The 72,089-nt window shown below is 40.0% G+C and overlaps 1 protein-coding gene across 2 annotated transcripts; it reads right to left on the reverse strand.

The window, feature by feature from the left end:
- Positions 1–8,065: 8,065 nt before the first annotated feature.
- On the reverse strand, positions 8,066–30,318 carry SFXN1 (sideroflexin 1). 2 transcript variants are annotated; one of them, XM_077824924.1, is made up of 11 exons: positions 30,088–30,318; positions 29,143–29,313; positions 25,404–25,502; positions 24,711–24,786; positions 22,794–22,879; positions 21,496–21,623; positions 19,708–19,757; positions 16,962–17,049; positions 13,090–13,139; positions 12,202–12,249; positions 8,066–10,430 (listed from the first exon to the last, which is right to left on the reverse strand). In XM_077824924.1, the coding sequence occupies exons 1-11, from the start codon at positions 30,255–30,257 to the stop codon at positions 10,368–10,370; spliced, it is 1,029 nt and encodes a 342-aa protein (XP_077681050.1). In that variant the 5' UTR covers positions 30,258–30,318; the 3' UTR covers positions 8,066–10,367. The 2 variants fall into 2 exon arrangements, with proteins under 2 accessions (XP_077681050.1, XP_077681052.1); XM_077824926.1 differs by lacking the exon at positions 16,962–17,049.
- Positions 30,319–72,089: the final 41,771 nt, after the last annotated feature.

Raw genomic sequence — 72,089 nt, forward strand, 5'->3', positions numbered from 1 at the left:
AAGCTGCGTTCTTTGACAACAGCAATGACAAAGGTTCTGCAACTGGAGCGTAACAATGGACAAATCATACTCGCGTCTAGCACTCTTCCACAGCACTCTAAGATTTGCCACGTGAACAGCAGAAAAAAATTGCGAAGAATAATTTGTCAGAAAATTATACAGATTCAACTCAGTATACACCTGAAGAGCAGGTCTGTTGAACAGGAAGTTGACATTCTATGTCATATTTCTCCCAAAGCTACACTAAATAGAGAAAGTTAGATTAGAGAAAATCTTAGCTTGATGCAAAGGGGCTGTAGCAGTGCGCAGGTTTCAGCTCTCTCTTTGGCGATAAATTTCATCATCTAGTACATGCGTATACACGTCAAGATTTAGAACACTTTTATTGCTATGTTGCTGTAGCACATTAAACACCTTCCTGAATCTGCTCTGCCTTGCACCTTCTGTGTCATCAACAATTGTGAAGAAAGGATACAAAATGCAGCAGAATCAGAATTCTTCATCCATTTTGACTGATGGTAGCACCTTTGCATAGGAGGAAGTGAAAGTGCAAAGCACAGGACTGTTGGGCCTTTCTTTTATTTGGATTATTTACCATTATTTTGGGGGGAAGGGGCTTATTTTAAGCATTCCAATGGAAAACATGTTGTATAGGCAGTGAAATCTGCACTAGCAACCCCAGTTTCAAGAGGCAGACCCCCAGTCATTGAGCGCTAAATTATCCTTTAGGTTTCCAGGGCAATATAACTTGACCTTTAACTAGAGACCCATCTCTATCTGTATTAGGAAACAAGGGTTTTGCAGGTCCCTGGAGGGATCTTCAAAAGGGAAGTTTCACTGCGTTTTGTTTTTCAGTGTGTAATGTATGAAAGACATTTTATGAAACAAAATAGCCCGAAACACTGCTAAGCAACATGCTATATAGTTTTATTTCAGTTTCCTTTCATTTGATATATACCATTAATAAATGTCAGTTAGAGTTATTTTGTCTATTTATTGCGCATGTTATTTAGGTCCTTTCCCTATCATAGCTCAGTCAATACACTTTATTCTTCCAAACACCTCACGTTTCAACCTGTCCATGCAGAACGTATGGGTGCAACTTCTGATTTTCCTTTTAATGTCACTCCATCTGAGCTTTGTTTTTAAATCTGGCACATTCTGACTAGGGGCCTGATTTTGCCATCGTTTGGCATTTGCCATGACTAAGGACAGCAGTATTAGGCTCCGTGTATTCAAGAAGCACATTAATTTTCTCTAGAAGACCCCATTTTTAAAAAGTATTGATCTCAGATAGCAGCTTAATTCAATTAAGTAATGTAATTGCAGAATGGCCAACCAATGCTTCCATGCAAATAAGGAATGCCTCCATCTGGCAATCATTGTAGGCGGGAGGTATTGTCTAAATTGTTACTCTTGCTTTGAAAACAACTCTATAATAGTGATATATTAGGAACATTTGCCCTCTGAAGAAATAATTACTATATATTATCATTTAAGATGGAATAAATCAGATTTATATTGCTAAGAGCTAAAGGAAACTACCAGGAAAATTCTATCCATGTTCTGTTTACATATTAAGTACACAGAATTTAGTACCAAGCTGGTCAAATACTACAGCTACCATGACCGTGAACCTTTGTTCAGATTCTAAACAACTATTCCATTTGACCATGTTATTTTCCCATCAACATTTGCAATTTGGGAACAAGAAACATGCAGTAGTCCTGCACTCTCCTTCAAACTCCCTTTGAGTCTCTGCAAGAACAGTCTGGAATTTGTAGCAATTTTAATCCTCTTCTTCTTTCCCAGTGGGGTGAGGGAGACTGCAGTCTAAATCTAATGAACTGACCATGTCCCTAGAATACATTCTGTTCAGAACCACCCTACTGCTGAGATTCTCAGTCTGTCTCCCAGTTTTCCTCTTTATAAACTCCTCCCCTTGAGTTCCCACTGGTTCAGCATTCGGAGAGTGACTCTGAGTGTGTCCTGCCAGGCTCTTGCCCACAGTAGAGATCACCCAAGTAGCTTCAAACAGCTAATGAGCATGCCCAGTACTGGCCGTGCCCACTTTCAGAATGATTCTGGAATTACTGGCTCATCCAGCAGCATCTGCAGGCACAGTGTCTGCAACCACACAGTCCTGCACAAAACCAAACCAAGAAATTATATTGAGGGTGGTGGTGGTGATTACTCCTTTGGGGGTCAGAGGAAAACATGAGGTGACATCACCAATAGCAGTACTGTAATTAAAACAAAAATTGAAAAAGCAAAAAAACAAAACAAAAACCGCACCTTTATTTCAGAGCTATTGTCATAAGTAAGCCCTGGAAAAAATTAATGATGCAACTGAATGATCGGTCTTTTCCTGGAGTCGGAGAGGTGGTTTTAATTACTTCAGTAAAGTATCTTTTCAGTAGCATTGCTATCTTTTCACATGTATCCAGAGCTTCTAGTACTGTAGAGTATGGTCAGTCTCTAGATCAGTGGATCTCAACCTTTCAGACTACTGTACCCCTTTCAAGAGTCTGATTTGTCTTGAGTACCCCTAAGTTTCATGTCACTTAAAAACTACTTACTTACAAAGTCAGACCCAAAAATACTAAGCAATTTTCCAGTTAATAGTGTGCTTTCTTTCTCATTTTTACCATATCATTTTAAAATAAATCAACTGGATTATAAATATTGTTCTTACACTACAGTGTATAGTATATAGAGCAGTATAAACAAGTCATTGTATGAAATTTTAGTTTGCACTGACTTCGCTAGTGCTTTTCGTGTATAGCCTGTTGTAAAACTAGGCAAATATCTAGATGAGTTGAAGTGCCCCCAGAAAGATCTCTGCATATCCTCAGTGGTACATGTACCCCTGGCTGAGAACCGCTGCTCTCGATGCATGTGTAACTCACATGCTTACAATGCAGCATTTACTGGTGTAAATATGGGAAAAAATAATGCCCAGTGGAGAGAATACATAGTTTTCCTTTTCTGCTCCTTTTATATCTCCTCCATTGGCCACCCCTCCCTTTTACTTAAGAGGAAAAAACAATTCACAGTCAGTATTCTACATATTAGCTTAGTTTTGTGGAAGATGATGCCCTCTAGTGGGCCTCATGAACAAGCCAGTATTGCTTCTAAATTTCAGTAGCAATTCAGCATGTAAAAACTGAAATATGGGTATATGCGATTGTGACTTTTTCTTTCTAGTTGCGAGTATACTTAGAGAGTATCTTAGTGTATTCTATTGCTAACCATCACTGTGGTGTCTGTCTGCCTTCGAGAAAAGGAGTACTTGTGGCACCTTAGAGACTAACCAATTTATTTGAGCATAAGCTTTCGTGAGCTACAGCTCACTTCATCGGATGCATACTGAGGAAAGATGAAGTGAGCTGTAGCTCACGAAAGCTTATGCTCAGATAAATTGGTTAGTCTCTAAGGTGCCACAAGTACTCCTTTTCTTTTTGCGAATACAGACTAACACGGCTGTTACTCTGAAACCTGTCTTCCTTCAGGCACAGGACAAATATTGCCCCCAAAGAGCTCTGCCAACACATCTCAATCCTGACCTCCAATATAACTCAGCCAGCAGTGAGCAAGATTTTTCTGTTCCCGCCCTGGGTGGTAGTTTTGTGACATGAGAATAGAAAGGGAGTTTGATTATTAATTCCTATGTGACCCAATCAAGCATTTTAACCAAATGTCCAGAGGGTAAATGTGAGTGCTTACTCTCTGTTATACCCACTGTAATTTTTAAAAAAGAACTATTTATGATACTTATATATACACCATAAAGCTGCACAACAGTGTGATATAAACATTAAGGGCACATGTTGCTTTAACTCCACGTTAGCATTATGTGCTTACTGTAATGGCATAGTTCATGTTCCGAATAGGGGAGTTATGTTGATTTTCTTTCAGCCTGTCTCTATTAAGCGTAAATGGAGGTGTTCATTGAATGTACAATATTCAGCATAATAGCTGCAAAAATACATGTAATGTGAATATAGATTTGAGTTTTTTCCAGTTTTTATATAAAAAATATATATATCATCTCTCTCTCTATATAGATAGATACAACAAAAAAGAAAATGTAGAGGTCCACAATAAAAGAATGCATTGCATCAAACACACAAATGAGAGAAAGGCCCCTTCTATAAAATGATAAGCAAGTCAGAAGTCCCAGTTAAAACTTGTCGTGTTGATAAGGTTCAACCACATATATTTAACTGAGCTAAAGGCTTCAACAGTCCAAGATTTTAATCTTATATAGAGACTGGTTAGATTCCATCGACCTTTCAACGTAACTGTGTAACCATGTCAAGAGACGACTGTTGTAAATGAGTCATCTATCTTAGTTATAATTGCACTGCTAACGGGGCCAGAGAGAGAAAAATCCAAAACAAAGTAAACTACCACTAGTCCTGAAAGAGATACTATTTATTCCCTCCATTTTAGCATTTCCATGTGATCAATGAAAGGGCTCTACTTAACCCCTCTGTATATCTAGGTGGGTTCTGATTTTTCTAGTATCTTAATAACCGAGATACAAAGCTGACTAAATTCTGGCAAAGGAAAGAAAAAACTTAAAAAAACCCTATGCATAAAACTTACGAGTAAGTGGCAGATCATATCCTACATTTGCCCTAACAGAGTATGTTCAGATCACTTGCTGTTAATGAAGGAACACAAGTTAGTTTTCATGCAGTCTCTTCTAGATGGCACAGCAGAATTTATTTAATTAGGACACATCAGGTATCTGGACAGGCCTATTATTCACTTGTCCCCAAAAGAGAAGAGATTATTTTGTTAAAAAAAGCTGAAAGAACTGGAGGAAATAAGTAACCGGACCAAACAAAATGACAGAAAATATTGAATGCAGTGAATATTTATTACCAGTACTTCCTCTTGTGAGTTATCTTTGGAAACCTTTGTAGTACAAAAGCCTACAATTTCACACCTCTCCAACACATGGTTAAATATCATTTAACCTTTTAGCACAAGCCAAATGCATCCAACATGAAATTTTTTTGAAAGTACTATCTCAGTTAAGCACCAGTCATTGCTATTTACTCTCACTAAGCAGGTTCCCTGGTAGATGTCCTGATTAAATGGAGTATGTTGTATTTAAAGCATTGCAGGATCCATTCAACTGGTAACCTAATAGCATGACATGTCTGTTTAACTGGATGTTTACCAGGGAACAAATTCACTTCAATGAATTGAAACTACTCTAAAAATGGCTCAACTTGTCCATTGAAATGGTACAGCTGTGTTGTCTGAAAATCTAGAATATTCACAGATATATATGGGTAAGAATGGGCCTTCTAGCACAAATGGCCCATAGGAGTCTTTTTAGTTACCTCTTCTTAATGCTTCACTGCTGGACCGTTACTGCTAAATTATTTTTTAATTCTTTCCACATGCTATTTTAAAAACTTTTATTTCATCAGTTGCATCTCCCAACACAAATGATTTCTAAAATCCTTGAATAAATGGGATAACTGGCAAATTTGTTTTGGGAGGAGCATCCACACACAGTGTAGATCTGGTTTTACAAAGTTATACAAAAGACCACTCTTTGCCTGTGAAAAGCTTCAGGGGATAGTTATTTTCAAAATGAAGAGGGACAAAAGCCACAGTTCACCCTGATATGAACACAAGATTACCAGAGATTTGAAATTAAACAACTTGATTGTCTCATATATAGACACTGTTTACACACAAACAATACATGCATCATACAGAATATCTGTCATTGGCAGAGGGTCAGACTTGATGATCTGATGAGTGAGTTTTCTTCCATGGTAGCTTCTATGATTAAGAATTTATTTAGATTGTAAACATTTGGGGCAGGGATAGTGTTTTTGTGTGTGTGTAGTGCAGTGCCTACAGCAGAGGGGCTCTGATCCCTGATGGGGTGCCTTTAGGCCAGGGGTGGGCAAATTTTTTGGCCTGAGGGCCGCCTCTGGATATGGAAATTGTATGCCAGGCCATGAATGCTGGGTGAGGAAGGGGGATTCTATGGGGTGTAACGGGGGGGATGGAGGGGCTCTATAAGGAATGGTACCGAGGTGTGGGGAGAGAGGACTCATGGGGTGTGTCGCGGAGGGGGGAGCGGGCTCTACCGGGGACTCCTAGGGGCCCTGCTGGCAGTGACACCAAGATGGCCGTACCAGGCACAGCCATGAGTGGAGGCACTCTAGCTGGGACGGGTGCGGCCCCTGGGCTGTTTTGAGGCTCTCGAGGGTGGGGCCGTAGGAGACTGGGATTGGGCCCACTGCCGCGTAGGGGCGGGGTTGCAATCCCGGAAACAGCGCAGTGAAGTCGTGCCTGCACAGTGTGGCTCTGCGCATGCCGGAAGATGGTGGAATTGTGAGTCGGGGGTTGGGGAGTGCTGGGTGGGCGGAGTGAGGCAGCCCCTGATCCCGCTCCCTGGCGGGAGCTCGAGAACCAGATAAAAACATCTGACTGGCTGGAAGCGGCCCGCGGGCCGTAGTTTGCCCACCTCTGCTCTAGGCACTATCTGCAATACAAATATACGTATCAGTTACACAAACACAATTGCTACCTCTTCAGAAAATCATTTTCTTCTCTACCACCAGATGGGAGTAAAGAGTAAAACCACAAGAACAGTTTTCACTCCAGAGGTGAACCTACCCACTCCATCCATTGTTAGCATTGCTGCAGGACCTCCACCACCCAGAGCTCTGTGGAGGGGCTTCTTCAGGGTACCAGGAAAAGAGGAAGTTTGCGATGGAGATGGTGTTACTCACACCACAGACATACCCCAAATATGCCCAGGATCAGGGCAGGTGCTTGAAATCACATATTAAAACATCTCCCTTCTGTACAGAGAAGGAATGATCAAGCTCATGATTAAATTCATGAATTTTCATGAAATTTAGGATTGGAACTTCCTTTACCCCTAGCAGATAAACAATTGTATGTCTTTGAAGTAGGCATTTATGTACAGGATACAGGTTTCCATGGGAGAAATTCCACCAGCCATAGAAATTTTGCCTGCTTAAGGACTGCTTAACATTCTGCAGTCCCTCCATCCATCCTATGAATACATACCAATTGCAAAGTCTACCTAAGGTACCATGCTATTAAGGAAGATTAAAATCCTAAGAAACCAAAGTGGAATGTCTGGGTAACATCATGCAGACAGGAACTTTTGGTTTAGTATTGTAGATGACTTCTAAGTGCCCTAAATTTGACTTCATTTCTTGGTACTCAGAGATAAATATTCCTGGGGCAAAGTCTGTTTGCACACAATGAAATGTGACAGATTGAGGGAGGAAAAGACTAGACATATCAGCAAACATGCCAAATGGATACATGGTTATACAGAGTCTGCTATTTTAAACTGAAAGTTCCAAAATTTCAATTCACTGTGCCACTTGAAAATTTAGAGCCTCCAACATGACAGCAGTAAATATGTGGGCTTTTTTTGGTGCAAGTACTGTTGGCATGAAATATGCTTATATATCGGTAGAGGGTTGACAGCCCAGGAATGAACGTCTAAGACTGCCACTGAATTTCAAAGGCATAGCTAGGAGTTGTGCATCCAACTTCCACGGACTTTCACCAGGAGGTGGGTGCCCAACTGCCCTAAATGCCTTTGAACCCCTCTCCACCATGTGCTTTTATTGCTTAACATTGCACAAGTATGTTTTGTTTTTAAATATTAGCTGAAAGATCCCACATGTTTATTTAACTATGAATCCACATACTGTCAATATTAATTTTCAGTTTTTTTCCTATGGCAGATTTACATTAGAGTTGTACCTGCCTAAGGCTGTTAAAGGAGCTGTGAAACAGTTATTTATGATGGGCCATGCACAGGAAGTTTTACTGATTGCTTTATTATGAATTTTCAGACATCAGCACTCAAAGCCTCTGAGGTGCAAAAGATGATGAGCTAGAGTCGACTGCACCATAAAATTAAATGTACAAAAATCTATATTTAGAAGACAATACAATAAGAAAAAAATCAATTAATTTCAGTCTGAGTTTATTTAATATTTTATCTAGTTCACTTTAAATAGAACATTAACTCCATCAATACTGGCAAGACATTGTGATAATACTTAAATTAAAAATGTAGTCAGTCACTGCATCACTGAAAATTATATTCCCCAAGTGGAAATATAACTATTCTATTTTTCTAGTTTTAAGTAAGGGTTTATTGCACTTTACTTGGAAATATTTTTTGAAAAACATTCTATTTCTAGCAGATCAGTATAAATTGTCTGATCTTTATACTATTTTGTTCTGCTTAATAATATCATGAAACTGTACAGATATTAGTTCTGTAGAAAAGCATTAATAGACTGAAGCTTCAGAAAAGAAAGTTAACAAAAAAATATATACCCATGATATTTTTTCTCCTCAGATCTATACTTTGGTCACTGAAGAATCTCCTTTATTTAACTGAAATCTATCAATAACATTCTTTAAACTAGGCTATATCATTTTTATAGAACATTTGCACATTTCAGATTTTTCAAAACTGAGTAAGTGAGTTCACATAAAATAATCTGATTGCAAGAGTTCAAAAATCAATGGGTGGAGAAATGGCATGTTTAAAAATGAGACAAGCTCCTTTAAATAGGAGATTGTAAAAATTAAATAAATTCCTTCCTGGCTCCTCTGCAGATGTGTATACACTTCTACATGTATTTCGAAAGCATTCAAGCATAACACAAATCTTTTGGAATTTATGTTTTTCATTTCTTCTCATGCAGAACTATTTATTGCAATAAAATATATCTAGAGTCAGAATTCACTGGGGAAACCAGCTCACTCCCAACTAGAAAGGTTAAGACAAAAATGTGAAGGTAGGTAATTACAGAAGAAATGCAGGTAAGGCTCAGTGGCATTTAAGGGGACTAAAGCTTCAGATCTGTTAATCCTTTTAGATCAAACATAAAAGTAACAAGCCATCAAACAAATCTCCGCTTTATGAGAAAATTCACTCTGATCACAGTCAAGCAAAATCTGCCACTAGACTGTTCTCTAAACTGCCAGACATTAGCTATGTTATATAGTCACTGCATAACAACATACTGTCAGTAAAACACTCACCAGTCATTGTGTATATTACTTTGAACATCTAAAAATGTGGGACAAAATTCTCTGCTGGTGCAAACTGGCACAGCGTCAGTGGAGATTCACAAATCTGTCCCAGTGGAGAATTTGGCTCTTTAAGTTTAAGCTTTCTAATGTTACATTAAGTATACTGTATATTAAATATAGGTGGGCCTGGGTAATACAATGGGTGTGTTATTGGATACACTGAGAATATGATGAAATGTAATAGAAAGCGTTCAGTAATTTTGTGCAGTAATTGATTAAAACAGCAGCATACAATATGTTTCCTTTGTGCTTTTCCAGGAACAGAGAGGTTGGCCAAACAACCATCATATGCAAAAAAGTTTGGCAGATTGTACTGCTGCAATACTGATTACTCAGAAAACAAGAGCACTCTTAAAGGACTGAACACAGCAGGACTGTATGTGCTGAATGTAGTTAAAAAGGAAACCCCAGGAACTTTCCATGAAGTTTGAAGATTATAAGACACAAGAAAATAAGGCAAAATAAAATTAACTGCTTCTGTTATTTATTAGCAATGGCAAATGAGGCTAGTGGGGCATGGCCACAGTATAACTGTTCTTTGGAGTTATTACTCTTATAACGCTAACATTGGACAGGGAGGGCCTGAAGAAAAGGATTTGTGGTCACAACTTGAACCTTGGGGCCAAAGACATTTAGAAAGACATTTCCCTACGTTGAGGGAAAAATGAAAATTTGGATTCCTGCCCACTCACAGTGGAACAGGTAGGGTCGCTAACCCTCCAGGATTGCCCTGGTGTCTCCAGGAATTAAAGATTAATCTTTAATTAATGATTATGTCATGTGATGAAATCTCCAGGAATTCATCCAAACAAAGTTGGCAACCCTAGGAACAGGTAACAAATCTCAGAAAAGATCATCTGATTTTCTTTGTGTGCTTGATTTTTTTTCTTTTTGAGGAGTTTTGTCTTTAGCTGCTTGCAAGCTAATGTAAACATTTTTGGATATGTGCAATTAAACTTTCAGTTAAAAAAATGATGGTTACAAAATGGGCAATACAACAGTAATGAGTTTGTGATTTAAGATAATTTTATCATAATTTTTTAAAATATATTTATATAAAATAACATGGATGGTCAAAATTGTTTAACAATAAAAGGAGAGGCCAAAATAGAGTTCTCTTCACCAACATTGGCACGCAATTAAAAAAGGAGCTCAAGAGATTCTCCTCGAAGGGCATTCTACCTTCCTCGAATTATAATCCTTTATTAAAGTACACACGTTCTAAATCAGGGCTGAACTCTTGGATCTTGGCTCGCAATTCTGGCTCCAAACGTGTTACGGACATGGAACTGAGCAAAAGAAAGATAGTAAAATGAGTACACATAAAAATGCTTGGATCTAAACTAAAAAAGATGATGTATCTGCTCAAGGCGTTTTGGATTAGGAAAGGAGGAGGTTCTGGATCTATTTTTTCCCCCAAGATGATGTTCTTACATCAGAAGCAAAATAACTTAACTTGCTTGGTAATGAGATGTTCTGCCTATTCAAGAAATAGCTGCTGTTCTAGTACCTTGGACTTCAACCCTGCTGGTTAGATTCTCATGTAAATTTAGTGCTGGAAGAGACAAACTATACCCTTTTACGAGACTTTCAGAAAATATTGTATTTGGCTGCTTCTGACGACTGTGTTATTTTATTCTGTTGAATCAAAGGAACTATTCTGTAGATGCAACATTTATTTCTCATTTGTAAAACGAATTCATCTGACAAGTCATGTAACATCTACAATTTCTTAAATACATTTAAAAAAATTAATTTCCCTATAAAATTAGAGAGTCAACTCAGGACACATGAAGATGAATTTCAAGAAGCACTGATCTGACTCAGGAAGAGTGCAGTGCTCACTACACTGACTTGCCAGTACAACTGTGCCAATCCAACTCAACATAGCCCTGCCGTGTTCCTTGCTATTGCAACAATTTGGCCTTTTCTTAGCCAGGAAGGCAAACAATGTCATAACTGCATTGTTGGAATCAAGGGAGTTACACCGGTATAAAAATTATGTGAGATCAGAATGAGACCCAGGGTTTCCAGAAGAGAAAAGCTAGTGAACTCACCCACTAACTTTGATAACCAACTAATCTCCAGTTGCAACATTTAAATCACATTAAGTATTTTTTCCACTTGATGCAGTAATCATGACTTCCATTAATGACAAAAGGAAAGAATACATATCAGTGGAGTTTTTACACCAAGTTTACATAATTTATTGCATTTGAGCTGACCTTAATGTTTAGTCTGCCCAGGCTCCTTTAGGATCTCATGGACAATGAATGTCAGCTCCATATTTATTTTCAAACAAAGCTAATGGTTTTGAGACACATTAACATGGATGAGGCTCTTACCTGGGGACAGTCTTATTACCCAAACTACAAATAAAGCACACACAGTTCAGGTGGCGAACTCCATTCCGTGTGAGTTTCCAAATGAAAATAAATGGGATCTTACCACTTTTTTGCATACATTAAAATGACGCCACCACCTTAAGGCACAAAAATGCATCCTTTTGACCACGTTATCTCCCCCTCTTTGAATCCCTCTACTGGCTCCTCACTGTGCTGTGTATCAAATCCAAACTCCTTGTCCTGACATTCAAGGCCCCACGTTATTCAACCCCAATCTATATGTTCAGCTATTTCCTTTTTTCCATTCACCCTATTCTCTCTGTTCCATTACTTTAACATCTCCTTTGCATCCCCTCCACTCCTGCTTCTGTATCTTCTTCAGAACTGCCCCTGCCAAAGGAATGCCTCTCAAACCCCAGGTCTTCCCCTCTCATTCAAACCCCTCCTAAAACTCATTTCTGACACTCAGCCTATGAGATGTTAAACCCTGCTCCCCAACTAAACGAAACTATTAATATGCACACCTGCCTTACTAAGTAACTGTGGCACCTGTATTTTCTTTCTTCCCTTATGTGTATGACCCACACTTGTCATAGGTGAATTTAGACTGTATGCTCTTTGAGGTGGGGTGGGACACTTATTTACTTTTTGCTGTGGAATGCCTTGCGTGCTTCTGGGCTCTCAACATTAAAAGAATAAAAAAACCCACATGTACCTTTTTTGAGGAAACAATGCACAGCATAGAGGTGTAGCAAACACCAAACTAGAAAAGACAAAAATAAGATTACAATATTTAGGGTAGAATCCTACTTTTTCAAAAGGCATTGCTAGACACACAATTCAATCATTTTATTCTCTTTCCTTCTCAAGGACGGTAGGGCCCAGTCCTGTGACGTGATTAGTGAAGTCAATTCTCCACTGCCTTGCACCATGTGTGGTCATTTACACCTATGCAGAGGGCAAAGAGGGCGCAAAGCACTATCACCCATATAAAGCAGTGAAAATCTCATTTGGTGACATTTCATACCCACTTTGCATAGATGTAAGTGATGCACAAGAGGTTTGGCAGTGAAGAATCAAGCCCCTCGTTGACTTCCATGAAAGCTTATGGTCAAATAAATTTGTTAATCTCTAAGGTGCCACAAGTCCTCCTTTTCTTTTTATGTGAGTTGAGGGCATTCACAACATTACAGGAATAGGTTCTACATTATCACCTGTTTAGGCAGTGGTTAAAACAGCTTATTTTAATCAGTTGTAGGCCTGAGCCACCACGCGCACCCCCTTCCTTTGCTGGTTATATCTACATTTGTAATTTCTCCACGCTGATGGCTACCATAAAAGAAGCAATGGAAGCAAGAGATTTGTGATTCATTTTTAAAAAACGAATAAGTAATACGACATAGAATGAGCAGATGTAAGCGATATAATCTCGCTAACACCTCACCTCACAGAAGGAATGAATCGTTTCTGATGCTCATTGGCTTTACTGCCCAAAAACATACAGCCTTGATTTTTTAAAACATTTGCAAATTGTTTCTCTTTACATCTTCCAAGGAAGCTATAGTCACACCTGTTAAAAATAGTAGACAAGAAACTCACTCACCAGACTCCAACTAATCCAACTTGAATGGGGGCACTCATCCACGGGAACCGCTGTGTTAAAAATAATTATTACATAGTGAATGAAGTGTGCTTTTCCCTCCCAACATTTTTGGAGATTTTGTGTACTCATAAGCAACGGACTGACAGCTGTTAAGAGCTAAACATGGTGCAGATATATGGTGCAAGTTCTCCCCACTGCTTTGCCAGCACACTTCAATCCTGACCTCTAACACTGCTAAATTTGAGGGCCTGGTCCCAAGTCCTCTGAAGACAGTGGAAAGACCCCCATTGACATCAATGTGCATTGGATCAGATCTGAATAAGTCTCCACTAGGAACTAGATTAATAGATGGCTGACAACCCATTTTGCTCATGACTGGATTCTGATTTGAGTCTAGGGGCCAGTTCCACGGTGAGACCACTTTGTGTAGCACTGACTTCAGAATGTAGCAGCAGCATCAGTGAGAGGTTCAGCCCAGTGAAAAAGAACCATATGCCAGAATAGAGGCTCATATGCTGCCCACTTCCTTGCCAGCATAAGGAATTTGGTCATGAAGACAGCCCTATGCTGTACTGAATCCTGACTATTGTTTCAATCTGTCTGCACCCTCAGGTTGCTCTAACTTATGCCTGAGGACTTGCCAGCAGCTGCTTAAGGATCATGGGAGTGCCAAGGTAAGGTTTTGCACCAACCTCTCCTCACCCCTTGATTTGCTCTGTGTGCTTCTCAGCTATTGCTGAGGTTCTGGCTCTAAATTCCTATGGATAAAACTAGAACTGTGCAACTGTGTGAGGGCCCCACTCCTTTTACAATTAAAGAAAAGCATAAAATAGAAGCTGTGATTTGTTTAGCAAAGCAAAAAAAATTTTTTTTTATACAAATGTGATATTTATGGCCAGTTCATCTCTATTGCACTTTCTTTTGCAAATCGCATCAAATGTACTTAGAAAGAAGACAAAACTTTTATTGCAGGTCTTTCGGCGATTTTTTAAAAAAATACTATGTTAGAATTTTAGTTGAAATTAAATACTAATGAAAGAAGACCAAACATTTTAATGAAACTCTGCTGTGATGGGCTTTTTCATTACCATCAAATGAAGGTCTCTGAAAAGCATGAAACACACAATTGCTATCGTAACATGTTGATTTGAAATAAAGCAGCTAATTAGTTCAGATTACACACTACAGTAGGTAAGTATAAAGAATGATGTGTCCACAAGAAGCATTCCTCCAGCTGTAGGAAACTGGTGAATCAACAACCAAAGTGAATGTCAGTATTTTAAAGGGAAAAATGGAAGCAATAGGGAATGAAGGCAAAAAGGAATTTAAGAAAGTAAGTATGACAAGGTTGGTGCTAAAAGATCACAGCAGAAACAAAGAAGTGGGAAAACAATACAGGAATTAGCTCTTTCTTCAGGGACAGAGAGAGAGGAAGTAACATAGCAGATTGTGCCCTTCCTTGTTTGAGGCAGTCTGTAGTCCAGAAATGGTTGCAGGAGAGAACTGTCCAATTCATCTATTAGCTACCAAAGTAGTCAACAGATGGAAAAAAGCAGCATCAAGGCAATAAAGGAGGATGAATTCAGTGGTGCTGCACTGTTCTGACATTCCACTAATGCATCTTCATCTGACCTTTGCCCCATATAGATTGGTTCAAAAGGCTTTAGTTTCATACAGTGGGAGAGTTAATGACAAGAGACGGTGGGAACAGCATCACAGGAGCAGAAGTGCTCAGGGACTGTATGCTTATCACAGTTTGTGTACAAGCAGCAGAGGACTGTGGGATTGCTATTCTCTTTTGGGAATGTTAGTCAGATTCCTTACTGTGAAAGGCTATGATCAAGGGGAGGATTATGGCTGAGAGATTCCAAGTATTGAACACTGAGGGAGTTGAGATATTCTCATAATACAGAGGCATCAGGTCACTTGGGGTATAATAAGATAGAGCTGAGCTTTTATCACAGTAAAGCAGAGTGGTATTCAGCCTTCATCTGAGTGGGATACTATTCAGAAAAACACAGGTGTGTCTAACAGCCTAGGCAGCATCACTGGCATAAACTGGTTCGCTTGATGAAACGTTTTTTCTTTCATGACAGTAGGATGTAAAAAATGCCTGTTATGCAGATAAAGTTCTGACCTTTATTTTCCAAGAATACTGCTGGACTATGCTAATATTAAAAAGAGTAGGAGGAAGAAGCCAGCATTAAAGATCAGTTTTAAGAACAAATATCTGGAAGGGTGAAAAAAATCCAACCAAACAAGGAGGCATAAGTAAAATACACTTAACTAAAAACAAGTTAGAGGCATCAGATGCAGAATGTGCATCTGGCTGGAGAGAAAACAAAAACAAAGAAGCACAAGATAACAAAATAATTTGGTGAATACGAATTCTCTCTTTGAACTCATGAAGACAGTAGTTCTGAATGTATCAGGACTTAGCTTCCGGATGGTTTGTGCGGCAGGTGTCATTGTTGGATAGTGCACATAACGAGGTTGTAGAAATGACAATTAAATATGAAAACTTGGTATTTTAGTTACTGCTTCTATTCACTGTTAGAACTTTTGAATCTGCCATCTTGCCCAATGTGACTATGCACTATTTGCAATTATATAAATAAATAACATTACTGGAAGCAGTTAAGGAATTAGAGGTATATGGAAGGAACTTGAATGCGTCATAGGATAGTTCTTTGAAGAGCAGAACTATATGAGAAAAGACTGCAGAATAGGCTTTCTTCCTAATTGGGAAAAAAAGTTTGTAATGGTTGTTACAGTTGCAGACTAAGAAAATCTGGTTAGATGGTTAGATGACATGAAAGGGGAAAAAATGCTCAGGAATCAATCTGAGTATCAGAAATGATGTACAGAGCAACAAGAGAAAGTAGGATGTGAACTTATATGAATTTATGAACCACGTTAGAAGTGGTTTAAAAATCTCAAAGTTCAGGTGGCAACAGGAATTTTCAGAAGTTTGTATGGAAGAAGCATCCAAAACATTCTAATGGAAGGGTTAGATGAGATGGAGGTGCATCTATAAATTCTGCATTTTTATACTTATACAGTTCATGGCTCCTGCCACTGGCAGCAGCTATTGTGACTTGGTTTTCAGACATACATACCCAAGCATGAGTCAACAGAGATGATGAATATAAATAATAATCATATAGTCATATAGCCTTTGTTTTTAATTCAAATATCAATGGAGTTTACCATGATACCATTAAAACTGTTAGACATGAAGAAACAGAAAAAAGAGAAGATGTTCGATGGTAGGATATAAAGAAATGAAGGCTTGCTGATTGACATGCATTTGTTTATTTTCTGGCTTTTTGGTCTCAAAGGGTATGTCTTCACTGCAATTAAAAACTGGCAGCTGGCCCATGCCATCTGACTTGGGCCAAGGGGCTGTTTAATTGCAGTGTAGATGTTCAGGCTTGGGCTGGATCCTGAGCTCTAGGACTCCCCAAGGTGGGAGGGTCCCGGAGCTTGGTCTGCAGCCCGAGCCCAAACGTTTACATCATGGTTAAACAGACCCTTAGCCTGAGTTCTGCGAGCCCGAGTCAGTGGGCACAGGCCAGGTGCAGGTTTTTAATTGCCGTGTAGACATACCCAAAAAGGTTTTTACAGGCACGTAAGAATTATTTTCTGGAATGCTGGTGCGCAAAGCGAAGACTGAGGGACATGTGTTAGTAAAGCAGATTGTAGGTGGTGGTGTCACAATACTGCAGATGGAATGGTGCTTCTGGAAACCTCAAGAGGACATGCACAAGCTGCTAGTTAAAAATGCAGCTCATTCCTTAATAGTTTTAGAACTAATCTACACCAAATGTTACCACTGACTAACTGCAGAGCAAGGTTTCACCTGAACTCACAGTCTGTGAGGCTGAGAGGAAGGAACAGGAGAGCATAAACGATCATGATGGTACCAAAGAACATTGAAGAACTCTCATGTGTGCTGATCTGCAAAATTCACAACACCCTTATGTTGATTATACAGCACAACAAATACTTGAAGTTTGACTCCAAAGACACACTGATTCCTCCCTCACTCTTTTTGTCATAAATGTCATGTTTCTGCCATGCCAGTTGATATGACACAGGACAATTTTTTCACGCCGTGCACATGTAAAACCATTTTTGCTCTACCTTTGCAAACCCTTTGATTTCAGAAAACAAATGTCCTTGCTCTTTATGGACAGTAAATTTTCAGGTTCACTGCTGTAGTTATAATGCCTCAAGTAGTCTAAAGGTCAAAGAAGTCCATGAATAAGAGGTAGGTCAAATCAATATATATCTCTTTTATACTAGGGAAAATATGATGTGTGTACATGGGAGCTTCACTCCTATCAGTTAGGAGAACCATGCAGTTTAAGTCTCCTACAGAGTACAGATTTTCATTCCAAAATTCAATAGCTATATTCCCTGTTTTAGCACTGTGAGGAACACAATTTTCTGAAGAAGTGAGCACTTCAGGAAAATGTAGTTTTCTAAATTTGGGGACAAAAGAAAATAAAAATTAAACAGTCTTACGAACATGCATATTCACACACACGTAGGGTGACCAGATGCCCCGATTTTATAGGGACAGTCCTGATATTTGGGGCTTTTTCTTACATAGGCATCTATTACCCCCCCACACCCAGTCCTGATTTTTCACACTTGCTATCTGGTTACCCTACACACACGTGTATATTTCAGCAGTGTAGTTGTGAAATCTAAACCCAACAATATAAAGACTATGAAGAACAGAAATATAAGAAGAAAAGGAGTACTTGTGGCACCTTAGAGACTAACCAATTTATTTGAGCATGAGCTTTCGTGAGCTACAGCTCACTTCATCGGATGCATCCGATGAAGTGAGCTGTAGCTCACGAAAGCTCATGCTCAAATAAATTGGTTAGTCTCTAAGGTGCCACAAGTACTCCTTTTCTTTTTGAATACAGACTAACACGGCTGTTACTCTGAAACTAGAAATATAAGAAATAATTCCTCAGAGACAACTAAATGTGTAATCTAAAAACTGATTACCCTAAAAATATACCTTTCCAAGGAGTGTCGGTAAGTTTATACACAATACTTCTTTTCTGCTTCTAACAATAAGCATGCTCCTGACTCAACTTGTGTCTTTCCCATACAAAGATATGAGATTGTCCATAGCTACTCATGCAAAAGGAAGCCAGGGACATTAATGGGCAAAGAAATTCTATCTTTGTAACTGAGATACAGCCCTGGCTCAGGTCTCATGTGAAATCTGTATGATGTTTTATTCACAATGTTATTGATGCTGATTACAACCTCATGCATACACACAATGTAAAAGTTAACCAAAATACCTTAATAGATCAGAATTAGATTTATACCAACATAATATGAACAACTGGATAAGGATATCACACTACATTAGCTTAAATAAAATATGAGAATCATATCATACTTGCTGAAACACGCACACCCAATATTTGGTTTGCCCATAATGCTAATGGGTCATTTTCAAACCACATTTTTTTCCACTTCAAGATACTTTTTGATTGCAGCTAAGCAGAACCTCTCTTTATTGACCCAAACTTAAAAAAAACCCTAAAATGATTTGCATTGTATTTGTAATAAATTCAATGTTTACAAGTATTGCACTGAAACAAGCAAATCTTGCTGAACAGAGAAGAATTGCATATTTTGGATTTTTTTAAAAAAACATAGTTATTGTATTTTATAATACGGTAGGCTCATTCATTTTTTGGGGTGGGGGGAACTGAGGAAAGGCAGGTGACACAAACATCATTTGCAATCAGATTGCAATCTGTGCGCAACCCACTGTGTTAGCTGATTCAGATAAATGTTCCCTAGATTTTGACCAAAATGTCATCTACACATACATGATGCTATGCAGAGTAATATACTCATTCCTTTCATAGAATTTTTATTTAGACAGTGCTGAGGTGAAGGACAGGGACTGTTCAAATGAATAATTAAAATATTTCATAATACTTCGATAGCACCTCTGATCAGAGCGATATATGAAAGCACTCTGCCAACCTTAAGCAAGCATAACACCCTATTATTTCTGCTTTACAGATGGGGAAACTGAAGCACAGGCAGGTTAAAGAGCTAGATCCTATTTGGTGCTGAGCAACTCATTTGAAGTACATAAGCACATGTCTAAGACCCACTGACTTCAATGGGGCTTCTGCATGTGCTTAACGTAAAGCATGTTCTGAACTGCATTCGTGAACTGGGGCTTAGCTCCCTCAACTCCCACTGTCTTCAACAGCAGTTGAGGGGACTGCATATCTTCAAGGAGCTGCCCAGCTCCTCACAGGATTGAGCCCTAAGGTGACATGACAAGAGTCATGACTGGCAGACCGACCTTTAACCATTAGACAGAATTTCCGAACTATTCAGTAAAAAATTTAATCATTTAATTGGCAAAACCACATTACTGAAAATATTCTAAATGTTTCTTTATGTATATTCAGAGATAAAACTTTCCCTGTACTAGGGAATATAATAGTTAGCTGTCAGATCATAGAATCATTTTCATGTAACATTTACTTAATACTTTGTATATGAAATACATGTGACTATATCCGATATGCATATATTTAAGCAACTGAGGCTTACCTTCAAAAAGGCTTTTTTTTCCAAACTATTCATGATAAAGGGAGGAATAGCTGAAAGTGAGAAAATAAAAAACAAAACAAAACAAATGCTTACATCTTAGCAAACAAAAACTAGTTTTCCATAAACCTTTTTGCAGTAGTTTAGAACAGTAGTTGGAAATCTTACGCCACCTTTAGAATCTGGAATACTTTTCTGTGACTTCTTGCAGTGTGAACAAACCTATTCAAATAGCTTAATTATGACAGTTTAAATATTTACACATATCTCTATCAATGTGTGCAAACATTTTGCTTGGACAATTCAGTCTATTGTAAACTTTCCTCATTCTGGAGCAGACTCATCTTCTCCCAGTGCTCCTTTCCCATTGTGTAGGCACCTGCACTGTCCCCACAACTTCTGGTCAAAAAGAGCACCTGACTTTCAGTAAGCTGAAAGCATTGGTTAGCAGAACCTATTAACAGCAGTAAGGAGGTGATAACACCATAAACAACCATTGTCTCCTTGTATCTCTTGGGTTTTACCAGCCTGCACACAAATTTTAACATGCACATCCATTGTGAGATTACATTGTCAAGGTATTAGCAGCCTAAATTAGTGTAAAATTAAGCACAGAAAAAATATGTCCCTTACAGTAGAATCATCTTAACTGAGACACCTCAATGGGTGATCTATCATCCTAATTAAGCACCTGCCTTGATTAAAAGGAGGACACTTTAAAGAAGTCAGTTAAGATTTCAATTGAACTGAGTACCATAATGAAGATTTCACTGTTTTTCATTTTGATTTGACTTCTCTTTTCCTGCTCCCCTCTGCCTTCCACAATCTCTCCTTATCTTTATTTGACAACTTGTCTTCTAAAACATTGGAATGGAGAATTTCTCACCTATTTAAAATCTGGTCAAGCACTCAGCAACCTGGCACTGGTTAAATATGTCCAGAATTTTAGCTACTAATTCTGTTCCATTTGAGTAGAAGTTACCTCCACTCATTGACAGCAGCCTAAGACCCATATTTACAGCAGTATTTAGGCAACAGTTCCTATCGATTTCAATGGCAGTTAAGGAGCCAAATATCTTTGAAGATCTGGGCCTAAGGCTCTGTCTACACCAGGGGTCTCAAACATATGGGCTGCGGAGTTATTTGCTGTGGCCTGCCAAGCTCCTCGTGCCCCCCCCCCCAAGTTATTTCCTGCGGCCACCAAGCTCCCCTCACCTGCCGCCCCCCATCCTCCCAGCGCGCTGTGTCACTGCTCCTCTGCCTACCTTCAGGCGCTTCCCACTGCCAAACAGCTGTTTGGCGGCGCTTAGCGCTTTCCAGGAGGGAGGAGGAGGAGCGGTGAGCCGTGCGCTCAGGGGACAAGGTGGAGAAGAGGCGGGGCAGGGGCGGGGATTTGGGGTGGGGACTTTGGGGAAGGGGTGGGAAGAGGTTCGCCGTTCTCGGCCAATGGGGGCTGCGGGAAGCGGCATGGGCCGAGGGACATGCTGGCCGCCTTTCCCGCAGCTCCCATTGACCTGGAGCAGCGAACCGCAGCCAGTGGGAGCCACGAACGGCCGAACCTGAGGACACAGCAGGTAAACAAACCGGCCTGGCCCACCAGGGGCTTTCCCTGAACAAGCGGCGCCCCTAGTTTGGGAACCACTGGTCTAAACAGAGGCGAAACTATTGTCTCTACAACCTTAGGAGGGTTTGATCTAGTAGAGAAACATTTACACAGAATTCAGAATCTCTCTAGCTGTTTATTCTAACAACTGTAGGACAATCATTATGTTTGACTACAGTTATACTAACCCATGCCAGGGGCAGCCATGAGAATCCTTGAGACAACCACCTGAGTAATGGCCTGCTGAGCAGCTTTGGCTGATTCACCTAACCTGTTCCCATTTTCGTCTGTAACAGGGATACCAAATTTGAGTTCCCTGTTGAATTAAAAAAAAAAATGGTTTAATAACAATTAGTGGCACTCATTTTTATCTTTTTTTGTCATCTGATCCTAAATGCTTTTTTCTCCTTTAACTGTGTCAAATCGAAAAAATACTTCCAAGCAAGTGACGTAGGCCATGTGTGCTCTGCTTTTGTTGTTCAAACTTTTGTTGTTCAGGGGTGTGAAAAAAACACCCCCCCGGAATGATAAGAGTTTTGATGAAGGAAAGCACCGCTAGGGACAGCGCTCTCTTCTCTGGCGACGAAGCTACCGCCCCTCATTGGGGGCGGTTTTATTCTGTCCCCGGGAGAGCTCTCTCCTGGCGACAAAGAGCGGCTACACTGTGCACCTTATAACAGTGCGGCTGCAGCGGCATAACCACGCAGTTGTAAGGTGCGCAGTGTAGACGCAGCCTTCGTCTTTTATGAACTTTAAATGAAGACTTTCGAGAGCTTTTAAAAATTAACTCCTTTGGTGCCAAACAAAAATATTTCTTTTGTAATCTTGTAGGCCAAATATAGGGATTTTTTTTTTGCTGGGGGAATAAACACACTAAAGAGTACTTCTCTACACAACGCACAGTCAACAAAAAAGAATTAGATATATTCATGGAGGACAGGTCCTTCAATGGCTATTAGCCAAGATGGTCAGGGATAAAAGCCCATGCTCTGGGTGTCCCTAAACCTCTAACTGCCAGAAGCTGGGACTGGATGACAGGGGATGAATCACTTCATAAATTGCCTTGGGCTGTTCATTCCCTCTGGAACCATCTGGCACCGGCTACAGTTGGAAGACAAGATTCTGGGCTAGATGAACCATTGGTCTGACCCATTATGGCCATTCTTATGTTCTTATAAGTCTCTATATGTCAGCTCTTGAAGGACAGGTACTTGGCTTTTGAGATCCAAGAGCAAAGATCTAATGGGATACATATCTTAGGAGAACAAAGATGTTCTATTTTATACCTGTGATATTTAAGCAAATGCCTTTAAAACCTAAAAAAGACTTCCCTTGAAATGCCATACACGACATTGAAAACAGCTAAAATATGTAGAAACATTACAAAACTGATAAATTAACTAAACAAAACAAGTAGTTCATCGGCAAGTGTTGCCACAAAAATTACATTTCTTCTAGAATGAATGTATCACATTCTCTTTCTTACCTTTGCCTCATTAATGGAATATTTATGCAATTAGCAGCAGCTACAGCAGCAAAAGGAACAAAACGTCCTATAAGGGGCGAGACATGCTGTGAAAAGGGGAGGAAAAGGTTTTCAGGTTTCACAATCTTTTTTAAGAGTCTTAAGCCATTTTTTTTTTACATATAAAGCAGATTGTTCTCTCTGACTTAAAATTCTGAAAGAACCCACTGTGAAGTCAAGGGGAAAAATATCTGACATAAAACTTCTAACTGACAAAACTGACAACCCTCTCTGTCAGGGTAAGCATTGGCAGGAAGGTTGAAGGGGAGATAGTCTTGACTATTAGCATCACCCTTGCCTAGAAGTGTGAGCTTCCTGACATACCTATCAGCATAATAGCAAGGAGTGGCACCAAAGAGACCTTACATTTAATTCCATCCACTGGAAAGGTTATATCCATCAGACATCAATATTAGTAGCTTTGTAACTAGGCGCACTGACTATACAGAAGCTATTGATCAAATCAATATGTTGTATAATCTGTTATGCTCTACTTAAAATAGATTTTCTTGAACATTTCGTCATTCCTGCATTTTATCCAAAACTGAAATTTGACAAAAATATGTAAGACATGCTATTAGTTTTTGGGGGGAAGCGAGTAAAGGAAGAGGAAAAAATAAAGAGTCTTCTTTCATGGTAAATCTGAGGATTAAGTTAAAGAATTAGACAAATTTTTAACCTGAAATCAGTTTAACTGAAACATGCAGACATACTCCATAGCAGCTTCATGGACTCTGTAATGCCAGTCTGAGACAGAGTTGCAAAAAACTGCTAAAATCGCAAGAAAAGAAATATGTATCTTCACTCATCACTGGAGCGCTCAAGCACGTATTAAAATTAAGCATTTTGGGAACAAGAATATATAAGCCTTTCAGCTTGAAAGCTCAACAGAATCCCTTGTGCAGGATCAGGGTGATAAGAAAACTCCAATTCCCTACATTTTAAAAGTGAAAGCAACATAAATATAAAAAGGGAGGTAGTGAAAACTGTTGCAAGTATTGCTACTGCAAAATATAGTATTCTTGCCAATTTTAGAAGTTTTAATCAAAGATTTTGATACAAGTACTAAGTTCATTGGCAAAAGCTTCTGACAAATTTTCAGGAGTTTTGACAATAACAGTAAGTAATAGAAGATAAATAGGTATATGAATAACTACAGCCTACATAATTATTATTTTATGCTTAAATATCAAACTACTTATTTCACACTTCAGCTATGTCTACACTGAAACTCAACTGCAATCAAAGGTATGATTGCAGCTGGAGGAAGCATACCCACACTAGCTTTAATCTAGCTAACATGGCTAACACCACAAGTACATACCCAGGGTCTCAGAAGGGCTCGTACAGCCTATGCCAAGGTCTGTGTCATCATGTCTTCACTGTTATTTTTAGCCATGTTAGCTCGCCTAAAGCTAGTGTGGGTATGCCTACTTGAGCCACATCTTTGATTGCAGTTTGACTGCAGAAATAGCCATAGCCTTTGACACATATGGCCAAATTTTCAGCCAGACTGAGGTTCAGCCTCCATGTTTGCTGGTGCAGTTTTGCATCTACAAAAAATGTTCCTGCATATTTTGTCACATGAATGGATTATGAGCATATATATCTTAGTGGTTACTTGTCTAACTTCCTGATTTTCTTCCAAAAGATACTTAGACATGTAACACTGCCAGTGTAAAAATGGAGTACATGCAATTTGCACTAGCAAGAGGGAGGGACGGGCCACTGAAAAATCAATCCGCAGTTCTAAATGAGCAGTAGGTGATTATAGTTCCATAATGGGAATTGAGTTTAACAAGACATAGAAGTACCAGAGGATGACTCAGCCACTAAAATTCTACTAAACATAAAAGTTTAACTAAGAAAATTCAATACCTTGGTTAGTGCATTAAGTCCTAGAGCTGTTGCTACAGCACCTGTAGTGGCAGAAACATAAGCCGTTCCCAGCTGGCTAAAACAAAAATAAAAATGATTGCACTTGCACAACCTGCGTTTGTATTAGCTTGTAATATCTTCACATTCTAAAACAACGTGAATCAATACTGTACTAAAATAACTTAGTTTAAAAACAAAGCTGCATTTTATTAATGTGGAATCAAATTTCTCTCTGCATCTCATCCTGTTCATTCCATTTTAGCTTTTGCTCCTATGTCCAACTCTCTGAACTAAGGCTGTGAAGGATCATATGCCCTATATTTAACCTGTTGATGTCCTTAATTAAAGACATGAACCAAAGCTTCTGACAAGGTAACAAGCTAATTTAGCATTTTCAAATGACTGGTTAAAGAGTGCAATGAAGATCTCTATTAGAGATTATGTTGGCATTTAAAAGATTGTTTAACTCATGGCAGTTATACTCATTTTTAAAAGGTTAAACATAATTGTAATCTCAAATCAGTCTCAAGCATCTCTTTGCAACTGTTCTAACTTGTTAGCACGCACTCACGCTGATTTGTGCAGTGACTCATGTCCACATACTGTATCAGAAATTACTGAAGCTCAACCATCTTCAGACAGATGGCAGTGCTGGTTACAAAGTTATTCGAACTGTTTGGTTAAGCATCTGACCTGACAGTAATTGGAGCATCTCCACTCCTGTTGGTGTAATTTACAATAGCGTTGAAGGACTGGTTAATCCACTGCCAGAAGACCACTGCTGGACTAGTTCTTAAAACAAGAAAAAGTGTGTTTTTAAAATGGACATTAACAAAAAAAAAAAATGTTATACCAAGCAGGGCAAGTATGAACCTAAAGAGCTGCTTGACTGTTCTTATTTATCTGAGCAAAGTTATTCTGAAGTACTTCAGCCAATCAGAAACTAGTTTCTTACAGAATACTTTTAAAAACAAACATAGAAACACAACTAAAAACCATAGCAGCAGGCAGTATAATAAAGCACAACCTTAATTAATAGACTACATTTACAGACCTGGTTATTTCTTGTACACACACACACACTCCTGCCTTTTAAATCCACTTACTCCAAAATGTTCTTCAGTCTGCTACTGTGACATAATTTTTAACATGTCCTATGAAACTGAAACATTTGTTTGAGTTCAGGAGTCAACGGGTGATTTTTTCATTATTAGCTCAAAGCATAAGCAAACATTTTTGCCTCAACTAACAATAAAGATTGATGTTGTACAGGAATGAATGTAAAATCTGTTTCAATATAGGCTCAATGACAGATTCATTTGAAAAAAAAAGTCTCTGAGACCTCTTCTAAATTGCGTGAATGCTAGTAGGTGATGCCTCAAGACAGAAATCCTACCTTGAAAGTATTTAAACACTTTAACTGTTGGGGTAGCAAGAAAGCTAAAGATCATGCTCAAGTTCCAAAGCTACTGTCTGAAAATCTGATATGACTGCTATAATATTATCAAGATGGGTGCTTTAAAAATGCCTGTGTGGGGGAGGGGGGTAACTGTTCCACTGTGAATTCTGAGATGGAAAACATCCCATTTATATGAACAAAGAATATAGATTAGAACATTCTTCCTATTAAATTCAAGTCAATTGCACTTGTGGGGCCTTTTTCAGACAACTAAATATTATGAGTACCAGGTTGCTCAGTGGAAAAGCTCCAGAAGACAAGCCATTAGCAGCGACAAAGGACACAGAGATCAGCAAATCTTTTCCGATTCTTAATATAGACTGCACCAATAATATTTGTTTTCATTGGTTTGGGGTTTTTTGACTGATAGATTCTTTTTATTATCCTTGCAGGGGCTCAATCTTGCTAGCTGACGAATACTCTTGTCCTCAATCCAATAGAACACTTATGCACATCTCATTTGCTTACGTGGGACACATCTCATTTGCTTACACGCTCAAAAATATTTTGGGGCCAGAACACGAAACACCTTGCAGGATCAAACCGTAGGTAATTTGCTGCTTTCAAATTTTGATCAGAAAGGTCGGGCTATCAAAGGGAATTGCTATTATTGAGGACTAGTTTTTGTCCACAGTGATTCCTTTCAGTGGAGCATGAAAGCGCAAATTTATTTATTTGCTCGGGCATGAAAATAAGGACAGAAAGGAAACCTTGCATTGGTGGTCAGTATGGCTATTAATAGGGTCCAAGACCAAAGACTGATGACAAGCTGTTGGGAAGTACTGACACAGCAAGTCATTTATACCGATTGAATGGACAGAGAGACAACGCAGAGATGCTACAATAAAGAAACTATATTTGCTGAAGATTTTCAATCCCAAATCTAAAGATCTTTCTTGGATCTTTATTTTTTTTTCAAAAAAATCTTAAATCAGAAATCTCAATTTCAAGCAATTCAAATATGCCTCATTATTCCTGCTGCTTTCTAACATCTGATTCAGATCTCAAAGCAACCCTGAACTAATAGCTGGATTCTCTCCATCTCTGTCACTTCTCTTTCCTTTCTCATGTTCATGCGTATCCTTTTACCTACCTACCTTATCTCCCTTTCTTTTCTATCTCATCCTGTTTAGATCTCAGCATGTTGAATGCATGTGCTCTGCTCTCTGTTATTCAGTGACAGGAAGCATTGCACCTGGATTTAATGACGACAAGGAGATACTATACCCAAAACAGCCACTTCAGCCGGTGTATCACCAGGAGAGGTAGACAGACTAACAATACCTAAATGGTATTTTTGAACAAACACATAGGCTCTCCTTCCATTCTCATGTATGTTCCAGTGGTTCCTTTCTATTCTGAAGGAAAAGTCTGCAAAAGACAAAGGTCTAGATCCTCAGGACTAACTAGTTGTGCTTAGAACAGGGGACCCAAGAAAAGAAGGGGAAAATATGGATAGGGCTGATTCAGCCCCAGGGGAAGTTGGAGCAACCTCAGAGCTGTTCCATCCTATACCAACTGCAACAGTGCCCTAAAAGATGTTTCAAGACCAATGGCCCAAGACCCCTGGAGTGCAAGACACTCCAACCATGCCTCTTCTTTCCCCTGACACACCTCCTCCTGCCTTCTATGTTGGGAACAGGGAAGGAGTGGGTGCCGTAGAAATGGCTATACCTGCTTTACATCATCCAAGGATTTCCCTTCTGCAAGAACACTCTCCAGCTGATTGTTTAAGAAAGCTTTCTGATCTCTTTGCACTGTCTAGGATCTGGCCAAATGAGATCAGTGTCTTCTGGATTAGTAAATAACTATTGATACAACCTAGTTTTGAATCAGACGGTGTCTCGTAAGGATATGAAGAAAGATGGGAATTAGGAAAAGGCATAAAGCAGTGTTCATGGTTATTAGTTCTGTAGGTAAGAATATAATGGAACCTGCATATGAAGAAAGTTACCTTTATTTTTTTCTAGACAACTGCTTTGCGGAAGCAGGATGTATGACACTTTCTGGACTACCCTATTTATAGATTCTGTGCCATCTGCTTCTTCATATGCTGTAACAGGCTGCTAATATTGTGAGCATGTTAATGGTTAGTAACTTCTTCGCAAAGTTCACGGCTTTGAATTTTAATATAATGAACCAACACATAAGCCTGTCAAGAGACAGAAGTGTCAGCGATCAACAGCAGCACTGATGGATTTCTCTGACATTCCTAGCTGGGGCTTGGTGGCTAAGATCCTTTTACACAGAACTAGGATATCTTGCAAAACGGCTCTTGCCTTTTCTTGAGGACATAAGATAAAATGAGGATAATTTTGGAATCCCTGAATCAAATACAATAATGTTATTGCTTCTAACTCCTCCACTGGTTCTTCTAAGAAAAATAATATTATTTCAGAAATAAATAAATAAACTAAAATAAAATTCTAGTGCAAAGACTACTCATAGAAGTTACTAAGACTAGCCTTTGAAAGTAGACTCCACTGAATTTGTGAAGGTTTGGGGTAAGGATAATTCAGGTGCTTTTGAGGAAAAGAGAGGTAATAAAAGGGACATGGGACTGGACGACTGATAGACTGAAGGATGTTTAACACTTACTTTGCAGAGAGCATCCTACATGCCAGATCTCTACAGTGAGAATTCTCAGACAATCTACTCCTCTTAGTTCTCCAGATAAATCTCCTATATGGATGGGATTTTGGAACATTCAACTTCCTCAGTTAAATGAGGAAAAGCAGGATATTTGGTGAATTATTAGAGTGGGATAAAAGGCTCACCTCACAGCTACTTCTACAGGAAACTAGCAATAAATGCAGGTAAAAGGGATACAAGGACAGAAGAGAAAAGGAGGCAAAATTTTATATTAAAAAAGTATTTATAAAACATCTTTTAAAATATTCGGATGAGCTAACTACATTAAATATTACCTACTTAAGTTACTGACAATGTTTGTGTTATATTGGCATCACTTACCTATAAAAGGTCATCATACAACCTGTGATAGTCATGTTCATTGGCACCTGAGCTGACATTCGGCCAATCAAAACCATCTTTTCACCAGTGTCCGGGTGAAAAGCTGAATCATACACATATTTTGCTCTCCATAGTTCATCTTCTGTCAACCCAGGAGCCACAATGCCTTGTCTTGGAAACAAATACAAAAATGTGGTTATAAAATATAGCAATTAGTAAAAACAAACAAATATGGTACCAAAGGACTTTTGGATCAACAGAATAAATTTAAAAAGATAGAAGTGAGTATTGTACTTTAGCTTCTATTGTACTGCATGTTAAGAATCCCACTGACAAGTGCATTTGGTAGACTTGCCTTTACATAGCTTGCTGAAGAAAGAATCAAAATTCCCTGCAATGGTTAGGTACCTTAGGTACCTGATACTGTCCATAACAAACTTCTACCTGTTCAAAACAATGTAGAGATTTCAGCTATATAACTTCCATTAAAGTCACTAATAATCACACAGACAAAAACCCATGCCCAAGTCTGAAAATTTACCTTCAGGTATCTGAGAAGCTATTTATCTCAAATAATAGAACAAGTAGTCAAAGTTAGCTCTCAGTATTGCTGCCATACCAACTATTTATTGGAATCAGACAGCTCATCCATAGACCAGAGTGCTTTCTTAGCATGGGCTCTCAGACCATGTCGTTTGTTGATTCATAACTCTAGATGCTAATTCATAACTCCAGAAACATAAATATCACATATACTTGGCATTACAAGAAGATACAATAGAATACCTAGAGGAAGCGATATTGCTTTGAAAATGTTTTAAATATTTCATTAGATGGATATAATCACCTGTTGATATGAGTGACACTTAGCAAACCACAATCACTTAAGGTCCAAGAAAAAAACTGTCATTATTACTGATGGCCAAAAATATCCAACTATCATACCTGTAATCATGCACAATTTTTCTTGCATTTTCTAGTTGTTCATTAGGTAATAAAATATTCCTGGGATCTGTTACAGTAAAGAAATGATTGGCTCTTCCAACAAAAGTGCTTTGATCCCAACGGGGTTCCTTGATATTAATGTTTAATGGTATATCTGCTGACATTTTCATGAACTCTATGTGCAAAGAAAAAAGATTTCAGTTTGATAATTCTTGTAATAATGTACCGAGAACCTCTAAGGGTGTAATCTTGCCAGGTGCCAAACACTCTAAAATTCCATTAAAAATCCTAAATGAGCAAGTACATACTTTGAATGCAATGCATTTATCCCATATGCTTTCCACAAACAACAAAGCTGTCAGTCACACGAGGAACAAGTGCAAGTTGATCTGAACATACATATATATTTCTACATTCCTTCTCTTAAATAGCTGCACAGTAAAAGAATGGTTCTCAGAAGATGAGTAACTGAAGAGCAGAATTTTACTGATAATAGCCTCACAAAATAATGGATAATGCAAAATACTAGTTCAGTATTTGCTTTACTTGAATTAATTATGTATTCTCGCGACACTCCACCAGACTGGAATAAGGGGACTTAAAGCGAATTAAAAATGAAATGTTTTGAGAAGACATGCTTTAAGTGAGTTGAACTATTCTTCTACCACTGTATTTTGTGAGAAAGCCTGTAAAAAAATTCTGGAACAGCAAAACAAAATTAAAGTTAGAAACACACAATACAATATCTTTTACTGTAGATTATTCTTTATTTTAAAAAGTGTTACCCAGCAATCCATAATACGAAGAAGGTGTGCCAGTTTTCCTAGGCATAAAGGCCGGGAAGAGCACCTCTGCCAGTTAACCTCACAGACCTAGCAGTGTTCTGCCACCTCAGTAGAACAGGGTAACTTATTCATAGTTTGCAGTAATAATAGTTGCTTCCACACCAAGACCAAATATCATCTGCTCAACCATTCATTCTGTCTAATCACTAAATAAGTATATGGAAAATGCTAATGAATAATGATTGGTTGGGGTTAATAAACAAATTTATACATCTAACTGAGAAGTGATGTTAAAGACAAACCACTGTGTTTCTTAAGGGCCTATATGGGACCATAAAAACAATGTTTTTTCAATACATTTCTAAACATGAATTTTTAAACTGTACGATATTCTGTCTAGTATTGAAAACAACCACAGACTTACAGACTTCAGTGAAAAAGAAGAGAAAAGCAAACAGATACAATCCACTATGTGATCAAACACAAGACCTTGAGAGAATGACAGTTTCACTGTAGAGACACTATGGCAAAAGCAGACAAAAGATCATATCAGCAAGAGCACATGCTCAGCTCCCACTGATGTCACTGGGAATGGAGCATGCCCATGTCTATAGGGGCTAGGGCCCAGAAAATTAAAAGTTTTCTGACTGTAAAACAATTTTAGCATCCTGATGAAAGAAGGCAGTTCCTAGTATAATACAGGCTGTATCAACTATAGCATTGTTAAAAGTGGATTTCTACAACCTGTTCAATGTTCTGAAACAAATAAAAAACCCAAAACAAACCACCAAAGTTAATTAGACTTAAGAAAAGGAAAAATGTTTTGTGAGAATATTTGTACTGTTGTCAGGAGAAACCAATACACTGTGTACCAGTACGCTACCATTAAGATCTAGTTAATAGTCCAGGTGAAGTTCCAAAAGTTAAGACTTTTAATTGTTAAAATGCCAAACTTGAAGATATTTGCATCCCTGTTGGGTTCATTATTATCTAACTGGAGCTTCAAGATTCTATCAGATGAAAATTAACTATATAGTGTGATTTTGATTCAATAATTGTTCAAAATTAACTTGTACAGGTAGAGTAAATATAAATCTATATTGCAAAATCCCATTAAAGAGAAGACACACCATTAAAGTTCATGATAGGGCCTTGTTATTTGTATGAATATTTTCATAGCCTGATCTACAAACACCTTTTTAAGGGTCACTCAAGAGCCATAAACATAACCAGATATGGATAAGTTTTAACAGGATTTATATAGCTAGAGAATTGATAAAAAGAAATTTCCAAAGTTTTGTCTGTACAGTAATTTATATCAGTCTTCCCCCTCTGTCATCATAACATGAGAAATGGAGAAGTTTGGTATTAGGACAAAATCTTTAAAAATATCAGATCTAGGTCAGTTAGAAATATTCTAATGTTAAAGCAGAATTTAAAATAAACTAGATAGGTCAATAAAAATAACTTTTAAAATAGCATATTTTAAACACTGATCTTCAAATTATCCCTGATATGGTGCAACACTGAAACTTGGCCCAAATATATTTTAAAAGACAAGCCTTTTCTATACAGATCTTGGCAGAGTAATAACCTAGTGTGTTTTATATTTTGTACTGTATGAGACATAAAGCATAGGAAAAAAGTGATCCCCTTGCGACAGAATGTACCCCTATATTCACATGCCTACACACTACTGTAATAATTGTTGTACAAGGCATGTCTTGTAAGGTATCATTTGAAAACTCATAATTTGCTGGTGAATATTGACCTGATAAAATATGTGTGGCAACATTGTATGTGAAGTTATAAGATTCCACTGTATGGCGTTATTAATACGTATTCCAAACTGAGGTTGACAAATAGGTCTGTCTCAAAAATACTTAATTTGCATTTATATAGTAAACAGAGTCTTCAAGCAGGAAGGGAAACAAAGGAAGCTCAAACAGGTGAGAAAAAAGCAGCAGGGAACATCCTTCCCCCTGGACATTTTGTCTCCAGGTACCCAGCTGGAAATGTTTTTTCAAGTGGGGGACTGGCATCATAAAAAGGAGGGACAAACACTCCATGGCACCCCTCTCGCTCTCCCTGTCCATTGCATTCAAAGCACCCGAAGTACCAAAGGAAGCAAAAGTTGTATTCTGGGAGAAGGGGTCCTGACCTAAGAAGTCTGGTCAGTAAGACTGCTGAAAGCATGTGGTGAGAAAATTTTGCTTTGAATTTAACATAGCTTGTTAAGTTAGGCATCAGTTGTGTTTTACTTTTATTTCTCTTGTAACCATTTCTGACTTTTATGTCTCATAACTTGTACTCACTTAAAATCCTTCTCTTTGTAGTTAATAAACTGGTTTAATTGTTATATCTAATCCAGACTGTTTAAACTGAAGTGTTTGGAAAACTCCATTTGGGGTGGTGACTTGCGTGCATATTATTTCCATTAAAGAAATAACGGATTTCATTTAAACTTGTATTATCCAGGAGAGAGCTGGGCAGTACAAGACATACATTTCTGGGGGGAAATTTAAGACCGGGAGTGTGTTGGGGTCACCCTGCATTACAACAAAGGCTAGTGAGAGCCAGAGTGTAATTCAAGTGTGGCTGGCATGCTGCAGTTACACACAGACACTCAGGAAGTGACTTGCATGCCGGAAGGCTGTTTGTGAGTAGCACAGATTGGAACTGCTCCAGCAAGGCATCATAAAGCACCAAAGATTGCAGAGCAAGGGTGGCACAGCTGCTCATTAGTCTACACTGTAGTAGAGTATGTCACAAATTCCACACGGCATTCTTTCATATTCTGATCAAAGACAAGTCAAATACTGATTGTGAGAAAATTAGTGAATTCACTGGAGTTCAGCAATTAAACTTGGGTTGTCGTGTCACTGAACCTGGATTGTTCTGTGAGAACAAATTCTGATGAGTATTTTCATTTTAACTTAGCTTCTTTTTTTACTTAGTTGATGCTTGCTCGCTAATGGATAAAGATCAGGCACAAATTATGAAAGCTGTTTGAATTGCATTTGACTATTTGATCAAAATTAGATGTGTAGAGAAAAAAGTATAAAAAGAAGCACTTTATTACACAACTTCTAAAAACGTCTTCAACATACGAATTTTACACCAAAACAGAACTAGTCCATTCATGAAAGGTGGAGAGGTTAACACATCCCACAGACATGAACGGTTACTCAAAGTCCTTTTTTCCACCTCAAGAGCACTTTGGAAGCCTTTGGAAAAGCAATTAAGTTATCTACAGATAGAAATTTCTTGGTCTTCTTCCTATCCTAAGGAGCCCAAAACAGCAAAAGGTTGTGAGAGATATAAAATGCCATCCATATTCATATTGGAGATTAGGAAGCTGATTTAGACCACTGATGCTATTGGTTAAAAAACCTCAGAGTTCTTGGAATCAAGAAATTAACCACTTGCGAAAGTCAGGCCTGGATCCACAAAGGGACTTTTAGGTACCTAGAAAATCACTGGAATCTACAAACCCTGGGTTAGGCCCCTAGACTCCCTACACAATAGATGAGGAAACATAGGTGGGATCCACAAAAGCCCCAGCACTCTAGGTCGGAAGTGACCTAAGCTAGCCAAAGGGAGATACCTTTCCTTATAATCTTTAAACCAATGGTCAGAGTACTCACCCTGATTCAATTCCCCCCCTCTGCCTGAGAAGATATTTGAAAAGGTGTCTCTCACCCCTCCTCCAGGTGCCTCACTAAGGCAGCTAGGTGCATGCCCAGAGGCAGAAACTTGGGTGCCTATGTAACTTTTACAGTGAAAATGTTGGCAACAACTGAGCCTAGGCACCCAAAGAGTTAGGCAGCAGCCAAGTGCGGGTTTTGTGCATCACAGTAATACCTAAATCTGGGGTGTAGGCCCCTAAATCCTTTTGTAAATATGTCATGGGGACTACAAATTTATTTTGTAAACAAAGTTAATACTGAGAACTGATGGCTGTGACAAAGATATTCCCTCTCCATGCACTTATGTCGAAAAGATTTTTTAAACTATAAGATATTCAGGGAAAGGGCTTTGTCTTCCTTTATGTCTACACAGCATCTAGAACCTTTAGAATGCTTTTATAATTATTTATTATTTAAATTACAATGAAGGCCTAGTGGTCACACACCATGCATAGCTTACTACATTTCACATATTATGAAAGACACCATACTTTTCTAAGCTTTAATCCCCACAAGACCTGTCACTGAGATTCTGCCCACGTTTATCTCCTACCAAAATCAATGACTGTTGGCACACACGTGAAGGCAAAATTGGCTCCAACTAATCTTACCAAGTATGCAGAGCAGCTGTGTTATACATGACATTTAATAGTGGAAAAAGAAGAATTGGCAAATACAATTCATTTGGCTTTCCAGAACAGAATAGACAAAGTCCATCAGAAGAGGTTTTGAAGGAAACTAAGTAGTCAACGGAAGCAAAGTTCTGTCATGGATTAGAAAGAAACTGGTTGAAAGACAGGTAACAGATTAGGAGTCACCTTCCAGCACAGTAAATGGTTAACAGTGGAATGACCCAATGATCCATACAAGGACCAACACTGTTAAATAAAACTTGTTAATGACCTTGATGAAGTCATAGTTTGTTCCCACTTACCTTGATACTATTCCTTTATGCATGTCCCTGATAATTATACACTATTTCTTTCAGTTAAACAGCCATTCTTTAGAAGAAAAAAAGGTTTGAGTTTATAGTGTTTTCAATCTAAATAAAAACAAATCATCTCCTGTCATGATATAATATTTTTACATTTAGTCTATACTGTCAAACACAGAAGATTGAAATAACAAAGCCATTACATTAAAAAGATTTCTGTTTTCAGCCAGTTCCAAGATTATCCTTTAACAAACATTCTACTGTGCTAGACAACAAATCTTATTACTGACTTAAACATCAGTCAATACTTGATTGCTATCCTGCTAAAAATTCATAAACAAAGTTTACAGTATGCATACATATTTCTCCTTGTCAGGAACCACATGTATTTTTGTTTCTAGTCTCCTAATTTATTCTGGCACTAGAAAAACTGTAAATTGTATAAATAAATTGACACTTTTTTGTCCTGGCGGTGCAGAGGTTAGCAGTATAAAGAGGTATTCACTCAAAGGCTGCAAACATCTGACTAAACAAAAACAAAAAGCACAAATCATGAGTGCATATTGTAGCCAGTGAACACTACTGTCTGATGCTTTAAGCCTGTTTTCCTGGTTTATACTCTTAATGTGTTAAGATCATTTAAGCATCTAAATGTTTCTCTCGACAAGTGTTATTAGCCTGGCTATTTTACTACAGGAGGTCTGTGATGCACTGCTTGTGCAATGCTGTTTTAGGAACGTTGTTACTGTCTCAATAAACAGAAGCCTCTGCTGTCACAGGTCATTTCAAAGACTCGCAAAGCAGTTCATGTTCTCACATCTTTTATTTTGACAATTGCATTGGATTAAGAGGTTGGATTATTTGGCAATAAAGTCAAATGAGCTATTCTGAATGCTGGCTTTGTCAAAGCAAAGTGTGCCAAGGTCCTTCCAACAGATGGGACTTGAAAAAAATCACATGACCTAAATGTGAAATAGAACACAAACTTGTGAAACCTGAAAACATAAAGATGAAATAAAGACAAATAGTTTCCAGTACTGATTAGGGCACATGAAGAGTTCCCACTGACCTAACTGGGAGCTGCTCACTTGCAGCAGAATTCACTATTGGTCCCCAGATAAAAAAGGTTTATCTACTGCAGTTGATGCCCAACACCTATTAGCCCAAGAGCTACATCTTCTTGCCAAGGTTAAAAGTACTAGTGCCACCACTCCTTTTCAGGCCAGAGCCTTGCAGTTTAAATGGCACCTTTATGTGCTGATTGTTGTTGCAATTCTATATTGTACTCATAATAATCAACTTTCTATTTAATACAGTTTTATTACCTAGCTGAATAACAGAAAACAAAATTTGTTGTATATAATTATTCAGTGGCAGGTTTCAGAGTAACAGCCGTGTTAGTCTGTATTCGCAAAAAGAAAAGGAGGACTTGTGGCACCTTTAGTCTCTAAGGTGCCACAAGTACTCCTTTTCTTTTTATGATTATTCAGTGAATTTCACAAGTAGTCATCAAATGATATATTCACTAAATATCCTTTGACTAATTAAGGAGTCAGTCTAATACTGCATAGGAGTATATGTCAACCGAATTATTCAATAATTACCAGTGAACTTTTAAAAATATAGTCACTTATTATTGTACCAGCTCTACTTACTACCTCTTTCTTCCTTTCTGTCATAACTTCGTTCCATTACGAACTTCACTTTTTCCTTTTCGGAGAGAGATCCAGGAAAGTGGGGATTTTTCCAAGTACCGTAAATATATTCAAAACTACTGTATATTTACTAAAATAAGTAACCATAAACCAGGGGACTCAAAGAGCACTAACACTGTTGGCCAAACGTACTGTAAATATAGTTTCAGTACATGTTAAATATACAGATAACTTACATTATCTCTCATATTTCAAAGTTCCACAATCAGCTTACACAAGAGAAGCTCAAAGTCCCCCAGGATACTAGAAGGATAATAAAACCAATTCAATATGGGGGTGGGAGGTTGGGGACTCTACTTCTATTATTATATTGAAAGGGAATCTTAGTTAGGAGACAGCACTGTCTATTTGCATTTTTTTTAGAGAGAGGTGGCAACCTTCCTTCATCAAAAAGCGGAACACCTTTCTAATTCATGAACTTCAAAAGAAACAAGTTGGCACAATGACAGGCTATTTACAAAGGTACTTTGAAATGCTGAAGGTACTCTTCATGATAACTAAGTAACTGCTAATAGACCAGTAAAATCTAATAATACTTTACTTTTATACAGTGACTTTCAGCAAGGTTCTCAAAAGACCTTTGACAACACTTATCAGGTTTCTCAACACCTCTGTGAGGTATCATTTCCCCCATTTTAAAGATAAGGACACTGAGGCAAAGCAGTAATAACTTGCTCATGGCTACAAGGCAAGTCCGAGCCAAGAACAGAATCCAGAATGTCTGAATACTAATCTTTAACCATCTCTGCTACAGCAGTTACTTACATACTCTATGACAGTGGTTCCCAAACTTATTACACTGCTTGTGCAGGGAAAGCCCCTGGCGGGCTGGGCCGGTTTCTTTACCTGCCACGTCCGCCGGTTTGGCCGATCGCGGCTCCCAGTGGCCGCGGTTCGCTACTCCAGGCCAATGGGAGCTTCTGGAAGTGGCGCGGGCCAAGGGACGTACTGGCCGCCGCTTCCAGCAGCTCCCATTGGCCTGGAGCAGCGAACCGTGGCCGCTGGGAGCTGCGATCGGCTGAACCTGTGGACGCGGCAGGTAAAGAAACCGGTCCGGCCCGCCAGGGGCTTTCTCTGCACAAGCGGCCGAACAAGTTTGGGAACCACTGCTCTAGGATAGTGTAGTAAATAAATTCTCACAAATTATCCTGTTGGGTGAGGGAGGGAAGGAAGAAAAAGAATTCCCACTTGTCATCTAATGTGCTTTACAGATTGTTAATTAGCATGTGGAAATAAACTGAGTCAGCCGACAGGGTGCATCAAAAGCATCTTATGCTCTCTTGGTCCTGCCTTACTCAAAAAGGGCGCACACATTAAGCGTTAGCTGAAACTTCCAAGCAATTTTCAAGAGGACCAAAAGTAAATAAGCAAGACTCAGTGCCACTGATATCATTAGGTATCAATTTGATCTCTGGGAGATGTATCAATTAAGCATAAACTGGTACTTTATTTTAGGAATTTTAGTAGGTAGACTATTGATACTGATGCAGGTGATTCTACCAGATCCATGTAGGTAATGTTTGATCATATGTGAGAAACTTGTCTGGCCAAATCATTATACAGTAGGGGCAGATACATTTTACTAAGAATAAAATACTGCTTAGTAAAAGAGAGGGGGGAAAAGAATAAATCCTGCTACTTCCATATGTTGAGACCCAGCACGTTGTGTATCTAAATTGTAATCTTTCCAAGCTTCCTGGGGCATGTGCTGTACCTTCCTTTAAATTCTATATAGCATCAACAATATTACCAGCATTCAAATAATAAATAAAAATGTAAACCTACATTAATATGAAACACAATTATCTGTTCATTGACTAACAGTTTAGTACAATTTTCAGATTTTGTTAGCTTGTAATGTACAGTAAATTGAAAGAAGCCAATTTGACCTGTTTCATATATTTAAGGTAATGAACTTTTGCTTTGATTCACTGTTGCAAATAGCTCATTTTTAATCTCTAACACTTAATGTGATCAGTTCTTCCACAGTGCTATATAATCTTTCCCATATTTAAGAAAGAGGTCTACAAAGAGAAGCTGTATTAATTTCAAAGTGTCATTTTGTTTTACAAAGGTTTTGACATTTACATAAGGTTCACACAGTGCCAGGGACTGTACACAAAATCTTCTGCTGCATGAATGCTGGTTTAATCATCAAAGTAATGCTAACATTGTAAAGTTATGCATTCATTTAAATATTAGTGTTTCTTCTGATCATACAACCAGCACTAAAGTGACGGGAAAATATCTAGAATTTCCTTGAGAGGTGTGGAGCATGTAAAATTTTAAGTCAGCTTCCATCCTGCCAAATTCAATAGGCCAAATTCAGAGGTGAACTGTAAGTTACTGACTGATAAGTGAGAATAGGCAAGCCTGAACTGCTGTAATTTACACAAGGAGGGTAAGATCTATAGTTGTAAAAGAAATTAACAAGGGGTGTAATGTGTCTGTTAAAGTAGGACCCTCTCTGTGTAAATTACACTCAGACACTTTTGCACCCACAAACACCCTTCATATGGGAATGAGCCACCTCTATCAAAAACAAGTGTTTACATTTTCCTTGAGGATGAATGTTCAAATGACTACAAATTAAATAAGATGAAGAGGGCCAACAACATTGTTTCATTTGATAGACTGATTTAAATCAAGGCTATTGAAATTGCAATTTTAATCACCAAGTGGAAAGCCTCGATAAATCATCAACTGGAAATGGAAAAGTGGATTAAACTTATTTTCTAAAGAAAGACGCACTCTCATTGGTTGATCTGACCATTAAAACATATTGATTTACAGCTAAACAGAACCTTTACACTAGATTTGGTCCATCTTTTTGCTACCTAGGAGGGTACACTATAACTATATATATTTATTTAAGCAATTATATAGTTTAATATTTTCAGATTCTTATTAATACATACATTTTTAGTATGTTAGAAAATGGCAAATGATATATTGCCTATTTACTAGTTAATTAACATTTTGATCATGATTTGCATCAAGCTGCATTAGGATGGTAACTGGAATTTAATTAAACACACAAAACAGCATATAAGATTATTTTGATTAAACAAACTAACCTTAAATATTTTGGATACATAAACATCAGTTTTTTTTCCATGTGCTGGAGAGTAAGTTTCCATGCTGGGTGGGGTTATAAATATTCATAATTTGAGAACTGAGTCAAATCAGAGCTCCATTAGGGCGAAGCCAAAAAAACAGGAGTATGAAACCACCCAGGTTGGCTCAGTGGATGATCCTAATGAGATACCTGGTGGTGTTTCCTGGAATTAGAGTCTGGGCCCCTATGATGACATCAGAGTCTTGTACCCACCGGCACAAGGTCAAACTCTACTGTCTATTGTGCCATATTCACAAAGCTTGACCTCAAAAGTTAAATGTTTTCCCCCCTGATTCTTTCTTTACATAGAAAAGAAGCCTTGAACTCAAAGTTTTGATAGATGCTCATGGATTCAGCATATTTATTTTTTATTTAAAATGTTTAAGAAATAATAATAATAATATTAGGCCCTAGCATATTTTAAAGAGGTGTATTTTTAAAAAGAAAAAATAATTTAACAAATTAAAATAATCTGATTTAATAAAAAAAATCTGATCTTTATGATTTTTTCAAAAAAATATCGATTTTTATTCACCGTCACATTAATTTAATGCACCAAGGAAAGAATGATAAATTTCATGGCAGAGAATGTTCATTACTTATCTTTTAAAAATTATTGTAACACCATATTTTTCATTACTACAGGTAAAACATTTCAAAATGTTAAATGATTCATGAACAATGAAAACCAATGACAATTATGTTCACCATTTTTAGCCCCAATCCTGCTTGGAGCTTGGTGTGGGCACAACTGTCAGTCCACATGGAGTTCAGTGAAAGATGGGGAACTTAATTAGCAGCTGCCTAAGAAAACAAAGTTTTCTTCCTCCTCTGGATTTTTTTCTGTATATGGTATATTTGGCAGATGCACAAATCTTGAGAAAATAAAAGCAAGTATGAAAAATCTAAAATACATCGTATCATCCAGTAATGTGATGGATACAATCCAAGGAGCAAAGAAGACAGTTTGTATCAAGTGAAAATGCATTGATTCAAGATAATTCTGTATACTTCAGACAATAAATTTATCTGAGTGTAAGTCCTCTTAACACATAAAGTGTAAGTCCTCTTAACACATAAAGAGCAATAGTGTAAGTCCTCTTAACATCTGAGTGTAAGTCCTCTTAACACATAAAGAGCAATAGTGTAAGTAGCCCACACATTGCAGTCACCTAAGAGTTGAAAAAGAGGCTGCTAAGCTTTCTGATTTCACAGTGGAAAGCACTGTTAAAATGGTATACACCTAACAAAGAGCAAGGATATTTCCTTGTCTTGCCAAATTTACAAACTTTTCACAGAAATATTTTTGACATAGTAGTATTGTCCTTGGTGCTACTGGGATTGTAAAATCCCAATTTTTGTTTTGTTTTGCTGGTTGGTAGACCATCTGTTAACAACAGAGAGGTAGATGCCAACAGTCTGAATGGAAAAAACAGTTCATGTATTTCTTTCCTGTTCTGCATAACTTATCATCCACGGTTAGTAAATAGTGAAGATGTACATAAAATCCCATACAAACTAAACTATACAAGCAAAGTGTTTTAACAAATACTTTGGAAACTATCCCTATACTTAAAGATACTCCTATATACAAAAAATACTTCAACTGTGAAACAAGAAATGGGAACTGTCCACAAAGGTATTTTTATCATGGCTATTTTTAAATGTACTGAAGATGCCCTACTTAACTGGAAGGCATAATTCTCTTTTCTGGTGAAATAATGAGCCTGCAGCCAAAGATCCTTTGAACTGGTACAATACCTTGTATTCATGCGGTCTTGTAACAGTATTTTAATCAGCTCTATCTTAGTCAGATACATTAATTTTCAGAAGCTAGTTTTAAATTACCCTAGAGGAATGCCAGACTTAACCAGTCTGAAGGCACAAATATCCAACACCAGAAGTGATCAAATAAATTTTATAACAAATTATGTAAGACCTGATTCTGATTTCACTTACACCAGATTTCCATTTGTTTAACTCCACTCCAATGGAGTTACTCCTGATTTATACTGTGATCAAAACTATGTCTTTAGTGATACAAAATCTGTACCTGAATATTACGACTAATAAAATTGTCCAAAAAAAGAAAAATAATGAACATTTTGGTTACATAAAATTAAGATAACTCAGGAAATCAGATAAATGCAATGAAAAGTTTTTAAAGGGAGCATGCATGGGAAGTAAATGAACGAATCTTGTAAAAAGATTTCAGCAGCTACAGCCATCTGATGAAGCCAGAGCTCAACAGCTATCAAATCATCTACTGCTCTTTTTTTTGGCATCTTATTTTATCACCTCCAGAGATTACATTATTTAATAAACACCATCAGAAGTGGAATAATCTATTTAATAAGAGTATTGAATCAATAGCGCCACAACATTTTCATCCCTGAGGCTTCAAAATCTGAGAAAATTAAACACAAGCAGCACAATTATCTCATCAGGTATTCAACTTCCAGTTATTGTCAGCATTCCTTTTCAAATAGCTCACTAGCAGAGATGCTGAAAAACAAAATTAATTATGCAGACATGTCAACTATTAACATAATTCACACTGAACAGTCAAGCTGAAGTGATTGTCACAATGCAAGGACATGCACTATGGGAAAGTATTAAAAACCCCAAAGATATTTTTGTATAACACAGTTAAACAGTTGCTTCTGCTGTGGATATATAAACATGTATTTTTTTTATTTGTTACTTTTTGACAATAAATTTTTTTCACTGATTCCAGAAACACAACACATCCACCATTTGAATTCAAAGTATATTTACTTTTTAATAAAACTCAGACATATAGATCCAGATGGTTCTAATCCAGAATTCAAGATTATGAGGAAAAATATCATAAACAACAATATTTATTAAGCACTTTTCACTTATAGATCTCAGAATGCTTCATGAAAGAAGGAATCATTATCTTGAATTTACAGATGGCGAAACTGAGTCACAGAGAGGTTATATGGCTTGACGGCGTGTCAAAGGACAGAGAGAAAGGCAATGACAAAATTGGAAATATAAACTAGGTCTCCTACAACAGTTTTATCCAGTGGTCAGGTCCAATGTCCTATCCACTGGACCACATTGCCTCCAGATTAAGTTAGTTGGGTAAAAAAACTTCTCCTATGTCAGTTTAGTCTAACTTTAATACAGTCTTAAAGATGTTGTTAAGAAAGAAGTCAGATGCATAAAGTTATGTATAACTTTCTCTCCTGCATCTCTTCCTCCTCCTTTGTCTACATTATGTTCCATTTAGGCCCAGGTCTTGCAAATACTGACAAACAGACATAATTTTAAGTGTGTGAGTAGTTTCATTGGTTGGGACGAGGGATGCCATAGTCCTGCAAAAACAAACAAACAAACAAACAAACAAACAAACAAAAAAAAAAAAAACCCCAACAACAACCCATGCCTGTGCTTAACTTGATGCACTGTGAGTAGTCCATATGCAATTCTTAGCAGAATCATGGCCTCAGATTAGACTCCTCAGACATGGGCCCTTATCTTCATATATAGTTAGGTGTGCATGGCACTTTAGAAGACATTATAAAAGATGTTTGTGCATAACAGATAAGAACTCTTTAAGGGACACTCTCAACTCATTTTTTAATTGGCTAATTTTTTAAAATCAGTTTTTGACAGAAACTTCATTTAATAGTTTTTGTCTTTTCTGATCCCCTACTGGTATTTAGGAGGGTAATTTGAAGGGGCATCTAAAAGCAATACTACCAAACACACTCAAGTTTGCCCCTTCTTACTTACTCTCTGATAAGATGGAAACATCTGCAATTTTTTTTCAAGTGTCCTGTACCAAACTTAATGGGGAATAAATTTTAAAAATATCGTAAGAAGTGACAGCGTCCTCCGCTGAAAATGAAATCACAAACCAGAGCAAAGTCTAAACAACAGTTTTTAGTACAAAGGCTACTGTTAGTTTTACCATGGGATTAGCAGCAGTGGGAAGACTTTAAACTTTGTTTAAAGGATAACAACAGTAGCTGCAACGGGTCTGAAAACTGCACGTTCAGAAGTCGTCAGGAATTAAACTCTCAACTGTAATGTTTCAAAGTCCACTTTTTCCTTTATTAAATGTAAAATGTTCTATAGCTACTTTGTAACCTGAAGCAAGAGTCACAAACGAAGCAGCAACTATATGTGATTCAATTAGTCACAGATTAGATGAGGTTTCGAAGGGTGATACACTTGGTAACTTTTTTACTCACATTAAAATACAAATGAAAAGCACTGAATTTAGCTGTAGTCAGAATTTAAGATTTTAGAACATTTTAAATTGTACTGGTTACTAAAATCACAGTGACAAATTCATTAACTCCTGGGTGAGCAGAAAACTTCTCTGTACAAGTGTTATCAGTTTCTGCAGAATCCAAGTGTTCATTGAATAAAATAAAAATAAAATAAAGTTTCCAGACCGTATAACTGTGAACATAAACTTCTAAATGTGAACCAAGTATAAACTAATGCAGTGATGCCTTCCTAACTCTACAGATGGACATCTCTAGCTCCAGAGTAAAAAGGGGACAGCTAATGTTATGATGGGTGGGCAGGACGGTTCCAACACTGCTAATGATTGAGGAGGCAGCGTTTATGTACAATGGGGACTGCCACCTCCAAAACCTTAGGCAAAGGCACTAGTGGGGGGGGCAATAATCCCAGACGAGGGATCTGCTGAATTGGTGTCAGCAAAGCCTCCTCCCCCCCAACCCTTCTGCTTTGTAGGGCCTCCTTATACAAGCATTCTCTGCTGTGCTGGCAGACAGGGGACCCACTGTTTCTCTCCTTCACTCTATCCAACATCCCCCTGATCCTCAGCCTGATGCTCCCTGGTTTTGAGCAGAATGAAGTCCAACAGAATGGCCCCAGATGCCTGTCACCATAGCAGCAGGCTTTGTTAATAAGCCAAGGGTCCTCCTGCCACTCCAGCAGAGGACACTGTGCGTCTGACCAGCATAAATTGAATGGGGAGGAGGCAGGTTGTGTGGGAGGTCCAGCTTTAACTGGAGAAGCAGAGTGCTTCCAGAGAAAGACTAGCAGGGATGTATTTGACCTGCATGAGACAGGGAAGGAACCTGCATGGAGCATAATAAAAAGCAAACATTTCCCCCCTTGAACCTGCAACCGGTGTCCAGTGGCAGCGCTACAGGAGGCAAAGCGTCCCCTGACCTATTATACCTGCCACCTATGATGCTAGGTACATTTTTCAAGCCCTGTGCAACCTCGCCCATCAGAATGGGAGATGGCATGAAAACAAACTGCTGTGATGCAAAAGCTCATTTAAGCTAATAGCAGTAGCTATTAATTTGAGCCAACACCCTTATAATTTATTATGATGCGCCAAACATCACAGCATGATTTATAAGGATGCTAATGCTATAAAAATTTGCTAACCATTCTCAGTAGCTTAATTTTGAAATTAACACACTGCCCTTTCAAGAACATAAGAACGGCCCTACTGGGTCAGACCAAAGGCCATCTAGCCCAGTATCCTGTCTTCCGACAGTGGCCAATGCCAAGTGCCCCAGAGGGAATGAATAGAACAGGTCATCATCAAGTGATCCGACCTTGGTCACCTTTTTTGCGTATGTCTACACTAGAATTAAAGACCTGCGGCATGGCCATGGCTGGCCCAGGTCAGCTGACTCTGGCTTGGGCTGCAGAGTTAAAGATCGCTGTGTAGATGTCCGGGCTTGGGCTGGAGTCTGGGCTCTGAGACCCCTGCTCCCTACCTCATTGGATCCCAGAGCCCAACACAGCAATTTTACATCCTTGCAGCCTGACCCCGAGTCAGCTGACCCAGGCCAGCCACAGGTGTTTAACTACTGAGTAGACGTACTCTTTTTGGGTAGTCTCAGTCTTGTCCCCAATGGATATGGATTATCCTTCCCCCAGACCTGAAAATGCCCATCACAATGACGTGTCTTTTGACAGTTTCTGTGGAGTAGCCAAGCCTGAAGACCCTGGGGACCGAACTACTCCCTGCCACCTGGAAAAGGTGACCCCTCTACCTCAAGGCTGAGGCAGTCTGACAAGGCAATGATGGGGTGGCACACACTGCAACTACTCCTACTGTAACTGTTCTGATGATAAAAAGACTTCAGGCTCCAGAGACATCAGGCCAACACCTCTCATTTTAAGTATCATTAGTGCTAGATTGTTTTAAGGGAGGATAATTTTGGGGAGAGGAGCGTCTTTACATGATGCCAAATTTTCAGCATATTTCAGATTTATCTCTGTCATTTAGCAGTGCTGTTCCCTCTCTGCGTTATGCTGGCAGCCCCAGTTTAAAAAGATGATAACTGGGAGTCAGCAGCAGCGCAAGATAGTGAGAAAGAAAATTACAAATGAGTTGCCAGATTTTTTTCTCCCCTAAAATAGCATTTGCTGGTAAATATCCGTAGAAACCAGAAAGCTGTGATTGCAAATGTCTACTTTCCCAAGGGCATTAATAAAAACACATCACATGCTAGCACCAGCCCCTCCCATCACAACACCACTACCACATAGATTTATAAGGCAAAAAGTCAGTCCTGTTTGTAGCCTAGCAACAAAAGCTGTAGTCTGTGTTAAATGGATAGGGCCTGCTGCTGAGACGGGCTCCTCAATACAGCAGCCATCTTTGGTGTGTAACTTGGAGGGAGATTTCATCATTCTGCACTGAAGCCACTTCCAGATGTTAGAGGTTTGCAGCAGCAGCAGCAGCAGCCAGCTCGGCAGCGTGCTTTCAATTTACAACCCCTCCTCTGATCCCTGCCGCCCCTGAACCACGGGCACATGGGCATTCACCACACATTTCTCCCCTGTTTTTTCAAAGAGCTTCTTTGTTAAGGAACAGTTATTTCAAACTCTTCATTTCATCCCCAAAGGCAACTATGATTGCCTCTTCCGGAGGGTTAATGCGTTTTCTTCCCCTTATCTATGTCAACAGGAAACTGAAGCAAGGGTTATTTCTCTTTATCTAGACACTCAGGTGGCCCTCATCATGGTACTTTTCCCCATTATAACGCATCTTTTCCGGAAAGGATTGAAACTGAGGATCTTTATTGTGCCTAGGTATAAATCTGTGTCCCCCCCCCCCCTTAATGCCCTCATCTTGATTATACATCCCTCCCCAAGCCGGGTGCATTAGTCGAGTCTGTATAGGTGGGATGTACACGAGGAGCAATAGATCCAGCACAGAGGAACCCACTGGTCCCCCTGGGCATGCTACTAGCCAACCCTGGAGGGTACGGGCCAAACACGGACCCCCCCCCCCCGCTCACTCTGCAATGTCATGCCTGTTTATTAATTGGAGGGGGGGTTCCACTCTGGAGGGAGGTTGCTGCATTAGGGGTGACCCCCAGGCCTCCCTCTTGCTTGGAGGGGAGGGACTCTGCATTTGGACTTACCCCCCCCTTCCACCCGGGAAGCTGCCACCCAGTCACCGGTCTTTTGGGGATGCGATTGCCCGGGAAGGGGCTCGCTGCAGTGGGGGCTGCCCGGCAGAGGAGCCCCCAGTCCGCCGCGCGTGGAGGGGGCTGCGGCAGGAAGCTTAACCCGCTCGCCCGCCCCCGGGAGGCTGCCCCAGCGCCCCGGGGATGGGGAGGGCAGGTGGCGTTAACCCTTGCGGGGTTCCCGCTGTCGCGTACTCACCGCGCCCGCCGCTCCGCACAGCCCGCCGCCGGAAGAGAGTCAGCCAGTGCCGGGCAGGCGGGAGCGGGAGGCGGGCGCCCAGCCCGGCGAGGGGAGGAGACGAGACGAGCGGGGGAGGGGGCAGGCCCCAGTGGAGACGGGGGCGGGGGGCAGCAAGGCCGGAGCAGTGGGGCAGGAACGGGGAGGGGGAAGCGGATGGCGGGGAAAAGCTGGGCGGGGCAGGCAGCCGGGTGGGTGGGGGAAATCATTGGTATTAGCCGTAGCTTGTTATATCTGTTCTGTAATGAGGCCCCTCGGCAGCCCCGGGGGGGGGGGGGCACTGCCCTTCCCCCGTTCCCTGCGCCGCCCCAAACCCAGTGAGAGGTTGGCTAAGCACAGTCCCTGCTCCGCTCCCCGCCCGCGGGGCTGGAACAATGGGTAGAGCCGGGGTGCTGGGAGCCAGTGACCCGAACTGTCAACCCTGTGGATGATGTAAAACACGTCAAGCCGGGGGGTGCGGCGGCACCCTCAGCATCCCTCGGTCCAGCACCTACCCTGCCCGCCCATCCCCGTGAGGGCTGAGGTGCCTGTAGGGTGCCCGGGTCCGAGAAGTGCCCCATTACAATCATCTTTCCACAATTAAAGTTTTGCAATTTTGAAGGTGTCATTTCAAAATCTGACACTTGCCTCCAAAGCAACGCTGGCCTGGGAGACCTGGAACAGCCAGAAACCTCGCTAGTTTGTTGTTATTATTTTTTTTAATACATGCAATTATCTGTAATTAAAATGAACAAGGTAAATTCAAAATTATATTTGTAGGCCTTCAGGTACTTGAAGCTGTGCTAAACAAAACATTAATTTTCGTTAAACATTCAAACAACAGATTAATTTTCAACTGATTTAGATGACAGGTTTCAGAGTAACAGCCGTGTTAGTCTGTATTCGCAAAAAGAAAAGGAGTACTTGTGGCACCTTAGAGACTAACCAATTTATTTGAGCATGAGCTTTCGTGAGCTACAGTGAGATACAATGCATCCGATGAAGTGAGCTGTAGCTCACGAAAGCTTATGCTCAAATAAATTGGTTAGTCTCTAAGGTGCCACAAGTCCTCCTTTTCTTTTTGATTTAGATGAGTTACTCACACTTCTGTGAAGTCGTGTGTGTTAGCTTTTCTTGAAACATTTGCTTCTAAGATAAATCAGATCTAGATATATAGGTCCAGGATCCAATCAACACTTCAGGTGTTCAAAGCTCATACAGTGAATCCCCAAATATGTATTTGCACTTCTGTGCTGCAGCAAATCAGGCTTTCTATTGCAAGGCATGGGTATCTGCCTAGCCCTTCCACACTCATCAGCATGGTAGCTGTGTGCGCTGGTATGGCATTTTAAGGCTGCTCAGGAGGAGACATGTTCTGCCCCCACTGATTTCCTATTGTAAGTTTGCTCATAAGGCCTGCATTGCATTCACAAGTTTCTTATTGAATTCCTCCTTGATGTTAAGTAGTCTGAGATTGCCAGTATGAAAAGGGCAGAGGGGACATCAGGACAGTTCACCTTGTGCCAGCCCTGTCAGGCAGAACACTTACAGGCTAGCAGATTTCAGTTTAACATAACGTGAAGCTGCTGGGATATCACATGTCACGTGTAATGCTCATGCAGGGGTACTTCCAATTGTGAGACACCTCACCACCTGCTCTTAGTGTGGAGAGTCTTGCCTAATGCCTGCTGTCGTTCTGTTCCCTGAAACCAACAGCCTCTGGTCACAGCCAAGCACCCTCTTGCAGGCTAGTGACAGACACATATCAACATCCTACCTCTGCTGTTGTATCCAGCCAGTGTCACAAGACACTCACAGCAATAACAAGGTAAGCTGTCTTCAAAGAGAAAGCGTGCACACTGCTTAGCTGGCACAACTCAGGATCAGATCCTTTATAACAGCACAGCACTGGAATCTACTTAAAGTGAAAACAAATGTAACCCTTCTGCCCGTCAGAGTTGGCAACAACAAGGGCCGGGTTCAGTATCTAGGGGATCCATTCCAATAACACAATGCAAAACAGGCTCGAGCCCCCACCCAGTGACCTGGGACAAATATATACCACCCCTGCTGGGCGCCTCTAAGAGGCAATACTTCCCCTCTCGCAAGCACAGAGTCTGAGTGTAGCAAGAGCCTTTTAATAACAGAGAGAAACAATGTGGCATTATGTTGGGGAAACACCACCAACAGGATTCATAACACAACCCATGAGCAAAACCCATCCCAAGCAAATTTGGGCCGTGTTCTTTCCCTTTGGTTCTTGAGTCCAGCAAACCAAAAGTCACCCAAAGTCCCCAAAGTCCAACAACCCAAAAGTCTCTGTCCCTGGTCAGTGCAGAGTTTGAAAGTTTATCTGCAGAGCTTTACCTCCCAGCCTAGGTGGAAATGGGAGGGTTAAGGGGCACCTTACGTGGTCTGAAGCTGATTGCCCCACCCGTCCGTGGGGCTCTGCTCCGCTCTACCAGCTGACCCGCGAATCACTCTGCTCTGCCAGCACCCTCCCCCCTGGGAGCTGCTCCAGCCATCCCGCAAATTGCTCTGCAATATATCTTCAGGCCCCCCCTCACTACTTAACACAACAATCAGTGATTTCAGCTTTGTCATGATTTCAGCTTGTAGTAGGGTAGCCTCAGTGCTGGTGCAGCATTGGCCCAAAGTGAATTGAGCTCAGCAGCCTGTAACTAAACTCCTAATGGAACAATACTGGCTCTGAAATTCCACAGGGGGGGAGGAGGGGAAGAGTGGGGAGAAGAGGGAAGAAAGGAAAAGGAAGAAGAGCAATTGGCATGTAGGACCCTCATCAGGGACTCATACCACCATATTAATACTTGTCCCCAACCTCTCTCTCCATTCACAGAGTTTTGGAACCCATGTCCCTTGCCTAGCGAGTGCTACTTAGTTGATGGCGAGTCCCTCCACCATAACAAAAGGCCAAGTACAGTTCCACTGTCTTTGATTCACATAATCAGGATAATAACAATTTATTCTTCCTGCCCCAATAACAGAGAAACTGGCGATCCCACAGCAGCGAAAGTGACCATTTCGGCAGCTATGGGCTCATGCTAGGCGAGGTGAGTGTGCCTATGCAAATGAGATCAGCCCCTGAAGTTCTTTTCCACAACTTGCCACAACTCACCACCAGATGTCAGGGTGGAGTTCATCCTGACTCTGCTTACACAAATATGAGTTTATGTGCTGTGATAATGCACTTGTTTCATCACATGAGGGCTCAGCATTTCTCTCTCTGGCATTGGAGTTGTGGTATTACTTCACATTGGTTTGTTTACAATATGGACAGGGTTAGCTCAAGGGACTTCTTTAAACAAACAAAAAAATACATTTCCCAAATCCCACTGGGTTTTCCCAAATCCCACTGGGTAATAAGCTGGCTATTAATTGCCAGCCACCATCTCTAACCCACTCTGGGCCCAGCTACGTGGGGAACCTCTCCAAACAGAAACAAACACAAGATTTCCCCATATGGAGAAGAAACATCTGTTTACCTAGGAGAAGCCCTTTTCCCCTCACTGCAAACAAGCCTTCTGTAGCTTGCTTCTCATCCTTCCTCTCACCCCCCCACTAAAAGGGGTTTTTAAAGGTCATTGTATGCCCTTAATTAGATGCAGATGTCCATAATTTACACCTGCCCACTTCCTGGAACCCAACAGGACCATTCTTCCAGATCGAGGCGCTGGCCAGGGTTCTCTGCTTGGTGTCCCCGTCAGGTTCCCTACTTTTGACCCTCTGACCTTCACACCTGTCCTTGTTTTTCTTCTGTTGTCCCCCTTATTTATTTGAGTCCCCGGCTCAGTGGCTCCTCCCCTAGGCTGAGGGAGGGGCATTTAGCTGTGGGCGGCCCTGTGCCCACCCATCTCACGGAATCCAACAGGAGCACTCTTCCAGAATTGTCGGGTGTGACTCCATCACATTACAAAGATTGAAATGTAAGAGATTGTAAGCAAGGATAATAAGAACAACAGGTTACATGTAAAACACAAGGGATAATATGCTTCTTAGAGTCTAAACTTAACTGTAACATGCTAAATCCCTTCTCCAAAGCAATTTCTCACCTAAAGCAATCTCCCCGCATCGCAAGCCCATATGGCCAGGATGCAATTTACATGAACGCAAAAAACACCCTCTTTTTGCTTTCTTTAGTGAAGGATATGAAAGGGGTCCTTTTTTCTTCCTCTAATAGTCCAGTAAACCTTTTTGATGCCCCTCCTAAAGTTCATCCCCAGATAAGACTCTTCTCCCCTGTTGCTTGTTCTCTGGTGTGCTTCCCCCATTGGTTTCACATGCTCTCCCCACTATTTTTTTGTTGACTTCACATACAGACAGGATTTCCATTGTGTTGGCTTTACAATACTTTATTTACATTGGATACAGGGATAGGTAAATAGACATGCTTTTGTGTGGCAGAAGATTTGTTTGTCTACTCTGCCTTGTTGTAGACTTTAAAGCATGATTTCAGTGTATAATAATTAATTTCAGTGTCAAATAATTCTTTATATAGTGTCAGTACAAACAGTTCATAATCATATTAATGACCAGTGTGACATTGGCTTTCATTTGCAACCTTACAAGATACTTTTTGGATAAGTACTATGAAAACAGTGTGTTGGGTGTAGTGACTTTGTAAGGCCTGATGGGAGTTGCTGACACAGAATAGTGAACTTTTCCTAGCTGGCACCAGTGGTCTTCTGGATCACATCATGAAGCTAAGTGCATAATGAAAAAGCTGACATAACACTTAACAGTATTACTGGTCACTTCTGTAACGGGATAGTTATATACTTCATCTGGATGACAAGCAAATTGGATCATCAATCAATTTCATGAAAACTTCAAAGGACAATGTGTGGTTCAAAGGCCAGTCCTGACAATAAAAATTGACTTTTTAATTTACTTTATCATTTTCACTTCTGCTTTTATAAATATTGCAGAAAAAAGGAGCAACAGGGAAATGCTCACAGGAAAGCAGAATGAAAGAACCCATGACAGGAAAGAAATTTACTCTCAGTGCCTGGTCCTAAAATGTAATTGAAAACAACTCAACATCATTGGAGATATTTTTGCACAGTGGCTTCTTCTAAAAACAAAAATGCCAATGTTTGACATGATCATGTATGAATTATTTGGCTCTTTGATTTCAAACATTTTCTTGATCTTTAGAGCTTAACATCTGACCTATAGCATATCATAGCTTTTGTTTTTAAATTAAGGACTGGATTGTTCATGAGATTATTGAAAGTTAGGGGAGATACTCAGTTGTGCTGCTCCCGCTCTTTCCTGCCCCCTGTTTCAAAGTGATCACAATGGAAAACAGACAAACTGTCTTGCATCCTGGTATAGTTTTAAAGAAATAGCACAAGTATCTTCACATACACCCTCTCTCCCCTCCTTTTATTTTAAGCTAGGGCTGTCGATTAATCGCAGTTAACTCACATGATTAACTCAAAAAAATTAACTGCTATTAAAAAAATTAATTGTGATTAATCGCACAGCTAACCAATAGAATACCAACTGAAATTTATTAAATATTTTTGATGTTTTTCTACATTTTCAAATATATTTATTTCTGTTACAACACAGAATACAAACTGTACAGTGCTCACTTGATATTATTATTTTTGATTAAATATATTTGCAGTGTAAAAATTATAAACAAAAGAAATATTATTTTTCAATTCACCTCATACAAGTACTGTAGTGCAATCTCTATATCGCAGAAGTGTAACTTACAAATGTAGATTTATTTTGTTACATAACTGCACTCAAAAACAAAACAATGTAAAACTTTAGAGCCTACAAGTCTACTCAGTCCTACTCCTTGTTCAGCCAATTGCTAAGACAAACAAGTTTATTTACATTTACAGAAGATACTGCTGACTGCTTCTTATTTACAATGTCACCTGAAACTGAAGAATGCTTTCAGATGTCTTAAAAGAACACTCTGATGTGGAAACTACAGAGCCCGAACCGCCAAAAAAGAAAATCAACCTTCTGCTGGTGGCATCTGACTCAGATGATGAAATGAACATGTGTCGGTCCGCTCTGCTTTGGATCATTATTGAGCAGAACCTATCATCATCATGGACACATGTATTCTGGAATGGTGGTTGAAACATGAAGGGACATATGAATCTTTAGTGCATCTAGCATGTAAATATCTTGTGATGCTGGCTACAAAAGTGCCATGTGAATGCCTGTTCTCACTCTCAGGTGACATCGTAACCAAGATGTGGGCAGCGTTATCTCCTGCGAATTGTAACCAAACTTGTTTGTCTGAGCGATTGGCTGAAGTAGGACTGAGTGGATTTGTAGGTTCTAAAGTTTTACATTGTTTTATTTCTGAGTGCAGTTAATTTTTGTACATAATTCTACATTTGTAAGTTCAACTTTCATGATAAAGAGATTACGTTACAGTGCTTGTATTAGATGAATTGAAATATACTATTTCTTTTGTTTTTACAGGCAAATATTTGTAATAAAGATAAATATAAAGTGAGCACTATATGCTCTGTATTCTGTTTTGTAATTGAAATCAATATATTTGAAAATGTAGAAAACATCCAAAATATTTAAATAAATGGTATTCTATTACTGTTTAACAGTGCGATTTATTGTTTTAATCTCTTGACATCCCTAATATAAACATATATAGATAATTTCTTGTATTTACTATTTGTCTAGCTCTGGTCATCTGGTTTTCAGAAGGATTTTGTCCACCTAATATGTATGCATTATTAAATTACAAAGATGTAAATTTATGCTCTGTAGGTTTGTACTCTTCTCAGTATGGTTATTCTCTCCCTTCACTAAGGCTGTATTCTGTTTACCATTTCAATACTCTTCTAATGTGTCCTCAAGGATTGCTTCCAGGTCACCCAGTCTGCTGGTTGCTTAACCCTGTCTGGCTTAGTGAACTTTTCCAGTTTTGACCAAAAATTTTTGTTTTTCAGTTTTTCAGTGAAAACTCAAAATTTTCTGCATAACATTTTTACAAAAGTATTTTTTCATTTTCATTGAAATCCATCCCTCTATTTGTATACCAGTTCTAATTCTGGGCCTTTTCCCAGCCTAAGCCATACCCTCTAGAACACTGGTTCCCAAATTTGTTCCGCCACTTGTGCAGGGAAAGCCCCTGGTGGGCCGGGCCGGTTTGTTTACCTGCTGCGTCTGCAGGTTTGGCTGATTGCAGATCCCACTGGCTGCGGTTCTCTGCTCCAGGTCAATGGGAGCTGCTGGAAGCGGCGGCCAGTACGTCCCTCTGCCTGCGCCGCTTCCCACAGCCCCCATTGGCCTGGATCAGCGAACCGCGGCCACTGGGAGCCGCGATCGGCCGAACCTGCGGCTGCGGCAGGTAAACAAACCGGCCCGGCCCGCCAGGGGCTTTCCCTGAACGAGCGGCGGAACAAGTTTGGGAACCACTGTTCTAATTCAATGTTTATAGAGTCCTTAATTAAGCATAAGCCCATTGAGACCAACAGGAGTTTGCCTGCGTAAGGATTAAATAAACACTGAGTAAGGATCATAACAGATGGCCCCAGATATTCAAGGATTTAGACTGTGGTAGCCCATTTTTATAGCCACTCAAGTGGAAAGGAAAAGCTTTCTGTATTCTTTCTTGTCATGTTGTGTACCTATATAGGGCCAGTGACAGTGTGGTCTTAGACCTTTATTTTGGAAGTAGCCTCAAGGTAGCATTTTTCTTTTACAGGAGCAATTTTACACTTGCATTTATCTATGGGAGCAACTCCTATTTAGAGGCCTAATTCTGCATTATTGAAGTCAGTGGGAGTTTTGCCACTGATTTCAATGAGTACAGAATCCAGCCCTAGGTGCGTATGTATCTGATTTCACCTGCAGTTCAAGTATTTAAACCTGTAAAGGTTAGTATTTGCACCCACAAATAGCAAATACAAATAAATAATAACACAAGAACTCTACAGTTGGAGGCTGCAACTGTATTTATTGAATTAGGATAACCCTCACTCCAGGTAGTGTAAAACTTGCAGTCCCCTCACCCAACAAAGACTTGTTACCAATGAGGTCCCTGAGGAAATCAGATGTGAATTGAGCCCATTGACTTCTATGGAGTTACACCAGTGATGAATGTAGTCTTCTTTGTATTGTTACAGAATGAGTTTCTTCACTATCGGAAGCAAAATCTTCCCTTCACTCCCTAGAATACCAAAGATCTCTGCTTTTACACAGCTCTCCACACCTCAAAAAACAACAAAAAAAAATACCCCCCATACTAGATTCTTTATTGTATTAATAATCACAGATACCTTAAGAAATTAGTGTATTTATATCATGGATTGGGATCAAGAGATCCATTTCATCTTGCTAGTTTATTATTCGCAAAAAGAAAAGGAGTACTTGTGGCACCTTAGAGACTAACAAATTTATTTGAGCGTAAGCTACAGCTCACTTCATCGGATGAAGTGAGCTGTAGCTCATGAAAGCTTATGCTCAAATAAATTGATTAATCTCTAAGGTGCCACAAGTACTCCTTTTCTTTTTGCAAATACAGACTAACACGGCTGCTACTCTGAAACCTAGTTTATTATTGATGCTTGAGAAAATCTAATCACATAACTGCTGCATATTACATTATGGCTCGCCATTAACATACATGTCCTGTAAGGGGCACTGCAAGACTAGGTTATCAGCAGCACAGTGTCATATACAACATATTGAAACAGGCTAAAGGCAAAGCCTGGGATATTATGTCAGGTTTTTCTGATCTTTGTGTAAGGTAGGTATGCAGCAGGTGGGAAATGAAGTATGCTTACCTCTCTGAAGCGATGTGGATGGCATTAGAAAGTGCTGAGCTGCTGACTCTGCTCGAAGATGAGTGTTATGGTCTATTGCTTTATACTGATTTGTCCCTTTTCAGAGATTTCCCAGAAGGAATCACAGAGGGTCCTAGGAGCAATCCATTAACATTCAGGTAAAGGGAGGGTTGGGAATGATTCTCTGGTGAGTGATACAATTCTTCCTCTCTCTGGATGCTGCTGAGTTACACCTGCCAGACAAGATCTTTATCTCTATAGCAAAATCCTTAAAAGCACAGTTCCCAATACCACATCTTCCCTTTCAACACAAATCTTAATAAAAATAACACTTAAAAACAACACTGTTATAGCACACAATGACAAACACTTATAAACAAACTCATAACTGCCACTTACTAACAATAGTCAATTAGTCTCTGAGGTGCCCTGTGCTGTCATGTGGACCCACAGGGCTCTCCCAGAACATCGGCACTATGGCTGTGAGGAGGAGGCAAGTCCACTTGTTCCGGTTGTTCCATGTCCTGGTGCTCCACTGTCTCAAATCTGCACTGGTTGTTGCCTGTCTGAAACCCCCTGAGGCAAAATGGCAGATTCAGTACCCCTTTATCTCCTTCCCTTCTGGGATTTGGAGAAGGTGTTGTCGCCTGTTCCTCAGTAGCACATGTCCCTCTGGGGTGACAATCTCATAGGACCACAGATCAAGCTTTTGTGACACAGTGCTGTTTGTAACCGTTGTGTCCCATCACAGAGATTTTCATGAAATGGTGGCAGCTCCCGGGCCCCCAAATCAGACTGAGTTTCTTGTTTTGCCTTATCTGTCTCGTTACAAATCTGCAAGTCCTCAGTGACTCTGACATCCATTTTTAATAGTGCAAGCATTCTGTTTTCGTGTGAACAAAATGTCAGCAGGTGACAAGCTGTGCTTCATTGATGCCATTCTGTAATTAACAGTGCTAAATACAGATCAGAGTCTGACTTCCCAGCCATTTTCAGTAGGCACTTAATTGTTTTGACACTGTTTTCCACCAAACCCATTGGATTGCAGATAATGGGAACTAGTGGTTACATGCCTAAATCTGTACTTCACTGCAAATTGTGTAAACGTATGCCCATTAAACTGTGGCCAAACATTACTATGTCAGGTATACCATCACTAGAAAAAATAGATTTGGTATGCACAGTCACTTATTTAGCGGTAGTAACTTCTAGTAAGGCTATCTTGGGGAAGTGAGAACAACAATCTAGGACAAGTACATATTCCATGCAGCAAAAACAAATCTATGCCTACTTTGCTGCAGAGGGCTAATTTTTCCTGTGCCACCAACATGGGCACTTTTGCTTGACTTGGCCTGTATTTTTGGCATATGCAACAAGACTTAACAGCTTCCTCAGTGTCACTGTTCATTTGACATTAAAATGTATCTGGCCCTTCTTTTAACTTTTTCAATCCCTAAACAACTTTCATGTATCCCTTTTATTTCTAGTATCATATGGTGTTCAGCGATCACTCAGTGGCTTAAGGTGCTTGCAAGAGATCTGCTTTATTCTGAGTCTGGTTCCAACTGGTTGTGCATAATAACAAAAGCTTCCCAGCACCCCATCCAGACTCTTCATCTACGAAGCTCAGCCCACCTCCAGTACCACAGATTAGATGGATCGCTGGTCTCATCTGGTATGGCAATATATATGTTCCATTATCTTTTGAGGACCAGACATTGTTGATTGCAAATGGCTTTCTGCCGAGTCTTTTCACTCGCTTACAGCAATCTCAAATACAGAAAGTATTTTTATTTAGAAATCACCTCACAATTGTTTTCTATGCAAAGCACTGTAATGTTTTTCTTACTTCTAGTTATACTGAAATTCCCTTTTTGAGAACGGGTATGCCCTACATTGGGGCCTTTTCTTGCAGACCTTACTCATGCAATTATTTCCATTGAAGTCAATGGGATTATTCACCCAAGAAAAGTCGACACCAGCGGTTCTCAACGGGGGTCTGTGGCCCTCTGGGCGTCCATGAGCCCTTTAAGGAAGACCACGGGGTCCTGCGGTTGAAACCCGGTGCCCCAAGCCCCGGCGTCTTCCCCTCGCCCCAGGCTGAAGCCAGGAGCGGGGCTGAAGCTGGCAGGCCCCCAACCCCCCATCTGAAGCTGGGACAGCACGGGGCTGACAGCAAGCTGGGAGCCACACAGGACTGGAGTCCCGGCGCTCTGTGGGCAGAAGCCCTGAACCCATGGCCAGAGTTGGCGGGGCACCACGGTGTTGCCCCCCCACCCCCAAACTGCAGTGCCTTACTCAGAGTGGGGCAGTCCAGGGGCAGCTCCTCCACTCCTCCAGCCCCCCTCAGGCCCAGCCCTCTGGCCAGGTTGTACGTGGGAAGCCAGAGCCAGGCAGTGTGGGGAAGCTGCTCCTCTGGCTGGTGATGCCATGGATTGGGCAGGCGTGGCATTCCGCCTTCTGCTGCTGGTCCCTGCTCCGCAGCTCACAGCTCACGCAGCCGGTAATAGCCACCTGGGTGGGGCTGGCAGAGCCCTCGGGGAGCAGCCACCGCAGGGGGAGCCCTCCTGGCACACAGCCCCTAACTATCCTTCTCTCTGCACTCTGAGCTAACCCCCTGCCCGCGCACAGCCCCTTGCTACCCCCTGCCTGCACCCTGAGCTACACTCCTCACTGCACATGGCCCCTTGCTACATCCTGCCTACACTCTAAGTGGTTTTCAGACTTTTTGAGCTGAGTTCCCCTTTGAGTTATATTTTTTGGTTGCGACCCTCCACAAGCCAGACAGGTTGGATGGCCTGCTGAGGTGAGTTGGGGGTGGAGGCGGCGCTCCCTCCCTGGACCGCGCTGTGCAGAGCTGGCCCGAGCCCTGTCAACCCTTGCTTCCCCCCCCAATAGAAGTCAAACGAGCCTATGCCCAAGGGGTCCCCCCAGCCCGGAGCCCCAAGTCCCCTTCAGCCCTGCTGGGCCCTGGAGTTTTTATAGCATGTTGAGGCGGGCCTCAGTAAGAAAAAGGTTGAGAACCTCTGGTCTACACGATCAGGCCCATGTCTGATTATTTATAAGCTAATAGATGGGAAATACATGTTAGAAGTTTGATGCTTTGAGGAAATGGAAAAATTATGCAAATTAGCTGTAATACAATAGAACTAATTACACTGCTTAGAGAAAGACAATATTTAATTATTACTTTCTAAATGGCTGACCATCTTGTATGTGTTCGCTGAAATTGTTTAGGACACATTAAAGCTGCCCATTGGCTTCTGAGTTATAATCACTCCAGGGTATGATTAAAAAGCACTAAAACACACACATGGGGATTGCCAACAAATCCTCCCTGTACCATATGCTTTTCAATAAGCTTTGAGAAAGTATTGCTCAAACTAAGGCTGGATTCCCCAGAGAGGTACTGAACTCTTGTAGGAGGAGGCACACAAGCCCAAGGAAAATTGCAAAAAGTTTTATTTTAGTTTTTTGCTTTCTCGTTGGAATATTTTCACTGAGGAAAGGACCCAGCAGGCACAGAACAAGCGGGAATGAATAAATCATCAAGAGAGGACCTCACTGCTCAAGCTTCATGTTTTACATATATAACCTGCCTCCCACCTCCTTTGGAGGTTACATCATGGGAGGGCAGATTTAAGTTCTGATGAGGGTTCTTTTACAGTTAGTATTTGGGGATAGTTTCCCCAAGCTCCATTTGTATACGACTGAGGATATCAGAATATGTAGCTAAAGAAGGAGATGCAGTGATAAAGTTAAGAGCCTCTTACTTATAGATAGTAAAAAGTAAACAAAATCAATAGCTACGTGAGCTAATTCATATAGATATTTGAAATTTTAATTTAATTTTTAATTTTTCACAACAAATACTGTATTAAGCTTCACAATTTTCTGAATTTATGGATATCCTTGAAAAAGACATGTTAAAATGCAATATGGGAACCTCATTACATCTGTGTTTCCTGTAAGGGTTACTCTGGTCCCTGCTTGGAGCTTTTTCTATAGTTGACAGATAGCCATTTTGTTCTTCTTCCTGTAGCAATGCACAGAAAGTTCAAGGTGGCTGACGCTGAGCCAGGAACCATCTGTGAGTGGGCAGACAAAAAACTATAAGAGACTGTCTGTAGAGTGTGATTCATTCTGGGGGTTAGAAGGTGCTTGGGGGTGGTGAGGGAGATGGAAATTGCCCAGAGTATTCTTACTCATTTGAGTTTGGGAAAGGGAGTAGAATTAAATAAGAGGACATCAAGATAGTTTGGGATAGAGCTGGCTGAATTTTTCTTTACCAAAACTTTTTTGCTGTCAGAAAATACGGTTTCATCAAGATTGGAATTTTCTTCAGGAAATTGTTGATATTTGATGCTCTTCCACCTCCCTCTCTGCCCAAATCAGGAAAATCTAAACGAAAAATTTTATTTCAAATTGACATTTTGAAATGAAACTTTTATTTTTCATTTGGAAGTGTATGTTTAAAATGAGAAATTTCATTTCAACCAGAATATTTTCTTTCAATTGGAAATGTCAAAAATTTCCATTTTGATTTGATTTGAAACTTTTCAGATTTTTTTGGTTTTATGAAAATGTTTGCTATTTTGACGTTTTGCCTAGATTTCGAATGGAAAGTAATTTTGAAATGTCAAAATTTCCCCTCTAAAGAATAATTCCATTTTTCAAACAGCTCTAATGTGTATTGTGGGCGCAAATAGATGCACTTTACTATTTGATGGATGCATGTTTGTGGGCCAGCTGAAAATTTGACCCCTAATCAGTAACCCATGGTCCCCTTTTTCCTGTGAGTGCAAGGTGAAGACATAAATGATCACTTGTAGATTGTTGCAGGTGAATTCAAACCAAAAATTAGTTTTATTAGTCTACCGAGGAAGATACACAGAGTAAGAAATATTATGCTAATATGCATTTATTTTGATTTTAAAGTTCAGGAGCAGCACAGTTTGCAGATAAAAAGGAACAACAAAGATCTGCCCATCTCCTCTTCAAAATGGCTGACCTGACCATTCTCCAAGATACCAAAGACTCCTGAATAAGAATAAATAAATAGAATGAGGTTGAGCATGTGTAGAATTGTAAGAAGAACTCCTCAGTGGCATAAATAGTGGCTGTAGCATGGGTCATAGACTCCTTTTATTCCTTGGAGGTCTCCCTTCCAAGTATTCACTGGGCCCTATTTTACTTAAATTACAAGCTCTGATAAGGTTACAGCCCTCAGGAGTCAGCGGCTGCTGCTATCAGAGATAACCAGAAAGCCTAGAGCATTAGATTGCCAGCCATCCAATTAATTCACCAGGCCCATTCCAGTTTAATTCTAAAAATCATTAAGGTGAAGTCTGTTTACACAATTTGTTTTGAGGCATCCTGACACTGCCCTCTGATTTTCAAAATTTACTACGACTCCTATAATTTATTCATCCCAGGATGCACATATACATCTTTAGTATCAAAATGAAGTTTGAGCAGTGATCTTCCTGAGTAAGATGTCCCGCACTTTAGAACATATATATGCTTCAAGGATCACCATTCAGTATATCTGAATGACTTCCTGGACAAAAAGCATTGCTCGCCTTCCATAATGAGAATTATATAAGGAGCCTTTTTAATCTTCAAACAGCATTAAAATATTAATTCATCTCAATAATACCTAGTTCTTATATAGTGCTTGTCATCAGTAGATCTTAAAGTCCTTTACAAAGGGTATCAACATCATTTCCCCCTTTTTACAGAAGGGAAAACTGAGGCACAAATAGGTGACATGACTTGTCCAGCATCACGGTGGCAGAGTCAGGAATAGAACTTGGCTCTCCTAAATCCTAGTCGAGTTCTTTGTCTGATAGACCAGCAGGGCCACAAGCAGATTTCAGGGGTGTCCACCAAGCAGGGCCAACATTAGACTTGCTGGGCCCAGGGCAGAAAGCCAAAGTCCCATTGCGTGGGGCTGAAGCCCAGGGCCCTGAGCCTCACTACCCAGGGCTGAAGCCGAAGCCTGAGCAACGTAGCTTTGTGGAGGCCCCAGGCAATTGCCCTGCTTGCTATCCCATAATGCTGGCCTTGGGTTTTATATGCAGAAAACCAGTTGTTGGGGCACAGGTGGGTCATGGAGTGTTTATAGCATATTGGGGTGGGCCTCAGCAAAAAAAGGGTTGAGAACCCCTGTGCTAGACTGCCCTACCTCCCTATTTAACATTCACTCTTTTGTACGTTTCCCAGTGTCTGAGTGATTAAACGTCTTTGTGTGGCAGTTCAAGGTATTTCTATCACCATTTTACAGACAGGGAAAGTGAGAAAGAGAGGTCTGACATGTCCAAGGCCAAACTGGGAGTCAGTGTCAGCAGTTGCTAGCTCCTAGTACTATGCTGAGACCACTAGGTTATAGCTCTTACAGAGCATGGGACTGTCAAGAAACATTGTAAGATGTGGAGGCACTAGTGAATATTAGAAGGTTCATTATCATGAACGATCAGAGTTGACACACCTAAATCAGCTAAGGAATTCAAACGTTAACAACAACTTTCTTAGCTCCAAACCAAATGTTTCTGAACATGTCACATTGACTTCCCCTCACTGAAGATGACAGGTCTGAACTTTCCAAAGCAAATAATTATAGTCATGTAAGCAAATAAAAAAATAGTAGCACGTTAAATAAATAAGATAAAAAAGTAAAATTTTCATAGGTGAGAAACTCTAAAGCAAGATGTCGGAGCTTGTCGAAATTTTCACCATCAAATTCACCTTTGGCTGAAAATAAGCATGTGAAATTTCAGCCCCAAAGATCTATTTTTGGTAAGTTTAAAGGCATGACAAATAGGAATCAGCCTGGAATGTCCACTGAACCTTTAAATATGGCCTATACTGAGATCCCATAATATACTATAGCTCAGAAAAGGCCCAGCCCCTTTATAGGGTCCTTTTCCCATCTGTTATTCCTCACCAATCCACTCTGAGACATTCAACATGTTTATCTTTTAGCTAAAAGTAGTTGAAGGCTTAGATTCTTCTAAAACTACCAGAGGGATTTTAATGTGATTTTACTGCTCATGGAATGGGTGAAATTGATAGCCCTGTGGAGTAACATCCTCTATTTATCTTCTATACACAGCTAGGATAAGCAGCAGAAAGCGTCATCCCGTTCCTTCACCACCATGTCTCAAAACTGGAGGGATCACTTCTAGGGATGAGAGAGGCGCTCCAGTTGATCCTTTGCCTCTCTGCTGAAATTTCCAGTCTGTGTGCCAATCAGTGCCAATTGTGGTGGTGGATTTTGTGATGTGGATGTCTGTCTACTAGCAATTCAGGGTAACTGATTTTAAAAATGCCAATATATGGCCTACTCCTGAGAGGTATCCAGCCATCACTGGCTTCTCTGGGAGTTTTGGTTCTCAGCATCTTGCAGGATAAGAAACTAAGTGCATCACCCCTGTACATCTCAAGATGAACATATGATAGACACAAAAATGTAATTGCAAACACATTTTAGCTTTATTCTGCATTAAGTATCAACATTACACATTTAATTTCTTGCTGAGAAACTGATCATGCTGATAATCTACTGAAAATCTTCCTGAAGCTTCAGGTTGAAATTTAGCAGCTCTCTGTGTATTTTACCCCTTGGAGATGATTCTCTACCACCTCCTTGCAGTTAGTAAAAGTAGTGGAAACACTGACAACGGAGTACCTGGGCTTAGGGGCTTTCCCACTTGGCACAGAGCCTCTGCAATAGATCTACACTGGCTCCCTTGTGTAAAAGAATGCCAGGAGCCAGGAAGGGAAGGAAGACGGCATGGTCAGGGTATGTTTTGCTCTTGCTATTCCAGGCTGGTGGAGACAGCCAACTGGGAACTGTCCCAGCCAGAACAAAATGAGCCTTATGTTGCTGTAACTTACACCAGAGCTGAGCAGACCCTCAGTCTCAAAATTCAGGAAGTACAAAGGTGGCTTAAAGCTTTGCCCCCCACTTTGGTCCAATATTCAATGCAGGAATGGAGAAACAGAAAACCATGTAGATCATTATGTCTATATCAAATCACCGTATAGCACTGTAGGAACACTATCAGGTCAAATTTGATCCCAAATTCTGGTTCTACAAAAACACATTTTTAGAATACCTATAACAAATAGAATTGGTATTGTGGCTTTAAAAAAAAAAAAAAAAGGGGGGGAGGGAGGGGGGATACTTTTTTAAAAAAAACCCAAACAAACCAAATAAACAAGCATTCCCTTTTGTGTTTGCAGCCAAAGCATTGGAACATTTTGCCAGTGCAAGACACCAAGAAAATGAAAGTGACTAAAATGTGAAATTGAATTGACCAACCTATTTTCATGGCTCAAATTGGGAGAAATGCAAAAAATGTAAACAACCATTGTAAATAACGAAAAATCAAGTAGGTGGTGTCAGGTTTAACAACCTGAATTAATTAGCAACATTGTTAAAGAAAACTGCTCTAAATTTGTCTGATTTTTAGCCTGAAAATGCCCTTTTTAAAAAAAACCAAAGCCAATTGTACTCCTCATAGCTGCAGAGGACCTAGCCAGTGTATCCTTAGAGTGGTATAAATACAAAAAAGACATTTAGGTTTTATAAGGTTGCCATAGCTGAATATAAACATGCCCTAAAAATGACCTTGTGCTGTTATAACTAAGCGCACAAGACAGTTTTGAGACATTAGAGGACACTGGCCCTGAGACAGATTTTTACAAATCTATGATGAATTGCAGAGAACATTTCCAGACGAGGAAAGCACCACCCTTCAGAGACCGCTCTTCTAGTTCCACTCACAGCAAACAAGTCACATAGCAATACAGGGCAGACAAGGAATTAAGGGTATCAAAGCAGACTGTGACTAGATGAATGTCATGAATTTGGGATCAGAATGAGGCAATGATCTCATCTGACATTGTCAAAATCAGCACTGGAACCACTGCAGTGAAGGCTGTGGTTGGAATGGCTATCCTAATGAGGGAAGCAAGAGGAAAAACGGAGCTGGGATTTTTTTTTAATAGGTCAGAACACTGCGTTAATTCTTTAATTTTCACCTGAACTTCCAATTGAGGCAGAAGGGACCTTTGTTTAATGTCTCATCTGAAAGACAGTGCTCTAACTCTGTTTGTTTGTCGATGTGTTTTACCCCTTGTTGTGAACACCATCAGGCTCAGATTGATCTGTTGTGGCAAAGAGGCCCATAGCCATATTGCTGCTTCCAGGAATACTCTGTTTCCAGGGCCTGATGGTCAGAACCTAGGCCTATACAGCTGTGTCATCTCTATGGAGCGCAGTGGTCTTGGGGGATCATGAAGGATAAGTTGGTCTCTTAGGTAGCAAGCTCCTAGACCATGAAATGCCTTGTAAATTAGAATCAGCTCTTAGAACTTTGCTTTCATGAGAATGGAAGCTGTGGAGCATAGGCGTGATGTGACCTTGTTTGCTAATGAGGTATGATGTTGCATGTTGTATCAGCTTCAAGTTTTTTTTCCAGTGGGGTTGTACCCAACTCTTAGTTAGATCAAGGACTCCATTTAGAACCTGCCTGGTACTACACTAGATATGAATCTAAATCCTATTATGAGTTCTAAACCACTTGGGCCATATTCTTATCTGCAGCTCAGCAGTGCTTCATGCTGAGTTGGTCCTGTGATAAAAACTCTGAACAATGCAGGGGGAATAGCCCCCAAACTGGGGGAACACAAAGAGCACTTTGCTTCCTTCCTTCTCAGGTATACTCATCATTGAGGATCTTGCCCTGTGTATTTTGGACTATGCCCAATATAATAATAGGTAAACTACAAGGCTGAGTACTAGGTCTACCTATGGTTGGGCACAACTACTATAAAAAGGCTGAAGCAGGTACAGTACGCAGCATTTCAACTCATTGGCAATAAGTCAAGTCCATGAAAATGTACATTTATTTTTATTAAAAATAGGCAGGATACAACATAAAAAGTGTGATGCCTGTTCTAATGTTTGCCAGCTGACAATGACTCCAGGGATCCTTACAGGAACTGGAAATCAGTGGGGTGCAAAGGGGTTCCAGACATGCTCCATCCTCACCACACATCCGATACCAGCTACTGCCAGATGTTTGTCATTGGAGCTGCTATGTCAGCTCTTTGCTATCTGATGATTCCTCTACGTAGGAGAGGATCCTTTGGGGATTGGATCGATTGGGTTTAGGATCCACTTTGTGGACCAACACAAATGGCTGGGATGCAGCTTAGGACTGGGGCCATAACCTCACATCAAGAATGCCACTTACTGAGGTATTTTCTGGCAAACCATGCTATTACAGATTCCATTTGCTGCAGTCATAAGTCAGTATAACACACATCAGTGTATGAACAGTTTTGCTGCTAACATCACTGTTTATTTGTATTCCACCCTTAGCCATCCACTCGGGATTGATTATGTCTCAGATTAAGTTCATTTTAATGAATTATCCTGTACCTTTGGCTTTGGCTATTCATTTTATATTTGCTAATTAATAAGCCAAAGCCAGCTTTACAAAGAAAGTGCCTGACATTTTATTGATTACTTCATTTTGATTCATGTGGTCATGTTTCTACTTCTCTGTATGTTGCTTAGCTGGGGTGAAAACAAAAGAAAAGTCTTTAAGCAAACTGCAATAATAATAATAATAATAATTAATAACAATAATGTTGCCCCTCGCCCAAGGTGTAGTACGCTCAGACCTCCTCACTGATGGTTGCTCCTTGAGGTGGCTTTTCCCTTCGCCGGGCATGGGTTGAATCCTGGGTTCTTTTTTGTGACACCTGATGCCTCTATCCCTGGTGACTCCTCGCTGTGCCTGTGATACAAAGGATCTGTCCCTTGGTAAAATTGAATAATCCTACCACTGCTGGCAAGGGGTATAAAACTCAGTACAAGAAACAATCAAATACATCAACACAAACCCCAACAAAGAAATGACACAGCCCAAAATAATAATATAACAAAGGGGGGCTTTACTGGGGCTCGTCCAACTGGCAGCCTGTGGACCAGATCTGTGCTCCCCTGTTAGGTGGACCCTTTCCCTTCCTGGTTGCAGAGCATCCTCTGAGCTGGCAGGTGCCAATCTGGGTGGGGTGGATGGAGGTACTCAGAGACAAGTCAGCATGGGGATGCTGCAGCCAGGATGGGCCTGGGCCAGAGCCACCTGCAGCCCAGGGTGGAGCTGCCTGTACAACAGAGGCCCCAGTGAGGAGAAGGACAGAACAGCTGACACCTGGTGGACCAAATGGAAGGCCCTCTGGCCCACAGGTTGCTAACTGAAGAACACTGCCCTAGAGGCTCAGTTCAGATTTCGAGGAGCTAGCAGACACCAAATGGGGGTTACAATAATAACCACCCTTGGTCCTACATTAATGCATAAGAGGAGGACTGGGACCCATTCAGTATTTTTGGTCTGCCATCATCAGAGGGCTAGTCATACCATCAGTGCTCAGCATACCCATCGGTTATAGCCCACACTTGTCTGCATTCATTTGAATATAAAGTACAATGATGCATCAAGTGTATATTTTGTTTCTTTAAATAATCAGATGGTTTGTTTCATTTATTTTTTATTATTTCACTTTATTTTTTTAAAAGAAAGGATCTTGGCTGCAGGATTTCCAGAGGTGGGGCCCTATTTTGCTGCAGCCGGAACAGACACGAGCCTTGTGGTTCTGGGAAGAGGGGGTGCTGAGGGACCATTGCTCTGTAGCATTATTTGCCTCCCTACAACCTCTGGATCATTAATGGGTAAGGTAATGCTGTTCTTATCAGCATTAACTTACATTGCCCTTCTGCAGTTTGATATCCCATCTCTGCACGCCCCTGGAGAAAAGAGGCAGTAGGCAGCCCTGGTCATTTAGCTGCTGAATTATGTCATCTGGAAGGAGAGTTGTAGAAGGCTGGAGCTGGGGGAATCACAGGGCCTTAACATCTCTGGAAAGCCAGTGATTTTTGAGGGCTGAACCACATCTTCATTCCCTGGGGGAGGAGGCAAACTGAGCCTCTTGTCCAGCTGTGGACCAATAGCATGGAAACTCCATGAAGTGATCCTTGAGGAGTTTCAGAATTCCCTATGTGGATCATTCCCAGTGTGGTGTAGCCCCACTCTGATTCGACTGAATGTATGAAGCAGGTTTGAGCTTAGTTTTAGTGTGCTTATGGAGAAGTACTTTTCTTTCTGTGGAGCTGGGGAATGGGCGAAATCTAATGAAAAAAGTAAACGGTGACTGTATAGGACCAGCAGGTTAAATAGCATCATTCTCTTCATATCTATTTAGGCTGTTTACAGCCTACAGGGCTCCCCTGGGCTGGAGGGATAGGGAATTGTTTTGGTGACATCTGCTCTCAGAGCCCAAAGTATAAGTTCTATTGTTTCTCCCTCTCTCTCAAGTGCTTTTGTTCAGCTTGCTGATCTCAGAAGAGAATCAATTTGTTATAAAGCACTGTGAGCTACATTTCAAAGGGATCCTTGGTGGTTTATATTCAATGAATCCTTTCAGAGATCAGCAAGCTGAATAAACATCTCCTGAGAATGAGAAGAAAAGAACTTTAACTTCGGACTCTGTGCATCAGCTATCGCTCACTCCCTGTCACTTCTATGTGCGATTGTAGATCCTTTTGGCTGTGTAGGCAAAATCATGCAAACAAAGATGACAAGATTTGAAAAATCTGGTATCTAAATCTCCAAATGAAGTAAGTTCCTTTAATAAAGTGATGCAGAGTTTCCTAGTGTAAGTTCAACTAGGTTGGAGTATTGTTTATTGATTAGAGCCAGACTGCGGGATTAAATTCTCAGCTCTGTCACTGACATACTGAGTTGCCCTGGGCAAGTCATTTAGGCTCAAACTTTCATAAACTTTCTATTTTTGAGTGTCCAGTTTTAGACATGAAAGCTGTGGGCATTTACTTTAAAGTGGCCAGATTCCACACCCCCCATTCTCGTTTTTCAATGGGAGCAGAGGTTACTGGGCACTTATGAAGATCCAGCCTTACCTATTTAACGCTGGGCCACCTAAAAACAGAGGCACCCAAAATTTACCACTTTTGAAAATTTGAGCTTAACCTCTCTGTGCATCTAGTTAAACATCTGTAGACCAGCCATAACACCAGCCTCACTGGGATATTGTGTCTTAGTTGTTTGTGAATTATTTTGCCATCCCTGGATGCAAGAGGCTTTATAGTACAAAGTAATTAATAGAACTGTCTATCACCTTTGTATAATATCTATGATTTGTCATCATGCACTTCCTCCCACTCCACATCTTTTTCCTTTGGAGGTGCCTGACTCTGATAATATCAATTTAACTGATGTGGCTCCTGGATCTTTAAGGAGGTTTTTTGTTCAATGTCCGACAACCACTGATTTCCAAGTAGGCAACGCTAAGACTTATGTTGTTTTAGCTTATTAATATAACAGTTATTTGGAAACTTGGAAACTTGTTTAGAGTTTATCTCTGCTAACATTCCCATGCTGATTTCATGTCTGATAAATTCCATGCACATGGCCTCATTCCCAGAGTGAAAAGAGCACAATGTTTAGCCACACACTGTAAACAATTTTTGTAAATGAGCTGCCTTTCTCCCAGCTTTAGTATGTGTGCAATTTTGAAGATAGGAGCATATTTATCTCTGGATGAAAAATTCACACCTCATTCAATTCTGACTCAGTTTTCCAAAGACCTTGTGGATTAAAACCATTTGTGCCAAGGTGCTACACAATATAGTCAGGGACCTGTATATTTAACCCTTCATGCGCTTTATTACTTCAACAGGAGTTTGTGGGAGCTGTGTTTGTCTGAGGTGATTGGTAATGGTGCTAAAAAGGATTTCAACTCTTGGGCACTGGTTTGATGCTGGCATAGGTCAATAGTGATTTAAAGACATTAACTAGCCAAACAGCTGTTTGGTAGCTTAAGTGACATGGGAACGGGGTGATCGCTGGTCTTGTTCCTGAAACTCATGAAACACCATTATAACTGCTCCCTTGCTGGTTGTTTCAGTCAGGTCCTGACCTGGAAGAGAGCTAATCCCTCCATGACAGGTTAAAGGCACATGAGTGGGGAGATGAGTCCAGCCTCTGTTGTGGGTAAATGATTTCCAAGGTTGTGTCAGTCTGGCACCTTACACCAGCACTAAATTCACTTTAATAATACTGGGGTTTTAATGGCTTTCATTTTATTACTCACCTGGTTAAAACACTATTAAATCATACAGGTTTTAAAAGCCTGCAAATTATCTGCAGTGATGTATGAGTACCACAGGGCTCACAGTATAAAATGCTAGATTTGAAAACCTGCCTCGATATTTACAGGGCTTTGTTACTCCATCCAAGCCTCTCTTGAACCAAACACAGTCTTCATCCACAGATTTGCCACTGGAGAACATTTAAGTTTATGCTAGAGGTTGGGGAGACAATTTCCAGAACTGAAATCCACACCAATTCTGGCTTCTGAAACCAACCACTGAATCACTAACCAAGCAGAGAATGTCACATCTTCAGTGGTTCTAGGAGGTTCACAGGCTTATTATTCTAGCTTTAACTAATTTTTTCAAAAATACCACCCATACAAACAGCTTTAGGCTTCATAACAATTGATTAAATTTATAGTTCCAAATGAATACCATCCAGCAACAAAAAATAATCATACAAAAATACTGAATTAACTCAGCCAACCAATAAATTAAAGAAACAAAACAGAACCTTTCCCCTCTGTAGGAACATATCCTCATCCTCTCCCCCAAACCCTGGAAGATCATCTAAACTATTTTGGATCAAAGGAGATACCAGTTTATAGCCAACCTTGGGTTATACTGGCTTCTCCTGGAATATTCTAGGGCTGAATGATGACAGTGATGAAAAGTCCACCTGGAGGAGTTACTCAGATTTACAGCAGTGGAAGTGAATTCAGAACCTTGCTCTAAGTTCCTATATGCAGCTACGATTCCCTATATCGGGCAGGCTGTCCAATGGCCTCTGTTGCAAGATGGGAGTAGGAATTTGGAGAGTTTTGAAGGCTAAATAAATGCTCTACTTTTGTGTTTTGAAAAAAGATTAAATATATTTTAAGAGAGAAAAAAAGAGAAAATGTACAAAGAATTTTGTTAGAGTGACTGCCAACCTCGATTACCAAACACTACAGTATTTATTTTCTTGTCTATTTTTTACTCCTTCCTTCAAGGATGATGGTTAAAGGACAGGATAATAAGATGTGGGAACGAGAACTTGCTAAGAAGCAATTTCAAAAAGACGAAGAAGAAGAAAGAAAGAAAGAAAGAAAAAAGGAAAGA

This window comes from Eretmochelys imbricata, chromosome 8, assembly GCF_965152235.1.
Source record: "Eretmochelys imbricata isolate rEreImb1 chromosome 8, rEreImb1.hap1, whole genome shotgun sequence".
Taxonomy (NCBI): Eukaryota; Metazoa; Chordata; order Testudines; family Cheloniidae; genus Eretmochelys; species Eretmochelys imbricata.

Coding starts and splice junctions, on each gene's coding strand:
- SFXN1 (XM_077824924.1), bottom strand. CDS start 30,257: ATGAAAATGTCAGCAGATATACCATTAAACATTAATATCAAGGAACCC. Junction 29,314..30,087: donor AAAATTGTGCATGATTACAG/GTATGATAGTTG, acceptor TTTGTTTCCAAG/ACAAGGCATTGTGGCTCCTG. Junction 19,758..21,495: donor CATGGCTGCCCCTGGCATGG/GTTAGTATAACT, acceptor TCTCACTTTCAG/CTATTCCTCCCTTTATCATG.